At 31.9% G+C, this 65,921-nt stretch overlaps 3 protein-coding genes across 3 annotated transcripts; 2 read left to right on the forward strand and 1 right to left on the reverse strand.

The window, feature by feature from the left end:
* The first annotated feature begins 1,052 nt into the window (after positions 1-1,052).
* Positions 1,053-1,796, forward strand: LOC139490113 (uncharacterized). Its single transcript, XM_071276964.1, has one exon. It carries the CDS (start codon positions 1,053-1,055, stop codon positions 1,794-1,796), a length of 744 nt encoding a protein of 247 aa, XP_071133065.1.
* A 1,983-nt stretch (positions 1,797-3,779) lies between these two features.
* Positions 3,780-53,959, forward strand: LOC139488835 (intraflagellar transport protein 140 homolog). Its single transcript, XM_071274778.1, has 32 exons — positions 3,780-3,873; positions 11,648-11,815; positions 12,282-12,503; positions 12,950-13,080; positions 13,626-13,783; positions 14,240-14,415; positions 14,860-14,948; positions 15,519-15,625; positions 16,148-16,290; positions 16,784-16,876; positions 18,028-18,138; positions 20,114-20,192; positions 22,769-22,860; positions 23,337-23,464; positions 24,172-24,289; positions 24,699-24,850; positions 26,442-26,619; positions 27,159-27,290; positions 31,205-31,416; positions 35,514-35,691; positions 36,913-36,996; positions 39,876-39,982; positions 40,651-40,746; positions 41,737-42,013; positions 42,381-42,509; positions 42,982-43,164; positions 44,940-45,146; positions 45,689-45,901; positions 46,367-46,533; positions 48,101-48,242; positions 49,540-53,416; positions 53,500-53,959. Exons 2-31 carry the CDS (start codon positions 11,672-11,674, stop codon positions 49,759-49,761), a joined length of 4,470 nt encoding a protein of 1,489 aa, XP_071130879.1. The 5' UTR covers positions 3,780-3,873; positions 11,648-11,671; the 3' UTR covers positions 49,762-53,416; positions 53,500-53,959.
* LOC139490114 (uncharacterized) lies at positions 6,125-8,877 on the reverse strand. The gene is made up of 5 exons (XM_071276965.1): positions 8,587-8,877; positions 7,773-7,849; positions 7,045-7,245; positions 6,511-6,675; positions 6,125-6,346 (listed from the first exon to the last, which is right to left on the reverse strand). Exons 1-5 carry the CDS (start codon positions 8,690-8,692, stop codon positions 6,125-6,127), a joined length of 771 nt encoding a protein of 256 aa, XP_071133066.1. The 5' UTR covers positions 8,693-8,877.
* Positions 53,960-65,921: the final 11,962 nt, after the last annotated feature.

Below are 65,921 nucleotides of genomic sequence, written 5' to 3' on the forward strand. Positions count from 1 at the left end.
TTGATATGTTAGAAGTAAGTCCATCAACATCAGAAGCTTCAACAAACACACAAGACCAATACAGAATAGGGAAAAAATACTGGAAATACATCAAATCTAAAAAGAGAGAAACAGTGGGAGTATCAACACTCAAAGTTAATGGAGAAATATTAGACAACAGCAAAGGAAAAGCAGAAGCACTTAATGCACAATTTCAATCAGTGTTCACGATTGAAGACTTTCAAAGCTTCCCTAAGATAACTGAAAATGAAACATCAAAAATACCAAGTCTACACATTAGTACAGAAGGGTTAATCAAACTATTAAAGGGAGTGAACCCAAGCAAGGCAAATGGTCCAGACAATATATCGTGCAGAATATTGAAAGAGTGTGCAGAGTCAATATCACCATACTTACAGTTAATCTTCACCAAAACATTAAAAGATCAAAGCGTACCACAAGACTGGCTTATTGCAAATGTCATCGCACTATTCAAGAAAGGGGATAAGAGTCAACCAGTCAACTATCGACCAGTATCCTTGACATCAGTTCCATGTAAAATAATGGAACATATTATATTTAAACACATAATGAACCATCTTGAGAAGTATAATATACTTGTGGACTTCCAGCATGGCTTCAGAAGCAAAAGATCGTGTGAGTCACAACTAGTCATAACAGCAGAGGATATAACCAGAAATCTGGACAATAACCAACAGGTAGATATGCTAATATTAGACTTTAGTAAAGCATTCGACACAGTACCACACCAGCGATTGTTGAAGAAACTAGCATCATATGGTATCGATGGAAACATACTTGCATGGTTAGAAGCTTGGCTGACACAAAGAGAACAACAAGTCACACTGGAAGGAGAAAGATCAAGTACTGCTAAAGTAACATCTGGCGTACCATAGGGAACAGTGTTAGGACCATTGCTGTTTCTCCTATACATAAACGACATCGGGAATGACATAACATCAAAAATTCGCCTGTTTGCAGATGATAGCCTACTCTACCTAGCAATCTCGTCAAAGGATGACTGCAAACATCTACAAGAAGATCTCGACAAAATGGTAAAATGGACAAAAATTTGGCAAATGATATTCAATCCTTCAAAATGCTATGTCCTTACAATAACCAAAAAAAGGAAAACCATCAACTTCAACTACAACATCAATGGTCATATCCTGGAATCAGTTGCATCAAACCCATACCTAGGAGCTGAACTCACCAACACCATGTCATGGGACAAACAAGTTAACAAAGTTGTCACCAAAGGAAATAAAGCACTAGGCTTCATACGAAGAAATGTTGGATCATGTCCAGAGGCAGTTAAAAAACAAGCCTATCTTGTCCTTGTCCGACCGCACCTTGAATACGCTTGCAGCGCATGGGACCCTCACCTACAAAAACATATTTATCAGATTGAGATGGTCCAACGCCGTGCAGCACGCTTTATCAAAAGCAATTATTCAAGGGAGCCTGGAACAGTAACAACTCTTCTAGAAGAATTAAATCTAACACCACTAGAAATAAGAAGAAAAGTAGCACGTATAACACTCTTTCATAAAGCCATCCATGAAAGAGTTGCTATACCTATTCCAACGCACATTATAAAACCAAGAAGAACGTCGAGACTCCACCAACCGAACACTAAAAGATATGTACAAATCAGGCCAAACAAAGATATCTACAAATACAGCTTTTTCCCTAGGACCATCAGAGACTGGAATAAACTACCAGATGAACTATTAGAGATCGTGAGCAGTGAGGAATTCAAGACCAAACTCACCAAGCTCCTCTGTAGATGCTAGCAACACAGACAGTCGATACTGGTAGAAAATGTTTTTAACCTGCACCTGTATATAAATTTTTAGCACAATTTTGGAACCATTGTTTGTAAATATAGAAGTTTATTGTCATGTTGGAGGACGTCAAAAGTTAAAACTATACTTGAGTGATGGGTCGAAGTACCCTTTTCAAGTGACGACATAGCTCCGCTATGTCGTAGATGTAGATGTAGATGTAGATGTATTTCGATGGTAACAGGAACGTACGTTTCTGATATATCACTATACAAAAGTCTATCCTGTTACCTTCAGTTTTTGTCTATCCTGTTACCGATAACAGTATTGCACCTGCGAATGCTTAATTGGGAATATTAAGACGTTATAACCTTAAGATGAGTTCAAACAACGAAATATTTCATTCGTTTTGCACCTATATATTAAGATAAAAAAATTAACGCCGTGTTTGTCTACAATTGTCTATCCTGTTACTGTAACCATAGCAACCATAGTAACAGGATAGACAAATTTCTTTGTTTTTGATTGCTGTTGTGAAATAATTACTCCCTTTGGTGAAGTGATTATGTTTTTGTATTGTGAATTTGATTTCCAGCACGTTATTGCACTTTTTACAAGTATACTGTTGGTGTAATTAATCAAAATTGGTGGTAACAGCATTGACATGAAAAAAAGTACGCTCTATTTTTTTCACTTAATGTCTTGAAATTTCTTTTCTCTACAATGTCGTTCAAGAAACGAGGCGTTTTAAATGTAAAGATTACTTTGCACTTTTGAGATCAACACTGACTGATTCAATATTCATAGGGAGAATAATTTAACGGCTGATTTAAGTAGCGGTAACAGGAAAGACATGAACCTCCTGTAAGCTGATTCAATTTAGTTTGTAGATAATATGTTACATACAATGATAAAGAAGCTACAATTTTTCGTTAGAGTAATATTTAACGATCTTAAAAAGTCCCTTTTGCAGATATCAATGCGATCAGAAAATCGCAAAAAAATCATTTCAAATGTGTTTTTCTGACAATGTACGCACACAAATACCCCCGAAATCGGTCTTAAATGCAGTTTAATCTTATCAAAATAGATGTAAGGTGTGTTTATTATTAATGTTCTGAATCACAAATCCGACAAGCTTTCATTTAAACCATTACAACTGAAATTTCCATTAGAAATGAAAAAAATTAGCATGGGTGTACTGAAAATTCGACATTTTTTTTTAAATGATGCGAGATTTCCTCACGGGAGAAAGGAAGAAAGACCATTCACAATATGCCTTACATTTGTTTTTTTTCCTCTTTTAATTAAATTTAAACTTTCTAATTTAGAGTTTATTAGATACAAATATTCCCTGTGTAGGAACCCCCCCCCCCCCTCTTTCCTCCCTTTTTTCTTAGTTACCATCACTGAGATCCAAATTATTGACAGTCAGCTATATATATAGTTCCCAAATGTATCAAAATCACAGTACTCGATTTTTCGGTACTGACATGATTTATAACGCAATTGTCTTTAAAATAATTGTCTGTTGATGAATTTAGAAAGTATCAAAAACTAAGGTTCACGATACACTTCCCGGCAAATGTGACCGGCGGCTGTATCTAGATAGATTTGGAGTAACCGTTTAGATCCCTTTTGTCAAATATATGCAGCTCGTTACATATTCAAGAACTTAAGCTATAAATATTTTGATTTCACCTTTTTCGATCATTGAACGTTTATGTTGAAGGAATAACCGAATGGACTGAATATATATATATATACCGTCTTAGATAAGGTTTTTCAGAAAGCTAATGCTTGTTATGTGATCCGGTATCAGTATAAAATTCGGGATACAGAAGAATTTTTTTATCATTATTTGTTATTTTAAGAAAATTATTGCTAATAACACAAAAAAACATCAAATTTCAAATAATTTACGAATTTTTATAGTTTTATTTGAATAGAAAAAAGTTTGTTTAGATTTGTTTACGCTTTTTAACAAGTCCCACAATGCATTGCTGAAATATTTTTCAAAATGGAGCACATAGTTGAATTTCCTATGAAATAGCATCACAGTATCCAGGGAAACAACATCTTTCTTGTATGATTGTATACGATCAGCCTCAAAAACTTTAAAGATCTACATATGAGTCTACATTTTCACTGGTTTTTATAATTTTAAATCCGCCGAATCTGATCAAAATATTGTGTAAACATGTCGCAAAAAAAAGGGGGGACGAAATTCTTCGTTACATGTTAGCATTTGCAAAATTTTCTCGATTAAATTTTTGTAGGCTTTTGATAACAAATGTTTTCAACAACAGAATGGGCATGGTACAAAAGACAGAACGATCTTTAGTACTTTACAAGTGGAACAAGATACATTTTGAATGACAAAAGTTTATTTTTTCCATTTTCTACCATTTTTGGAGTGGTAAAAAAAAACAATGAGACAACACTCCATCCAAGTAGCAATTAATAAAAGTAAACCATTATAGGTCAAGGTACTTAGGGTTCTCACTTAGGATTTTTTTTAAGTCCAGGGACTCGTCATTTTTGGCCATGGTCACAAAACAATGATCATCAGTCAGAGCACTCAGGCAGAGCTCAGACATAAACAAGTCGATTTTTGTTTTTGACTTAAAGAAGTTGAAACATGTATTTATTATAAAAATGTGTTTTCAATTTTAGACTTATCTTAGTCAGAAAATGACAGACTTGTTTAGGTCTATTTATTGTGATTAAAAAACTTAACTATAATTTTACTTGGTGGCCAAAGTACACCACCTGTGACAGCAAAAACCCGTCTGAGAGTTCTCAAGGACTTGAGCTATCTATATTTAATTATCTAATTGAACATCCTTACTAAACACAGATGTTTTACCGCATTAAGTGTGGTTCCAGGTGGTTGCATTGTATGGTTAATTAACATTATCTCCGATTTTTTAGACTCTCATTCATATTTTTCTTTAGAAGACAAAGCATTGTCTTTTAATGTTGTCATTATTTGATTTCGATGCATGACCTTTTTATAAATATGCGTGGGTCTTGAAGTTAACCAATTTTGATAACTTATCGACTTGTCAATGCTTGTAGGAGTCGATATTTGCAACTTTTTGATTCTGGTCAATTATTTCTTGCTTAACAATATTGACTTATTAAGGTCGTATTTTGTCTTGCATTAAAGGGAGAAAAATCCTAAAACTAAAAAATTTAGACCTCTATGAGTCAAAAGCAGATTCAGACTTATTTATGTCTGAGCTCTGACTGATGGTGAGTTCAACCGTCAGAAGAAAATATTTTACTAAAATTTAATTTATCATTTTAGTCTCCATGACCTGATAGTGCAATGAAACTTTTGCTATAAAATGATGATATATGTGTTCAGTTTATACAAAATATATCAATTTTGCTGCTTCTTTGGACTTGTGTTTGAAAATGGTGATACCGTATGGCCTTCATCACGAATTCTAGACAGTTCGGCACCCAGACAAATCGGTACCCGGACAAATCGGCACCTACCAAAGACAAATCGGCACCCGTGAAAGACAAATCGGCACCCAGACAAATCGGCACTTAGACAAATCGGCACCTCACATAGACAAATCGGCACCTTATAAATTATTTATCTTTGATCTATATATAGTGAACCAAAAATTATGTTTGAGTGTTATTTATTTGTCTCCTGCACTATTTATAACATTATTGTCAATATTGGACATTGTTTCTTTGAATATGTATCTTATTAAGTGGTTTATTCCTTTTAGTTATTTGTTCGGCACCCAGACAAATCTTTGAATATGTATCTTATTAAGTGGTATATTCCTTTTAGTTATTTGTTTGTGCACAGGACTGTACTGCAGCTTAGTCGTTTTGATAGGTGTATTATTTGTGTGAATTCTTTTTTCTGACTTTATAGATTTCACCACACATGTACTTGGAATGTGCATGTACTAGTTTTAATGTAATCCATAATTCTGTTACCATTGTATCCAAAATCAATAAAACACATGTAGAATATTAATAATATTTATTTATTATATCTATTATATATTATATTCAACAGTTTATGCATACATGTAATAAATGTAATAAATAATAAATAATAATAAATAATAATAAATAAGCTGTATTTAGAGTCTGCAAAGTATATTTTTAACCGACAAACAAAACATTTTTAACAATACAACACATAATACACAGCACAAAATGAAGCACTAAAAGCATGGTTCATGGTTGTAATAAACATGATAAACTAGGTCAAAAGCATACTATAGGTATGAACACAAAGGTTAAATACTGAAATCATAACATAACATATAGACAAGCACTATAAGTCTTAACACTCAAAGTCACTTTGGTGGTGGTCCGTAAACACTGGCACACTCCTTAAGGAGTCTAGACGCGGAGATGCTGTTGTTGCAATACTCGTCCCACAAAGCAAAAAGACGGCCCTGGGTCTGTCTACTCTGTTTGCGCTGGTACCTTTGGAGCTTGCCTTCAGACACTAACTTAAGCACCCGGATATATAAACGTGTATATTCTAATTTCATGCGTGAGAGAGACGATAACAACTAAGGCAATAAAACATAATCAATTACAAAAGAACAATACAAAAAAGGCATCTAGCTGTTGTTTCGGTCTTTTGAAAAAAAGTTATACAGCTGTCCGCTTACAAATCTTATTGAGCGTTCTTGATGGAATCAATTTCATTAATATGTATAGATAACAAACATACCTCTTTCTTTATCATGACAGCTATCACAGACCCTGGTTCTGCTGGGTGGACATGCTCTTTCATACCGGGTTTGAAGTTGTCACCATCTTGAATAACAGTAGCAGGGCAGTTGATGGTCTTGTTACGCTTGGTGCAGCGCCAGAGGATGTGGTCATTCTTCTGTTTCTGCAATCAAAAATAAAAATATATAGGTCTTTTTTATAATTGTAAAAGTTAATAATAGCAGATACTCTCTTACAGCCGACTATATATAAATGTGTATATATCCAATAAAAATTATACTTGCTGTGTTTTATATTAATTTTCTATTGTATAAAATTTTGATATTGTATAAATGTGTGATTTGGTGCTAATCTCTTATAGCCGACTATGCAGTATAGGATATGTTAATTGTTGAAGGCCGTAAAATGACCCAAAGTTGTTATGCTATTTGGCCTATAGTGTCTCATTGGTAACCATACCTCACTTCCACATTTAATTTTATGTTAAAATTATCTGATGTTTCATAATTTAATAATATAAATAAATATATACCTTAACTGTGTAGTTGAAGCCGTCTGAGTCGCACAGTTTACGTTTGCCCCGGTTGCTGCCTTCTTCAATGGTTTGGTAGTGGACTGTTGGGTCATCTTCTGGGATGTCACCTATAGACTCATCTGCTATGGAATCTTCTTGTACTTGCTCAGGGATGTCAAATGAACGGTCTATAACTATCGAAGGGTCTTCATCAATAATCTGCAATAAAACACATCATTGAATACTTGTACATGAATTAATTATAAATATGAATTGAAAATCAGAATATCGTAACATAAATTTATATAATCATATATTTAACACATTATTTATGTATGTGCCTGTACCAAGTCATTTTTTACCTAAATAAGGCCGCTAGTTTTCTCGTTTGAATTGTTTTACATTGTCTTATCGGGGCCTTTTATAGCTGACTATGCGGTATGGGCTTTGTTCATTGTTGAAGGCCGTACGGTTACCTATAGTTGTTAATGTTTGTGTCATTTTGGTCTTTTGTGGATAGATGTCTCATTGGCAATAATACCACATCTTCATTTTTATATATGGAATCAAATAAATTTGAATATTAAATTAATACTAATACTTATGAACGTTGTAATAAGTAATTATATGCAAAAGCAAAGTTACAGATCTAACATTGTTTGGTTGATGTTTATGTTGATGTTTATGTTGATAAAAATATAATGTTAAAAAAAATATATTTGTAATTTTTATGAGAAAAGTTTTACCTCAGTACATGTGACACACTTCCACTCTAGCTGAGCATGGTCTTTCACAGCCTGTCTGTACTGATCTCTTGGAACACCTAAAACACAAAATCTTCGTCAATCAAACTACATATTTTATATATATATATTGTAAATTGTACTTTATTTCATATCGTTATATGTAATATATTCAAAGTTAAAAATTACCTATCAGTTAAACATTCCCAATCAGGTTAATTCAATTATCTGGCTACTAATCCAATTAGTTATTATATGTTAATTAGCTAGTTCTGGCTCGTGGCAATAGATAACTGTCAATACACAGGAACTATATAATATATTATACTTTATCAGTTTAATGCAAAAAGTGACACACTGAGGGATACATGTAAATTGCAAACACAATATACAAAAGTGACAAAACACATACAATACTCGAAAAAGGTGTTACAAACAAGTCCGGTTAATATTAATAATACATCATAAGAATATATTATACATACAATGTATCTAGATAAATGACCATAATGATTGTGGACCTTATTTTTTTCTATTTCATCGATTGTTTTATATTTCTATTGGGATCTAGAACAGTTTTTTTTAAAGTTAAAGCTAGAGTCAAGCAGGTTAGAATATGGATAATGGGTTTTAATTGCATTTATAAGGGTATTTCTAATATTACTATTTTTTGGCAGGATTCCCTTTACTCCCTTAAGTACAAATGCATTTAGCTCTATCAGAGATTGGCTACAGTAGTATGGAAATGAAAAGTATGCAAGGAGAATTTCAGTTATGATAATCTATAATAATTAAAAAATATTTAAAAGCCACTTACCACTGTTGCATGTTCTATGTTGCCACTTTTGACACCCATCACATTGCAAAGCTTCTTGTCTAGGGCGCACAACATTTTGGCACTGTATACAACTGTCGTCTGACATTGTGTTAGAAAGAGCATCCCAGAAGTGTTGACCTTTATATACCTTTCTAGGTATTTACTCATTGTGGCTTGCACACGCTGTTATGTTTAAGGCTTTTAATATTAAAACAATAAAATATTGTTTTCAAGTATTGTGTTGTCTTACCAGATGTAAGGATCAAACGAGAACACAAGCTGCAAACACAAGCTATACACTTTTGATCTCTATTGAGGAATTGTTAGATTTAAACATAACATACTGATTGATGCATAACTACAATTAATTATGATATAATTATGATTCAATTTAATAATGTTTATTCAAACAACAACTATCAACAACATATCTAACAATCAATTATGATTTAATTAAATTATGTTTATTCGTACATAATCTTTAAGAGCTTAATTAAATGATGATTATTCTTTTTGTAATTCATATTTTATATACAAATTATAATATCTATGCAACAATTCTTTAATTTTTGATAATAAATTTATTTTTAAAAACGAGGTGCCGGATTGTCTTGGTGCCGATTTGTGCGGATACCGAAATGTCCAAAATGGATGCCGAAATGTCTTCGGACTTGGGTGCCGATTTGTCTGGGTGCCGATTTGTCTTGTTACCCTTCATCACAAAGACTTGGCTTTGAAACCCGAACAGCAAGCTATAAAGGTCCCCGAAAATTACTATAGTCGCCGTCACATAAAATTGGCACCATGTTTTTTGTCAAATTTTTCTTGAATATTGACCGTGTTTACTAAAGATCATGTTTTTCAATTAGAGGAAGAAACATCCTCTCCAAATATCCACTACTGTTCACCTTTTATTGTGTTTGCACTGTATAATCCTGAACTTCATATAATCCAAGATTATTTTGTATGGTGGAATCCGACATTGTTATTACCGGAAGTGTTGCCGTGGTGTTCCATATGCTCTCCATTTTCTTGTGTCTCTCTGGTCTTTTGCATCTTTACGTAAAAAGCGTGGGAAATTGTATCATCAATGACAATGATATTACCCGAGAGTAAAGAATGTTATGGAATAATATCCTCACAGAAACCAAGATGGTGGTTTTACTAAGTAAATAAACTTGAAAAATGTGAAGCTCAGGATTATACAGTGCAAACACAATAAAAGGAAGGACAGTAGTGGATATTTGGACAGGATTTTACTTCCGCTAAATGAAAAACATCATCTTGAGTAGACGCGGCTGATATTTAAATTTTTTTTTACAAAAAAACATGGTGCCAATTTTACATGACAGCGACTATAGTGTAAAACCATTCAAACGGAGAAAACCTCTGTCTAATCTCTATACAAATGTGAAACACGTATGAACTTCATAATCAGATGACAACTACTGTACATCAGATTCTTAACTTAGGACAGGTTCAAACATTTGCAACGGGATTAAATGTTTTAATGGTACCAAACCACCTCCCTTTTCTGAAACAATAGTAAAACATCACAACATCATGAACATAGAAAGAAAAAAAAACTATAAAATATCAATAGGAAGGCTTAACTAAATCAATTGCAGGTATAAGTGTCCTGGGTGCATGTTTTTTAGTCTGGATGCGCCATTTCATGAACCTCTACAATACCATGCGTAGGCCACATCCTGTTAACACTAGCTGGTCCCTGTTGTCAACAGAATTGTCCCTTCTCTATCAAAAAGAAGCTTTAAATGTGCTTACAACATTTTTACCAGACAATTATCTTTGATTTCATTCATCAATGTTCAAAGCTATGTGTGATGATAAGTCCTGAGAGAGTCATATAGATTCCACAACTGTAACAAGTGTATTGCGATATTTCTCCACTCAAGACAGTAAAGTATTAATAGTTAAAGCGCGAGCTTTTTAAATAATTAAACATGTTAAAATTTGACTGTTGACTGACAAATGACTGAGTGTTGAGAGTGGAGAAATATCGTAATACACGAGTTACAGTGGTGGAATCTGTTTCTCTAATGATTTTTATTCTTCCTTTTCAAAGATTTGAGGAAAATTGTGTACTTTTCAAGTTTTGATGTGATGTCTTCCGGCATGGTCACCTTATTCATGACGTCACAATAAGAAAGTTCAGAAGAAAACATGAAAATTTAACGTCACAATTAAATTTTAACCAATCATTTGTTGAGAACAGATTTTTCACTAGTGAGGAGAAATATTTTTCTCACACCAGTCAGGAAATGTGAAAAGAGCACAAAAATTAGAGAAAAAATAATTTTGGTAGATCTTTATTGACTTGCAATGCTTTAGTTGGATGAACACTGAGAATATCAAAAACTTACATCATTGTACATTAGCACATTTACCTATTACCACATAATTGTATGTCTTTATTCAATATGGGTCTGACATCATGGTCATATAGCTCTCCAACTATTTTGGTTCTTATACATCTTTGGCTTTCAAACATTCGGCTTTTGTGACTAAAGATTTTTTTTTATAAAGGTCAATCCAAAAAACTGCTTCATATACATACATAAAATGAAAAAAAAGATTGTTTTTTCCAAATGATTGACATTTTTCATGTTTTGTCTTTTGCTGTCATATATCATGTACATGTACATGATGTGCAAATGTATATAAGCCCTGTGACACTTTGGTAAGATAGGGGTAATTATATCATGTATATAGAGGAGGCCATTGCATCAGTCATCCAAAAACCTTTTTCCTTCAAAGTTTTATGATTTTTTTACCTTCAAAGTAAGTTGTATTATATTAAGGTAATTTTATTTCTGAGACAAGTGCATGTGAATGGGGACTTCTCATGTCACATCATGTACATTGTACTTCTTTTACAATATATACTTGAGTAATTTTGCTTATACATGTACCATGAACCTTAATCACAGTGCCACTATAACATGTATAATGATGATCTATATATTTACTTCAATAAGCAGGAAACATATTACATATACACAAATATTACAATGTATTATGCAAAATGTTTATTTTGCAGAGTTAGAAAGATTAGAAAACAAGAATGGCTGTTTATTTTGACCATCGGTTAAAGACTGATGCTCAGGGGATCAATACTGATGTATCATGGTTTAGTGGTTCTCCTCATCTGGCTGTCAATACTTACAGTGATGCCTCAGGGGGTGCTGTCCATCTGTATATGGAAGAGGTAAATCATAAAATTAAAATTGAATAATTACCAATGGGTCATCAACATTGCAAGAAAATCTGCAACTAGAGGCAGGCTACAACTGGCCCCTAAACAAGACTTCTTTGTGTTCGTCACCAATATTGATGTGATGTGACAAGTTTTCATTACATGTCTTCAGATTTCCTAGTTAGACTTGCTAGGAAAAAACATTGCAAAATATTTAATTTGCACATATAGACAAACTCATAAACAACAACAGAAGAAAACATTATAACATACATAAATACCTGTGTGCAAAATATTATCATACTTAGATAAGTGTATTATTGTCATCTAGCATATACATGTACATGATGTATCATGTGTATAATTTCAGTATTAAAGCTGTTACATTAATTTTGCAAAATCGTTTTCATAGAAAAAAAAATCTCTCAAAAACATATGTCATTTATAGCATGTTTGTTTTCCTTTTTTCTCAAATCAGGGAGAACAGTTACTTAATGTTGCCCTTCAGAGAAGTTGTCAAGCCACATCCAGTGCATGGCATCCTAACAAAAAGATTATAGCAGTTGGCTGGGATAATGGAGAACTACTTATTTGGAATAGTGTAGATGGAGAATTGTTTGAGGGATTACCTCTACACAAAACCCCAATTACTGTGTTGGAATGGAGCAGTAATGGTACCCGGTTGACTTCTGGAGATAAGGTATGGATGTAAAAGAGTGTAGTATGATCGTAACAGAATTTTTACATTACAAAACGGCCGCTTTTTATCTTACCTAGCCGAAATTTCTAGGCTATTGGTTTTAAAATGTTGACTCATTTCCTTTTATGTTATGAAGTGCATGGAAGCAAACTGATGTAATAGCCTTCTTTTTTTCTTTCTTAATTTTATTGAAATGGCCCCTAGAGCATTTGTAGAGAATACAATTGCATTTAAATGCTTTGAAACTGCCAAACTAGTATGGTTATGTATGTAGGTAAGTAGGCAAAATTATATTTTTATTTTTTGTACATGTACTTCATATGGAGGAGACACTTTCAAATTTATCAGAGCTTGTTCAAAATCATAGTAAAGCTAAAGGTAGAAAATATGTGGCTTTGACATTTATAGGTAATGAATATTGAGCTTGATATATTATCTGTTTATAGTCAGGAGTAGTTATGGTATGGAAAGCTGACAGTAAAGGTAGATTACAACAGAATCCTCTCCACCAACATCATGTTCAGGAACCATTAAACAAGATCTTATGTAAACCAATACCACCACAAGATCCAGCCACGTAAGTAACATTTACATCACACCATAACTTTTTTTGATAATTTATACTTGGTTTGTGATTAGATTATTTACATTATAAGAAGTAATTGGTTCTTTTGTTCATGGCCATGCTATACATGTATATTCATAGTTAACAATTCTGTCTAAACATATGGCATATCTACGGCTTACCTGTTCTTATGCTTTAGTTTGTCAAGTGTTTGTAGGTATTTTGTGAGATTCTCATACTGTTTCCCTTCCTGCTTACATTACCATAATTGCAATAATTCTTCATCAGGCATTGTTAACACTAAATCTTTCTCATAATTTTGGGGAAAAAATAGAAAGTAAGACTGGGAGAATTTACATTACAAAATAATTAAAATAACCAACAAAAAAAATTCTGTAAGACTTTTCATAAAAATGAAAGAAATTTAAAAATGTTGAATAAAGAGAAGATATAAATGAAAATTGTATACATTATGCTATTTTAATGTTTGTTTTAATATTATTTGTTATAACCTAAAATGAGGAATTTATTCCAAATGTATTTATTTGATTTTACAGAGATATAAGTCAGCTAGCCAAGGCTGCAGTCAGTGGTGATGAGAGTGCTTTAGATATGTTCAACTGGAAGAAGAGTGGAAAAAGTAATAGTATTAAAATGGGAGGCTCTCCTTTTGGTTCTTCAGAAAGCATGACATTCTACTTAGGTGGTGCTTCAGGTAATATAACATCATTTGTTTAAATATTACAATTATCATGATTATAGTGAAACCTTCCCCCTTTTGGTGAAAGAAAAAAGAATAAGCATCAGTTGTATAACCCAATTAGGTGATAATTTTTACTTGTAACGTGTAAAAAATTATTAAATAGATTTCTGAACAGTAAAAGAATGTCTTCATGCCTTATGACCATGATGACATAAAACAAGAAATCTGAATTTTATCAGCAGATTTAAAAATGATATTATCCCATTGCATTGCATTGTTAATTTAAATGGTTGGTGGGGTTTCCTGTTACTCTGTCTTTAGTGTTATTTGGACTTCTTATCTTTTCATCTAACATCTTTTTTTTGCCAGTAATTTTGATTGTCCCCTTTGTATTTCCAAATTATTTTGTAGTTTTTATATCTTGTCAGAAATGAAGACAGTGATATTTAAAACTTATGTATTTTTTAGGTGGTGTTTATTTTGTTGGAGAATCTGGACAGTGTACACAGATATTCACAGCTGATGGGCCTATATTAAAACTTTTGTTTTATGAAGAGAAGAATGTGTTAATCACTGTTACAGAGAATCTGATTCTAACACAACATGCCATTCTACCAGAAGGGGATGCAAAAGAAATACTTAAAGTATGATGTAGTTGTTATAAAATGAAGAAATTACATTTGAATTAACTTTTATAAAAATATTCAACAAGGATTTTCATATTTTACATGTTTTTTGTACTCCCCATATCAGTAGAGAAAATTAACGAAAATTCTTAAATATTAGAGCATTTTCCCCTACAATATGTAAACTTGTAAAATGTGTTAAAATGAAGTCATTCATCATGTTCATATCGTTTACAATATCCAATATATTTCACATCTGACTGTCATCATGGTCATTTAATTTGATAGCTGAATCATTACAAATATACAACAATAATTATTAAACCATAAGTAAGCTATTTTAGTTAAGTTTTGCAATTATGAATCAATTATATAAACTCCTTGATATTCCTGTTCCAAAATTATGGCTTTGCTAGTATCTTTTTGTAATGTAAAATTGACTGGATTAGATTTGTCTTTTAGGTAAAGATGTCTGGCAAGGGAGATAATCCAACAGTTATATGGGCTGGGAAAGGCATACTGGCAACAGCTACTGGTGAAGGAGCAGTCAGGTAGGTTTATTAAATAAACCAATATCTGTCCTTAAAAAAAGGAAATAGATAATCCTCTTTACAGTTATAATAAAAATTTAGATTTCTATATTATGTATGCTTATTCACTTTATACTATAACGTTTACAACTGTTCAAAATGAAATATTTAAGGTAAAAAAACCCATCTATTTTGTATTTGAATTGGAGGAAGAACAAATCAGAGAACCTGTATTCTTTTTGACATCATAAAAAAACACTTAAGGAAAGGCAATGTCAACTTCATAAAGAAGGCAATATACGGTCTCTGATTGTATATATCACTAATGAATATGGTCAATGCAATTTGATTGCACAAATAGCACATTTGCAGTATAAATCATATCAAAGGATTTTCCATTAATCAAAGGTTAAAATATTGATATTTTCTGAAAGCTACTAATGAAATGAAGAACTTAGTACCAAAGTATTAGAGCCTGATACTTCATGATAAATACTTATTGTTTATTGTTATTAAGTTTTTGAATAGTATTGAATAAGCAAATCATTTTAAATTCCATTAGTTAAATGAGTATTACAATATCTTTTTCAGAATGTGGGATTTAGATAATGAAGATAATTATATCTTATCATTAGATGGACACAACAGCTATGATCCAAACGAAAATGTTATGTGTATTTCATATAGTCAGGAGAAGGGTGCGTTGTATATATTTTTTGTGTAAAAAACATTTTTTTGATTTTACTGTAATTTAAATTCATATAAGTAATCGTTCTTGTTGTATGTACACTTTTGGAAAAGATGTTGAATACATTAAGAAATTAAGCATCAGTCAAGAGAAGAAAAAAAATGATAAGAAACTATAAAATAAAAACTAAGAAATTGAAAATAAGCTAAAATAACCCCAAAAAATGCTTTTAAGATAAATGCATTTTACACACAGAGAGGGTATCCCTACCCTAAGTTCCTACAAATATTTGATGTAGAAACAGCAGAACACATGGGCTATGAAGTTTAAAGAACATCTGGCATTATTCATAATGAGATATTAATAGTAACTTATTTACAAACACAATTTCTACAAAATCAAAGGCATTACTCATATATATATATATGTATTGCTCATATGTGCATAGTTTCAATTGATAAAGTTTTTACATTAATCTAGTCCTATAGTCAGAAAATAGTCTCAATTGAATCAAATGCACTTGTAATTATAGGAATGCTGGCTGGAGGTACTAATATGGGTGATATAGCCTTATGGAAATGGTCACCACCTATTGGTGGAAAGAAAGTTGAGGGGGAACAAAAGTGGAAGTTACAGGCTCCAGCAACTGTGGAAGGTTCTATTAGACAAGTAGAGGTAAACAAAATCAAAGATTAAATATTTGTTCAGTGACATAGTTGGAATGTAATGACATCTTATTAAAGTTTGCTAGATTTAAAAAAACTGTATTTTTGAAAAATATTTTGCTAAGATATTTACAATTATAATAAAATTAGTAAATATCTATAATGCTGGGCTTCAATATAAAGTAACCAGTCAGAAACATTTGATAAGAGTACCACAGTACCCTTATTATGTGCTATGTATAATTTCTAAAGAACTAAGATATTTCAGGTCTTGGTAAAAATTGTATACTTTATATCCTGTAAATAGTTATCAAAGGTACCAGGAGTATACTTTAATATGCCAGTAATTTTTGTGAACACTTAATTCATGATTGTATAAAAGAGGTGTTTTTGTTATTTACCTCTTCGGGTAGGCTCAAATCTTAAAGTCTTGATTTCCAAATAACACACGCATATATTTTCAAATTGACTGGGTTGTTCTAACTTCCTTTATGATGTTTCAGTGGGGATCCAGCAAGAACCTTCTAGCAGTGAACACAATAGCCAATGTATTTATGTTGAGTGAACATACAATGAGTTCTGGCTATAAAGATCAGGTAAGAGTTATCTTTCTTCATCAAAAGTAACATTTGTTTCAGGAAATTTTGTTACTCCTTTTATTTTCCTTACTTTTTCCTTATTCTTTCTTATTAGTGTTTTTTTTTGTCTCGCTTAACGGAGTCAAAAAGTGAGACATAGGTATACTGTTTTTCGGCGGGGGCGGCGGCGTCAACAATGTATTATTTTGTGATTAGGTCTAGTTTATGGTGAACCACTAGTGGTAAGTCAAAGATATTTGGTATGCAGTTGTATAAGAATTGGCACATTTCATTACCATGGAGATTATTTGACCCTCAGTTATGGTCTATTGACTTTGAAACTTTTGCTTAGTTTTAATATATTAGTTTCTGATTAGATCAGTTTATGGGGAACCACTAGTGGTAAAGTAATGATAATTAGTATGCAGTTGTATAAGCATCAGCATATCTCATTTCCATGGAGATTATTAGGCCCCACCTCCTCATTCATGGTCTATTGACTTGATATTTTTGCTTAGTTTTAATGTATTAGTTTGTGATTAGGTCAGTTTATGGGGAACCAGTAGTGGTAGGTCAATGATACTTGGTATGCAGTTGTATTAACATTGGCACATCTCATTACCATGGAATTTTTTTACCCCCTTCTCAGTTATGGTTTATTGACTTTGAAATTTTGCTTAGTTTACATGTATTAGTTTGTGTTTAGGTTTGTTTAAAGAGAACTACTTATGATATGGTATTTGGTATGCAGTTGTATTAGCATTGGCACATCTCATTTCCATGGAGATTGTTTAGCCATGAACCTTCAGTCACAGTACATTGACTTTGAATATTTGCTAAACTTACATGTTAAAGTGTTGCTATTTTTTATTTCAACATTTGCATTATCGAAATTACAAAAAAGGGAGACATATCTCTGTGATAACAGTTTATGTTATTTTAAATGCATGAAAAAACTTATGTATATGCATGAGTCTAAATACATCATATATTTATACAATGGTTTTGAACATTTAGTGAAAGTAAACTTCATAGTTATGATAAATATAGAGAAAAACAATAGATGTTGATTGATTTATAATATATTTGTATCTTTCGTTTTCTTATATCATGTATATGTTATCAAATTTTGTAAAGCTTTCTGTATTCTGAACTATGTTTTATTTCAGACGGCTGTTGTACAATATGGTCCTAGTTCTCTGTCTGTAGAGATGTTTGCTACAGGACAGCACCATGATCTAAAAACAGAAATACAGGTCAAAGGCATCTACACAACAAAGGTAATCAAATTAGTTCCTAATGAAGTGAAAATGAGTTTTTATGAGAGGTAGCAACTTTAGGCCATGAATTTGAACAAATAGAATGCTGGAAAGGAGTAGGTTCAGTAAGACCACTTTTTGGCCCCAAAATATAGCAGTTTTACAAAATTGTGAAATTGTAATCTGTTAGCTATTTATTGGAATGTAGAATGCACGCTTCTGCTGCATAAATATAGTCTCTTTTTGACAATACAATGTACATATATTGGGTACTAGCATCATTAGGGACGACATCAAAAGTTCAATGTAGGATAAAAAACTTTATTCACATAGTTTTTTCACTGACCCCCACACCCCCCTCTTAACTTAATTTTGGAAAAATTGATTTACCAATAGGGATATATGTAAAAATCGATTTTAGATATACAAAACTTGCAGAATTTTAACCCCCCCCACCCCCAAACTATTTGATTTAAGTTTTTTATCCTACATCGATCTTTTGATGTCGTCCCTAATAGGTCATGCTAAATTACTGAAATCTTCACAATTTTAGCGTTTTGGTTAAATTTTAGACAGTTTCAGTCTTAAATGAAAGTGGCTGCATTCGTGTTCATTCATAATATTGAAATGTAAGTTGTATTTGATGATTATACATAACATATATAAAGTTTGAGGATGAACACGGATGCGTCCACTTTCATTTTTGACAAAAAACATTTGAAAAGTGACGTTTTTTTGCATATATATTTGATAGATATTTCATATTTTAGCTTGAATGGAGCGTTTTTAATGACTAAATCAGTTAAAATCTTTCACAAAAACTAATCAAATCACTTGAAATAGACACTTTAGTGTTTAAAAGGTGTCCAAAATCTCTCGTTAGATGAACCTGAAATTTGAGACCATAATCTGCCCTTACCGGACCTACTCCTTTACAAGTTTTTACTTGCATTTATTATTGTAGTCGTTTAAATGTCTTTAAAAATGCAAGATAAATGCATACATGTAATGTTTACAAATTTAGGATTCAAGTTTTTAATTTTTATTATTATTTGCCCACCAGGCCATTCTATTTAAATCTGAAATAGCGTTAGCTTTTAACTATCTTACTGTACTAGGGATTTGACATATGCAAGGAATATTTATCCATGGTTATCCTACTAAAGAAAGAAAAAAAGAGGACAACCTTTTTTGAATGAGGCAGTTTTATACCACCACAGCTGTCAATTATTTTCTTGTTGGAATCAAAATTATAAATCCTCATTGGAAACGTTAACACTTTCAGAAAATAACTCAACTGCATACACTTTACTGTATTACAAAATAGATATAATATATATATATAATTATATCCCCGCTTTGAAAAAGGGGGGTATACTGTTTTACCTCTGTCTGTCCGTCCATCCATCAGTCTGTCAGTTTGTCTGTCCCATGAAAATTTTCATCGCATTTTTCTCAGGAACTACAATGCCAGGATTTCTGAAATTTGGTTTCAGGGTTTATATAAGTTAGCTATACTGTGTGATGCATTTTCAGATTCATCACTTGACAACTTGCTGTTTACCGAACACTAACAATTTTTTTACACTATTGACATTATCCACTTGCGGCTGGGGTATTATCAGTGAGCAGTAGATCACAGTTACACTTGTTACATTAGATGTATATTTCATTATAATATGTTATTCTGATTGGCTAACTGCAATCTCACGTTATTCCTTAACCAACTTTTTTACACAATAAAATTTATCATATCATCCACAATAAAGTGCATGGGTAATTTAATAAAAACTTGATAAGAATTGTGTTTACATGATCCTAGCTAAAAAATGTAATTATAAGTATTGAATACTTCTTTTAGTAACTTCATAGGGTTGTAAAAGTGTTTCATACAAAATTTACTTTGGTCAAGGTTTTTCTCCCCAATGAAGTTACAAAAAGAAGCATTCAATTCTTAAATATATGGTTTGTTCTATAAAATTTGTTTTCTCTTTAGGATGCCTTGGCTTTGTGGAATGGCAGAAGAGTCATTACCTATGACTATGCTCAAGATAAAGCATCGATAAAGGCTGCAGGTATTCATTTTTTATACGACCGCAAAATTTTAAAAAATTTTCGTCGTATATTGCTATCACGTTGGCGTCGTCGTCGTCCGAATACTTTTAGTTTTCGCACTCTAACTTTAGTAAAAGTGAATGGAAATCTATGAAATTTTAACACAAGGTTTATGACCACAAAAGGAAGGTTGGGATTGATTTTGGGAGTTTTGGTCCCAATATTTTAGGAATTAGGGGCCAAAAAGGGCCCAAATAAGCATTTTCTTGGTTTTCGCACTATAACTTTAGTTTAAGTGAAAAGAAATCTATGAAATTTTGACACAAGGTTTATGACCACAAAAGGAAGGTTGTGATTGATTTTGGGAGTTTTGGTTCCAACAGTTTAGGAATTAAGGGCCAAAAAAGGGCCCAAATAAGCATTATTCTTGGTTTTCGCACAATAACTTTAGTATAAGTAAATAGAAATCAATGAAACTTTAACACAAGGTTTATGACCACAAAAGGAAGGTTGGGATTGATTTTTGGAGTTGAGGTCACAACAGTTTATGAATTAGGGGCCAAAAAGGGGCCCAAATAAGCATTATTTTTGGTTTTTGCACCATAACATTAGTATTAGTAAATAGAAATCTATGAAATTTAAACACAAGGTTTATGACCATAAAAGGAAGGTTGGGTTTGATTTTGGGAGTTTTGGTCCTAACAGTTTAGGAATAAGGGGCCCAAAGGGTCCAAAATTGAACTTTGTGTGATTTCATCAAAAGTTGAATAATTGGGGTTCTTTGATATGCCGAATCTAACTATGTATGTAGATTCTTAATTTTTGGTCCCGTTTTCAAATTGGTCTACATTAAGGTCCAAAGGGTCCAAAATTAAACTTAGTTTGATTTTAACAAAAATTGAATCCTAGGGGTTCTTTGATATGCTGAATTTAAAAATGTACTTAGTTTTTTAATTATTGGCCTAGTTTTCAAGTTAGTCCAAATGGGGGTCCAAAATTAAACTTTGTTTGTTTTCATCAAAAATTGAATAATTAGGGTTCTTTGATATGCCAAATCTAACTGTGTATGTAGATTCTTAATTTTTGGTCCAGTTTTCAAATTGGTCTACATTAAGGTCCAAAGGGTCCAAAATTAATCTAAGTTTGATTTTAACAAAAAATAAATTCTTGGGCTTTTTTTATATGCTTTATCTAAATATGTACTTTGATTTTTGATTATGGGCCCAGTTTTCAAGTTGGTCCAAATCAGGATTCCATATCAAGTATTGTGCAATAGCAAGAAATTTTCAATTGCACAGTATTGCACAATAGCAAGAAATATCTAATTGCACAATATTATGCAATAGCAATTAATTTTCAATTGGAGTTATCTTTCTTTGTATAGAATAGTAGTTGATAATATATGTTGGAAATTTGCCAGACATGACTATGAAGTAATTTTCTATTTTTATTTGCCAATAACTTTATGTAAATAACTTCATTGGAAATTTGCCAATATAAAATGTTGCTGATGAAGCTTTTTTTCCTTATCTTATCTAAAATGTTTTTAGATAATGTATGTTGGACATTTGCCAGACATGACTATGATGTCATTTTCTATTTTTATTTGCCAATAACTTTATGTAAATAACTTCATTGGAAATTTTCCAATATAAAATGTTGCTGATGAAGTTTTTTTTATTGTTTTATACAATAAACAATGTATAATTACTTTTACTACCAACCAATCTTTACCATTCAGTGATAACAAGCACTTTATTTTACATTTTAATATTTTATGATGTATTTAAAAGAGTAGTTATTGTTGCAAACTCCATTAGAAATTTGAATTGATATCAGTTTTGGAAAAAGGGAAGCGGGGATGTGAAAAAAAAGGGGGGGGGGGGGGGGGGGGGGGGGGTTTAAATTTTTCTCATTTCAGATTTCATAAATAAAAAGAAAATTTCTTCAAACATTTTTTTGAGAGGATTAATATTCAACAGCATAGTGAATTGCTCAAAGGCAAAAAAAACCTTTTAAGTTCATTAGACCACATTCATTCTGTGTCAGAAACCTATGCTGTGTCAACTATTTAATTTTAGATTTAAAAAGTTTGAAGAAGAAATCTTTAATTGTTTTGTAAAATCTTGACATTTGTTTTGTATAAAAAAAAACCATGTAATGTCAAAAATTTGATCACAATCCAAATTCAGAGCTGTATCACGCTTGAATGTTTTGTCCATACTTGCCCCAACTGTTCAGGATTCGACCTCTGCGGTCGTATAAAGCTGCGCCCTGCGGAGCACCTGGTTGTTGTATGATATATCAGTTGTTAATTTTTATTAAATTAATAATGGTGCGTAAAAACCTGTATACAAATTATCGATTGGAATCAATTGGAAAAGATGTGTCTTGCTTCAATTACAGTAAGGTTTTGTAAAATGCATTATATGAAAAGAAGAAAAAAATATCTGAACAAAACTGTGATTGCTTTCTACTATCAATAATTTTGAATATTATGACTGGGTTAATAAGGATTAAAAGTTAAACAGTCCTTATTCCAGTCCAGTTATATGTTACAAGTTTTACATTTAGTCTTTGAAAATTAATCTTACAGGAACATTTACAACTGAAGCTATGGAGGTTTGCTTATATGAACAAAATGTGTATTGCATAGAACCAGGGAAAGTACAAGTCAGAACACATCAGGTAAAATATCTGTAACAAAGGGGCATTAAGATTTACCCTTGTCCGTCAGTACATCCATCCCTCTGTACGTTCGTCTTTACATCCCTTAATTGGTTTCCATTCTATAACTTTTAGTTTACCCCAACCAAATATTAAGAAACTTATACACATTGCTTATAATTTTCAATATTTTGCATTATTTCCTAAAAAAATATTGTAAAAAATTATCTTTTAATTTTTTATTGAAAATATTTCTTGAAAATTTAAAGTTGCAATAACAAAAGTAGGTTAATTGTCCTATATTACAATGTATTATTTGCCAGACAGTATGTTGACCAACTTAAAACAGAGCGCTATTTTTAAAGGCTTTGAATAACATTCTATAATATTAAGACTTGTCGAGATAATTTGTTTTATATTCACACTTATTCTGCAAATCAGAAATAAAAAACTAACTTAAGTTAGTTTCATAATAAATTATTTTTTTCGTTTTGTAGGGAACCGTAAAACAAGTATTGAATTTCAATGAAGTAGAAGGACAGCCTGCCAGTATAGATGTATGTGCCAACTATCTGGTTATAGCTACAAGTAATGGAATTGTTAGAGTTTATGATCTCTCTAGAAGGTAAAGTTACATTGCCATGGTTACTATTTACACCAAAGTTCACTTCTGTTTACTATCTTTTATGTTTTGGACAGTATTCAAATTTTTTTGTCTTTATGAAATGTTGCCTGAACGATTCATGTAGAATGTATAAGTTTAATGTTAGATCATTTATAAACTAGATAATAAACTTTCTAACCTAAACTAAAGTTTAAAATTCTTTTAAATGTATTGGCACAAATTAAATGTTCTTTTATCATTTTCCCAGTGATTATGCTGTAAAGTCAAAGATATCTTGTTAATTTTTTGAAAATATTTGCCCAATCATTATAGTCTTGTAGCAATATATAGGAATGTTGTGTGTTTGAACTCTGGCTGGATGAAACTCCAGTCGGGTACATATGTTAAATGGTCAGGATGGTCCTGTTATAAATTGCTTAAGACCACCTTGTTACTTTTAATCTAATAAAACATCTTTTTTTAAAGATGACTTCAGGGCCCAGGGTTGCCTGCCAAAAACCCCAATAATGCAGGTCTGATTTCAACATGTTGGAGCCAACATGATAAAACAGAAACCTTTAGAAGTTGTATTTATGGCTTCTGCATGAAACACCAAGCTACCAATATTTTCCTCTATGATGACTTTATTTCCTGTTTCCTTGATTACAATCAATAACTGAATTAAAGTTTATATATAATTGTCCTCACACCTATTTGTCTGATTACAGGGAAGCCAAAGCTCACAGTCAGCCTAAGAACCTTAGTGAAGTGATACCAGGATTTGGTGGTATTGTCTCATGTAAATGTAACTGTAATGGTACAAAAGTCAGTCTTATGGTCAGAATGGTAAGAGTCTCTTCATATATGTACAAAATATGAAAGGAAAAGGACTGGTGATGAGGATTTTTTGGCTATTTAAATTTCTGAAATACCGTAGACTAAAATGACAAAATCGAAATAATAAATGCATGCAATAATTTCTGAATATACAGTACTTTTCAAATCTTGTTGATAATATTTTTTTTTAAGATATGAGCCAAGGCCTTATATAGCAGCAGTTATTGCATACAATAATTTGATAGGTTTTTATGTTTCAGTTTATGTAAATGTGTTTTTGAATTTCAATATTGTATGCCCTTACTAGTGTATCTGTACCTGTTGAAAGTTAACCTGAAATGCATGTTATGTGCAAATAATCAAGTTTCTTTAACAATTAATTTATAATAATAAATATCACTTAAAAAATGTTTTTTAGCATGATGGCCATGTGGATCCCAAGTTATATTTCTGGGATGTAGAGACAGATACAGTGACTTTCTTTAACTTTGAGTCTGGTAGAGGGGAACAGGATGATTATCCTCCGGAACAGATAGAGGGTTTAGAGGTTGATACTAATGATGCTGAAAGGTAGATCCATGCTTGACTATAAATTTATAGACCTACACAGATATTATATAAGAATTGCCTTCTACAATGCCAACAATGAATTTTGCCTTTTTTGTTACTTTTGTTAACATTAACTACAGCTAACTGATTCCTGTAACCCTCCTTTATTACCTACACAATTAAACTTATCAATAAAAGAATATGATTCTATAAATCAGTATATTTTGGTGTAGGGATATTTTGGCACTTTGTGTCAATATCATGATTTAAACATAATATAAATCAATACTTTGTTTTATATGCTATTATTAGAAATAAAATAGAGAATGGAAATGGGGAATGTGTCAAAGAGATGACAACCTGACCAAAGAGCTCAGTTCAAAAACAGCTGAGAGTCACCAATAGGTCTTCAACACTCCCAGAAAATCCCACTGGAAGGGGGACTTCAGCTGGCCTGAAACAAAAATGTGTACTAGTTCAGTGGAAATGGACGTCATACTAACCTCCTAATTATATATAAATGAACTAAAACTAGTGACTAGTTAAGGCAAACACCTTGATGATGAATAGAATTAAAAACAAATCTAAACAAATCTAAACAAAGCCGTATTACACATTTGGAAAAATATATACTGTGGATTCATTTATTTTCGTGGGTACCAATTTTCATGGATTTGGGAATTCCTGTCTTTTCGTGGATATTTGGTTTTGTGGTTTTGCCAAAGTCTACATTCAAACCAACTGAAAATTTGCAGTTTGTTGAACATTTAAATTCGTGGTTCACCTCTACCCACGAAATCCACGAAGATTGGTATCCAACGAATAATAATGAATCCACAGTAACACAACACAACAAGATATTTCTTTGGTATATTTAAAGGCAGTATGACTTTACACAACAACATAAGATGCTTAAGTTTAGTCCTTTAAAAAAAAAATTCTGCACAATGAATGTTGTTACCCCCTTCAGATGTGATTTAGATTTCAAAGACTGCTAGATATGCAAGTGATTAAACATATTTAGGATGGTGTAAGGTTTTTAAAATGGAATACTAAAAAAATATATACTTAATTGACAAAATAGTGTTGGAACATATAATTTTTTTTATTGTGAATGTGATTAGAATCTTATCAAGCCAAACTAACATTGATATAAATTACACAAGTAGAGAAATTGGCCTTGGCACAAAGACTGTGTGATGATTTGAATTTATCTTTACTCGTAAACAGTGCAGAAACTCAAATTTTTATAGATGCAGTTGTTGTGAAATGTGAATAGAACCTTATCAAGCCAAACTTATCAATTTAAATTTCTGAAGTAGAGATAGATGTGTGATGATTTGAATTTATCCTTACTTATAAACAGTGCAGAAACTCAAATTTTTATAGATGCAGTTGTTGTGAAATATGAATAGAACCTTATCAAGCCAAACTTATCAATTTAAATTTCTGGAGTAGAGATAGATGTGTGATGATTTGAATTTATCATTACTTATAAACAGTGCAGAAACTCAAATTCGAATAGATGCAGTTGAATATAATGTTTTGTATTTAATTTTTAAAATCATACTGGTTTTAATTGTAACAATATATTTTCTCTACTTTATTTCAGAGGGAAAACTCAAGCTGCTAAAGATATAGCAGGTAGAACTCCTACATCTCATCACTGGGATCATACAGAACCAAAATTAATTATATGTCAGGCTACTGTACTGGCTAGTGCTTTTGAAAAGAAGGAGAAAGAAGAAAAGAAGACTCACTCACTGTCCAAATCAATGGATGAAGGACCTGTAAGTCATAATGTTGGTAATGCATGATGGGAAAATGACCTGAATACCTGTCATTTTAAACAGTGTAAAGGGAACCAGACAAGTAGACATAATGGTACTCTCTGAAAGTTATCCATGTATATAAAAATGATGAACCTACAACGAAATAACAGAAGTTACCCACACCCAACATACTTTCTTTATGAGTTTGGCATAAATCAAACAACTGTGGATTCACTATTATTCGCTGAAAGCAATACTTGTAGATTTCGTGGGTAAAGAAAAATCAGGAATTTAAATGTAAAGCGAATACAAATTTTGCTGTAAGATTAAAAGCAGAATTTTGAAAACCACAAAATCAAAAGTCTACGAATATGTAAGTTTTCTTCAATCCAAGAAGATAAGTACCCACGAAAATAAAAGAATGTACAGTACACATACAACTGTTAATGGCTAATTACCCATTGGCAAAAATTAAATTCTCTCATGACCTCTTATATTCGTTTTGATGGATTAGACCTAAGACAGCTGAATACAGAGGTTTATTTTTTCTATTTTAGGTAGAAGTTATGATTGTTTCGTTATTCTCTACCCCAGAGAATGGAACATTGATACAGGATAGTTTCCCAATGCCAGAACAGTTCCAGGCATTACTTGGTGTAGAAGTGCCATATTACTACTTTGTTAAAAAGGTAAAGAACATTATGAATGGATTATGTATGTTATATAATGTAAAGGGCATATACTATCAGCATATGCATGAACATATAAAAGATCAATAAAAAGTTGTAAATGGGAAAAAATTACTCATCAAAATTTCATTTGAAGATGTTTATCTTGGATTTTACTTATAAATTTCAGGGGGGGGAGAGGGGGGGGGGGGGGTGGCAACCAATACTTTTGACTAAAATAGATTTGGCTCTTTAATTTTCATAAAATTTTGATAAAATATTTACACTGCCCTGTTGACAAAAATTTACAAAACTTTAAGAAATTTGAACTACACTATTTACAGAAATAATTTTATTGGATATATAGCAGTTTGACAGACATTAATTGTTATTATTGTGAATCTTGATATCTCATGACTAGCAGTATGTGACTAAAACATTCAGCTGAATTTTAAAGAGTCAACTCCCTAAGTTGTTCTGTACCCCCTCAATCATTCTGAAATTGCATAAGCTGTAACCATATAAGATAAAACACACACTTATATTTGATTTTAATAATATTTGTAATGTGTTTGCAATCTGCATTTAGTGTATGAACATACAAGGTCAATGATGTTATTTGAAATGCCTAAACAATTAATTTTAACATCTGTTTAAAAAATAAAAGAAATTGAGGTTTAAAATTGACCTCCAATACTGTAAAAAAATATCAAGACTTTGAATTTGATTTTTTATGCCCCACCTAGAGGCATTATGTTTTTCAGTCTGTGCGTCTGTCAGTTTGTTCAACAGTTCATTTGTCCTTCTGTCCCCTTTCCGGGTAAAGTTTTTGTTTAAGGTAGTTTTTGTTGGTTTAAGTCCAATCAACTTGAAACTTAGTACTCATGTTCCCTATGCTATGATCTTTCTGATTTCAATGCACAATTAGAGTGTTGACCCTAAATTCATGGTCCACTGAACATAGAAATGAGACAAGTGGGGCATCCATGTACTATGGACACATTCTTGTTTTTCTATATGTACATAATATTTCTATATATATATATATATATTACTATTATTTTGTCATGATATATGTTAGTCATACAAAGTAACAGTAAGTATTTTATTTCTCTAAATGTAAAATTTTATCATCTTTTATTAAAGTTAGAATAGTGGTTTAAAATATTATTTGGATTCTTTTCATTATTGCAGAAAAAATAGTATTGTTGTATTGAAAGTGTAGACTGCTTTTATTGTTGTATATGCTTTTTAGATAAGAGTTTGTAGGTCTGAGAATAAACACTTATCTTTAAACTGAAATATCCAAAATATTATTCGTTTTAAAATTATTTAACAGCTGATTCAGCTTGTTCTTGTTAATTATTATATTTTTTTTCGAAATTACTATCTAAACAAATTGTGTTCAAACTGGATAAGTACATATTTTCTGTGCTGTTCAGAGCTAACTAATTTAATTTATACCATATATAAAAGGTTTCTTTAAACCAGACACTTTATATATGCATGAGATGATTCATAATAACTGGACAGTAAAAGATTTTTTTATTTTATTACATGATGAAATGATTATTATTAAATAGAATGAATTGTACATGGATAGTATATTATATATACCAATTTGGACAGAGATTTTTCTCATTGGCGCTCACATCTTCGTATATCGATATACAAATTTGATTTCAGTTGTAGAGACATGAAATGTCATTCCCTTGTTATGAATAAGGCTGTTATTTTGATTTTAGGAATCAACTTTTACAAAAATTAATGTATGTAGTAGTTTGTTGATGAATATTTAACTGTCAACATATATAAAAATACCTTATTTTGTTTTGCCCACAAATGGTTCTTATGTGAATCTGTTCTGTTATTCCTATGTAATATTCAGTCTAAAACAAACTAAATTTCCCAATTCCTTTAATAATTTGAGGAAATATATGTGTGTATTAACATTTTACTGTGATTCAATGAATAATCTGTAAGACTTTAGTTATTGAGAGTATGGTTTTAGTATAAAACAAAGAGATATGGTACGATTGCAATGATAAAACTATCCACACAGGACCTTCTTGATTTAATCCAAACTTACTGTACATTGTTTGTTTTTATCATAATCTCTACTTACCTGTCTGAAAAACATTTGCAATTACCCCTTGGTAACCACTTGCAATCGCTAAATTTTGAATTATCTCCCTTTAACGATCTCCGCAATAGAAGATCACTTTACCTTCAGTGGAAATGACTACAGCCTGATCCCATTGTTTATCATCACTATCAATTAGGTTGTTATAATGCAGTATTTTGTACAAATAGTACCCATATCTAGTAAAGCATCACATTTTTTAACAGAGTGCCAATGATGCAGAAGTAGTAAGCATTTATCATGATGTAGTAGTATATTGAGTTTTGTCACCATTGTTCATTCACACGGTTACAACCATTCTGTTTTATCCAAGTAACTCAACCTTTAATCAATTGAACAGTTTGACCAATATAAGTTTCTATAATAATATGTTTTGTAAACATGAGCATTTGATAAAAATATGATATACGTTTATAAAAAGTGTAATTTCAAGTACATATACATGATTTTAATGTCTTTTGAAAATTAAAAAAAATATTTGCCTCTTAAACATGTTAAATTAAATAGATAACCATTACAATGTGCTTGAGAATTGCTAGCACTATGATACATTAAACAACTAAAGTCACCTTCAGGTAAAATTGACACTGTGTTTTTGGTTGATTTTGTTTTTGAACTACCAACCGCATCCATAGGAGATGATGTTTTTCAATTAGGGGAATGAAAAATCTTTTAGAAAAAAAAACCCAATACTGTACATGTACTACCTTTTGTTGTGGTTGCACTGTATAATCCTGACCTTCACATTAGCCAAGATCCTTTAATGTTCAGAAATTCAGTTTTATATCGAAAAGTGTCTTAAAAGTTCGTTTAGCATTTTATAGATATAGTTTATTATTAGATAAAAAATTAAAAGGTCTATTAAATTATGAAAACAGAGAGTTACCTTGAATGGTTGTAGCATGATAAGAAATTGAACTGAGGGAATAAGTCACCAATTTTGCACTGTGGAAGTTTTTTTTTGTTTGATTTGAGGGCAAGAAATTATGATTTTTTTTCATGTTTTATACAAAAATGAACGAATGGTGCACAAAAGGTTGAGTGTTTGATAGAACTGCTATGTATTTTATTATAGCTAGGGAAGAATTTTACACGTTTTGAAATGTTGACTCAGAATACATAAACATGCAGGTTTATGTGGAATGGTATTTTAAAATATATAATCCTTTCAGTTTTTTCAGGTAAAAACTTAAGTACGCAACAATAAGATTTATGAAGATTTTTTTTTATTAAGTGCATAAGTATATGAATATCAATTTAGTAGGTTAAATTTGCCTCTTGCTAAAAAATCAAAAATTCATGAACATTATTACATGTGATTGACATATCATCTTTCCCTATGTTAAGAAAAGTAACGAATGCATACTGGGTGCTTTGGAACAAACATTCTGCCAAATATTTAATTGCATTTTCATATATCAGATATATAGTGTGTTTGTGTGATTCTGGCATAGATTATGTAAGCTAAATAGTTAGCTATGAGCAGGAGCTAATTATAAAGTATTCAAACTTAAATTGTTATATAGGCAAATAATAAATGCCCAAATTAAATGACTAATGTAGTAAATATTTTGCTTTATAGTATCCCTTGATAATATTTCATAGACTTTCAGGACGAAAAGTTGAATTATTAAATTCATATATATATTTTTTAATGATTTACACATCATTAGCATGAATACAAAACTGTCAATGTGATCACATATATGAGATGAAGTTATGATGGAAATAACACTGATGAATGTGATACTGGAATTAAAATCATTAAAAAATGCTTTTGTATATTTTTCAGTCTGAAACATTGAAGAAGGATGAGGAACTTCCAGAGAATGTAGTCAAGGCTGAGGGAGCCTCTCCAAGATTAGTAGCTAGAAAAACCATGAGAGATTTTGTTGGCCTAGAAAAGAGTGATAAGAATACAAAAGATGCTATGTTAAACTTTAGTTTCTATTTAACAATAGGAAATATGGATGAGGCATTTAAAGCAATTAAACTAATAAAAAGGTAGGCATATTCAATTGTAGACAAAAATGTATATAGTTTAAAATAATTAAAAAATTGTGGTTGCATTAGTTAGATTCCTCAAACATTAAAAGCAATGTTCATTAGTGTACGAAAAATGTTTTCACATTATGTTTGGTCCAACCAGATACAAAAGTCACGTAAGTGAGACTTAGGCCTGCTGCTTCTGGCATCAACATATGTAAAAGTTTGTGATTACGTTTAATACACAAGTCGGAGCTATCTTTGTGTAGAAAGTTTAATATTTTCGCTGTTCTTCTTTTTAAGATTCATCCATGAAAATAAAATTGCAATAAGTTAGAAAATAACTATTTTGACATTTTTATGCCCCACCTACGATAGTAGAGGGGCATTATGTTTTCTGGTCTGTGCGTCCGTTCGTCCTTCCGTCCGTCCGTCTGTCCGTCCGTTCGTTCGTCCGTCCGTCTGTCCCGCTTCAGGTTAAAGTTTTTGGTCAAGGTAGTTTTTGATGAAGTTGAAGTCCAATCAACTTGAAACTTAGTACACATGTTCCCTATGATATGATCTTTCTAATTTTAAAGCCAAATTAAACTTTTGACCCCAATTTCAGGGTTCACTGAACATAGAAAATGAAAGTGCATGTTTCAGGTTAAAGTTTTTGGTCAAGGTAGTTTTTGATGAAGTTGAAGTCCAATCAACTTGAAACTTAGTACACATGTTCCCTATGATATTATCTTTCTAATTTTAATGCCTAATTATATTTTTTATCCAATTTCACGGTCCATTGAACATGGAAAATGATAGTGGGAGTGGGGCATCCGTGTACTTTGGACACATTCTTGTTACTATTTACAATCATCCAAAACACAATGGATAGAACAAAATTGCTAAAACAAATTCTGCCGGTTTAAAAGTTCTCGTGCAAAATGTGCAATGGTATTGATTAAAGTATTATATCCACCAGAATTATGACTTTTCAACATTGATTACAGGAGTACTAGTCTCTTTCCATTACACATGACCTAGTCTTAGTAATTTAATTCTTACAAAGCGCTTTCAGTTTTTGGAAAATGACGCAGTCATTGTTCCATAACTGCCGACCTGAACTTCATAACATTTCTCTGCCTACCGCGCTTGGTTTCGTATTTACTATTTTCCATACAAACTGGAATCTGCTTGTGTTATCATTATGCATGATCATTGTGTAGTTATCAGCCAGGAACCAGTTTACACTCGGTTTCATAATTTACTATACAAACAAACTGGTTCCTGCTTGTATTCCACTACACACGAACAAAGTGTTGTAGTTTGACGGGAACCAGTTTAGAATTTGTAAACTACAAAACGTAATCGGTTATTGTTCATTCCGTTTTGGTGTTTCATACCGACTTATATGGTTTCAATAAGCTTAAGACCCTTCAAACATTAATGTGATAGGTATATTAAAGACTGTTTTACAAAAGGATGGAACTGTTTTACTTTCAAAGTCGTACTATAGTGATATTTGTCATGTACGGATTTCCACTCTCACCGGTTAATTTCTTCTTTTACACGTGCTTTTGAAACTTCCTGTTTAAACATCGCAAGTTTCAAAATTGTTATTTGAGTGAATTAAACTTATTTTAACAATCATGAAGCGTTCCAGAATCATTTTCAAGCAGTTTCTTCTCTTTGATGATGGAAAATAGGTTTTCTCAAGAAAATACCGCAAACGATCGCAGAGGAATTGAAACGTACAAGTTAAGTCGGCACCTGGTTAAATTGGCATCTAGTCAAATCGGCACCTATTTGACGTCAATTCGGCATCCAATAATATTTGTTATAATATTTTCTATTCAATTAATTAATAACTGTTACCAAGTACATAGTGAATATGTTGTTGTGTATTTAGGTAAATAAGGAAACCAAAGTGAATATGTTGTTGTGTATAAAGGTAAACAACGAATCCCTTACCCAACTGTTGTTTTAACAATTAGACAATTATTAAAATAAAATGGAAAACTATGAGTCCCTTTCAATAAATCAAACTTTCATGCCAAATAATTAGCAAATTTAAGGTGTTTTTTTTTCAGTAAAATTTAAACAGCATTAAACCAACAATCCTGTAAAATGCTCAACTGGTTAAAATAATGCATAAAAATATCCAATATCTCATGTATTAGTCCAAATAATTATGACGTCTGGGTAGGATATTTTTTTTTTCTGGGCGTCCCAGAAAAAAATTAACATAGCCTTGCGGTCATAGGAAGGTGTCCCAGAATGAAATAAAAAAAAGCCTTGCCAGACGTAATAATTATTTGGACTACTCATATATACATTATATATCATTAAAAATACACCAAAAAAGTCATTTAGTTGAGAAAAATAAATATATACAAAATGTACATGAACACCCAAAAATGTGAAAGTTAGTATTTAACTCTTTTTGCTTAAATACTGAAAAAAATTCTGGCAACCCCTTTCTTCTTTTTACTCTTTTTGCTTAAAATACTGTTAAAAATATATATTTAACATGGGTGACGAATTGACTATAGCAGGTGTCGATTTAACCAGGTGCTGATTTGTCCAGGTGCCAATTTAACCAGGTACCGGTTTGACTAGAATTCTTTGACAAATGTTTGAAATTACCTGAGTTTCATTAGACCTTTGATAACAGTAACAAAAAGATTATTTACTTAATATTTTGTGGGAGAAAGGGGTTCAGACTGTGGTATCAGGTCTGTTCGCGCCCAATACACTTTCGCACCCTACATATTCGCAGCTCGCACGTTCGCACCCAAGGTCCGTTCGCACTCTACTCATTCGCGCCCAATTTTAATTCAAATTCAAGTTGAATAATTGGAAAATCATGATTGTTGTTTTAAATTGCTTTGGTGTAAATACTGAATGTATTTATAGCTTGGTATGAGTAAAACATTGAAGATTTTAAAGGAAAAACACAAAAGATAATTGTTTTTAACAGCTTGGTCCCTTTGATCTGAAACAACGAAGCAATAAAATATAGGAACTAAAATATAGCAATCCACTATTATAACCAAAACATGATAAAATTTATTCAACACACAGAAAAAAACATAGTCAGAATCTCACTTCATTTTGAAACAAGTCAATGAAACAAAGTTATAGCAATACACTAACCAAAACATGATTAAGAGTTATTCAACACAAAATAAAACGTTGACAAAATACCACTTTATTTAGAAAGGATTGTTATTATTTTTAATATACCCTATCCAAAACATGATTAAGATTTATTCAACACTTTATTTTTGAGACAATGACAACAATTATACTTATAAGAAAACACTTGCTTACAGAGTTATTAAACACAAAACCAATTAAGATTGGGTGCGAACATGTAGGGTGTGAAAGTGAAAGGGGGCGAACATGAGTGGGCGCAAACGTGAATGGGCGCGAACGGACACGGATTCAGACTATGTACCAGTGAGAAATATACAAGCCTTTCTACGGTATTTATTTGTACAATTCAGGTAGTCTTGACCTATTCATTTGTCTTAAAAAAAAAACACAGCCAGTTGTCACCTTCACTTCACACACACACATATACAAATATCAATTATATGCTTACGAGACATGTTGCATTGTTAAACTAATAAAGGTATGTGAAAATCAAGACTTGCATAAAAACTATCCCAATATTAGAGACAGTGGCGTCATTTTTCCTCAGAGCTTTCAGCTCTTTGATTTCCATCATTCCCCTACTGTAGCTGAGTGGGCATTAAGTTTTAACCATGTCTATCTTGTCTATCCATCCTGAACGTTTCTGATCTTACTAGTTTGCCTCAACCAAATGTTATTAAACTTTTACACAATGCTTATTACAACAAAACACAGATTATTTTCAAAATTGGGTGGCATCACTTTAACTCATAATGAGTTATGCCACTTTATAAACATAAAAATTATTTGTTCTCTTACTTTAATTGGACTCAATGAAGTATTATGAAACTTATACACAACAAAACAGTCTTAAATATGCGGAACCCCTGCATCTGTATGTGGATGTTGACTCATGCATATTTACAAGCAGGGGCATCTGTGGTCCATGGACGCATTCTCAATTTATTTTAAATTATTTTACTTTCATTTTGTTACAGTGAATCTGTGTGGGAGAATATGGCCAAGATGTGTGTAAAGAGTAGAAGACTTGATGTTGCTAGTGTATGTCTGGGTAATATGGGTAATGCCAGAGGTGCTAAAGCTCTTAGAGAAGCCATGAAAGAACCAGAACTAGATGCTAAGGTAGCAGTTCTAGCCATGCAGCTAGGATTAAAGGTAGGTTTATACACATCAGTTTTTCGAGGAAAAAAATATCAATAGTGTATATCAATTAATAAGTAGCAAAAAATAAAAATTAAAAAATATTTATCCTAGCCATAAATGGAGATATGTTTAAAAAAAAGTCTTGAAAAGTCCTTATTAAAACAAATCTGTTAATAAGAAAATGTGTTAAATGCAGTGGGATATTTTTGCCATTAAAATATTAGGATAATAATTTAAGGATGTATTCTTCTGACTTTTCAGTCTCGTTCAGTCTCATTGAAATCTCATTCTTGAATTATTTCCAAATCATGTGATACAAGTGAATAATATCAATGAATTTTAAAAATATTATAATCAAACATAACTCTGTGACAAAAATTGTGTATTTACAACGAATGGTTTTTGAGTAATCCAGTTTTCAAATTTTATGACCAATCAAGTCAGTATTTTTAGCCAAAATGGATGAGGGATACAAAAAATGATTTTACAAGAATCATGTACATCCCATATCATTTTGGTCTTTTCAAATTTCTTAGATATGTATCTTTTCAATTATTTATAACAAAAAAGTTAAAATAATATGCATTATGTTCTAAAAACTGAGAAAATCACAAAAATAGAAAATTGACAGCATGGACCATGGTAAATTTTACACAAAAAAGCGTCAAAATATGATAAAACTTTTTTATATTAACACCTACCTATAGTTTTTTTAAGTAAAATTTATTCAGATTGGTCCACTTCATCTTTATAGAAAGTATGAAAAAAAGTTTAATTGTGGAACTGTGATTTTTTACGATAATAGCCCAAAAATAGGTAAAAATCGATGAAAAATGGGAAAATCATCAAAATTGGGCAATTTCAAAGGGCCGTAGCAAAAAAAGAAGTGCACCACCATATAATTTTTTCTTCACCAATTATTTTGTTACAGTCTTATAAACCCAAAAATCAGGTTAAGAAAAAAAGTTTAATTCTAGAAATTGTTGGCTCCTCAGAGGTTTACATCCTTAAGTTTAGTATTTGCAAATGTTTTATCTCAATTTTTATTTGTTTAAAACTCTTATGTAAAACTTATTTTAATGAGTTTAACTTGCGTTAAATCATACCTCATTTCCATATTTGTATATTAAGGAGTAATAACAATAGAATGTAGAAAATTAATTATGTTATATTATATTATATTATAATTTTTATATATTGATTGTTATAACATAAGTATTCTACACTTTACAGGAGGATGCTGAAAGGTTGCTGAAGAACTGTAAAAGATACGATTTGTTAAATGAATTTTATCAGTCTACAGGGCAGTGGAAAAAGGTAAGATTATTGATAAGACTAATTAAAAGAATTACTTTGCAATACGGTAGACTATACTAGTGACACCAGGGTTCGACACTAACGCTAGCCCGCTAGCCCGAGACTAGTAACTTTTGTGTCGGGCTAGTAAATGTCCTTGGCGCGGTAGCCCGAGGGGCTAGTAAATTTATTTGTCATTGAACATCAATCTGTTGTACTTTCGGCAAAGTACAGTCCAAACGCCGGTCATATCTGACAACTTTGTGGAATATTGTCTACACTGGTTCCACGACCTCTTTATTTACATACAGATACAGATACTGGAGGGTAAAATTTCTACCGTAAACCAGTCGCCAAATACAGTCAACTCGGCCTAAGATTACTCGTCCCTTAAAGTAAGAATGCACCACGTTTCAAGATAACCCGTTTTGAAATAAACAATAATTATACTGCATATACATTTTGGTTTTATTATATTTTATCATTAATCACAACAGAGATCCTGATAAATCGTGTGCATAGTTTAGCCTTATTTATTAACCAACTTACTACAATATGTATAGAAATGCCCATGCTTTATAAAAGGAGAATTTCAACATCTGGTCATTATGAACGGAAAAATTGCTACAGCCAGTCATTACGTAATCTCAGTCATGCATTACGAAATATCAGTCATGCATTACGAAATCACACCCGTGCATTACGAAATCACAGTCATGCATTATGAACAGATGAAACGGGACATCGATTAAATCAAAATGTCGTTTATTTCTTTAAATAAGTGTGACATTTTTTTATTTTTTTTAAAACTTGATATCATAAAAACAAGTTTAAATGATGTTCATTCACATTGTTTTGTAACGACTTGAAACGGAAATATTTCACGGCCTTTTTCGAGTACGACTTTCGATTATTATCACTTAAAACAATTTAATAAAAATGTTATGAAACGGGCTTTTCTGTATTGGTCCTGTTGTAGTTTGTGGATAGCTGTATAATATTTTGGATCCGAGACTCGAAGACTGTTCTTGAATGAAGATGCCTTTATAGTTGGTTAATAAAAGTATCAATATATGGACTTTTTCATATTGGCCCTGTAACATGCCCTTGATATTAATAATGGCCTCGGACAGTTGTAATGGCCCTCGGCGTTGCCTCAGGGCCATTACAACCATCCTTGGCCATTATTAACACCTCGGGCATGTTACAGGGCCAATATGAAAAAGTCCATACATTAATACTATACTATTACATAGTCGTCGCGTAATTAGTTTAAATTGGAAATGTCCTTTCGTTCTAAAAATAGAGCGTTGAAAGGTTCCCTGTTGAAATTTCCCTTTACTCCAAAGGTACACGTGGTGATGAAAACTTTTCGAACTTCTCTGTCTTTATCGAATTAGCGTTTGTCATGTCGTCATAATTCATTTCGTATTGCTCGGGACTTATCATTACAGTTGCAATGTACTGAAACGAAAGTAAATTTCCGATATTAAATGTGATTAGCTTCTTTTTGAGAGCTGAGGGGGTGATGATGATAACAAGACTAAGCCATTAGTATCATAAAGCGTCCATTGCACGTACCGGGATGTATGCATGTCATAATGCATTAGCGAGAACAGGGTTAAAACTCGTCATGAGACAAATTAGTCCGAGATTACTCTGTCAGACGTCCAACGGCTGTTTTGCCAGACAAGCTTGGGCCGTGGGACGTCAGAGCTCGTCCCACGGCCCCAGCTTGTCAAGCAAAACAGCCGTTGGACGTCAGAGTATTCTCGGACTAGAAACAAATCAGTTGGAACATGAAGACTCGATCAGCATCAGAAACCAAAAGTAAAATAGGGGACAAGTTAACTTATTTATGTAAATAAAATTAATCAAAAACATTGTTTTTTTTAAATTTGATTATTTTAGTTGATGAGTTTTTTATAAGCAAAAAAAGTGTCCCATTGAATTGTCTTCTGATATTTCACAATTCATCTGTGAAATTTCGTTCTGGGACAGAATATCACATTTTTAAACTATAGAATAGACTTTTTAGTGTCCCCCTTAGTGAAAAATTGTCCCAAGTGCTTGGACATAATTTCATGGATGTTTTATAAAAATATGTCACAAGGGACAATTTTTCATAGTGTAGCTATTTTTTTCTGTCCCTAAAAAAGGGAAATAATTTAGCAATCATTGAAATGTTTTACTCAATTCATTAACAGTAAAAATGCAAGTTTTGACAAACAAATTCCTGTCGTTATGTTTCTTTGGTGTTCATTTTTAAATTTTTTTATTTTTTTTTATGAAGATAACAAGTATGAAATAGTTATTTTTCAGACTGAAAACATCTTCTTAAAAGGCCTCAGAATGCAGGATTTTGCATCTAAATTTCAAAAAATTTCTGGGGGGGCATGCACCCAGACCCCCCTAGCAAGTTCGCAGGCCTACGGCCTGCTCACTCGTGGGCCGTTGGCCCACTCACCGGGCTACCTGACACAGAACAGGGCTAGTTGAATAAAATTTTTACTAGCCCTGCGGGCTAGTGCCTACAAAAGTTAGTGTCAACCCCTGGACACATAATCAGGCACAGTCCCTTAATAAAGTGCTTCAAATTTTTGGCATAAATAAACTTAAGAGGTGTGATATCATTGCCAATGAGACAACTATCTGCCATGTAACCAAAGGAAGAGGACTATATGTACAGCCTCTTGCAAAACCAATTCCATGAAGTTACTAAAAAATCGATGCATCACCAAAGAAATAAAAATGATATAGACTAAAATATCATTTGGCTCTGACAGTCGCATTAATATTTTTTCTGCCAAATAGACGTTGGTGGTTAATAGTTTTGTTAAACTTTCAGTATTCTGAAATGATAAATAACCAAATAGAAATGATTTAATTTATTTTTGCAGGCTTTGGAAACAGCAGAGACCTATGATAGAATACACCTCCGTACAACATATTACAACTATGCCAAGCATCTAGAAACAAATGGAGAATTATCTGAAGCTATTCCAAAGTACACCTTATATAATACAATGGTTCAAAATATCTGTATAATGTTTGTCCATTAAAAAAAAAACAAAAAAAAACCCATGTGACTATTAAAGATCTTCTAATCATCAATATTCATCAGAGTTATGGGACTTTGACCATTTTGTTTTACAATCATAACACAATGACACCTTAAGAATGCAACTCATCTGAAACAGTTTGGGAAAGTGAGATTGTATGATATGATAGAAAGCTTCAACATTTTATAGAAAGAGCAACAGGAGATACCAAATGGACCATAAAACTCATGTCGAAGAAAAACTGACAAAGCCAAAAGCACCAAAAGACAAACAGCAGTTTACAAAACACAACATAGTAAACTAAAGTTCGAGCTACACGAATCACACAAAAACTTGTTATCTCAGGTGCTACTAAAGGGTAGGCTAATCATGCTCCACATATTGCACCTGTCATGTTGCTCATGTAAGAACAAATTTGGAAATAAGTGTTTTGTCATCATGTGTAGTTACCAATGATGTATAGTTTGATATTTTGATTTGACAATTTCTACAAGGGTAATGTCATTATATTTACTCTTCAATTACAATGAAACCTTTTGAATGCAAGTCCTTTTTAAGTTTAAAACCAAAAAAAAAGAAGCATTTAAAATCAAGCTTTACATGTATTTTGTAGTTTTGAGAAATCCGATACACATAGATTTGAAGTACCAAGAATGTTATTTGAGGAACCAGATGCCTTGGAACAATATATTAGTCGACATAAAGACAGGTATGCAGTGTACATAGTTATCAAAAGTACTAGGATTATAATTTTATACGCCAGACGCGCGTTTCATCTACATAAGACTCATCAGTGACACTCAGATCAAAATAGTTAAAAAGCTAAACAAATACAAAGTTGAAGAGCATTGAGGACCCAAAATTTCCAAAAGTTGTGCCAAATACGGCTAAGGTAATCTACTCCTGGGGTAAAAAAATCCTTAGTTTTTTCGAAAAATTCAAAAGTTTTGTAAACAGAAAATTTATAAAAATGACCATATAATTGATATTCATGTCAACACCGAAGTGCCGACTACTGGGCTGGTGATACCCTCGGGGACGAAACGTCCACCAGCAGTGGCATATACCCAGTGGTGTAAATAGTTATCAAAAGTACCAGGATTATAATTTTATACGCCAGACGCGCGTTTCGTCTACATAAGACTCATCAGTGACGCTCAGATCAAAATAGTTAAAAAGCCAAACAAATACAGTTATGGCTTTTATTAATGTGTATATAAAACTTAGTTTGCTGTAGCTTATGAACCTTCAACGCCTTTGATAACGACTCCTGTAAATTTATCACTGTCAAAATAAAAATCTGCATTTAATTTATTAGTTGTTAAATACATTTTTGAGTGTTTTGGTGAAATTGGTTGAGGTAATACAGGATTTTTATGCCCCGCCCAATGAAAAGGGCATTATGTGGTACACTTGTCCGTCTATCCACCTGTCCATTCTCTTACTTAAGTTTGCCTCATCTAAATCTTATGATTCTTATTACAACAAAACAAAACTTGCTCTGTGAACAGAAAAATCAATAAATAATTCAAAATTCAGAATAGTTTGGGCATGAATTAAACTTTACAAATTTTGCCTTTTACTTTTTTAGCAAGTATTTAATAAATTGACTTAAGTGGACAATACCTGTGTTAATTTTTGTTGAGGATACCTCTGTTTATTTTATGCAATTTTTAAAACCTACCTTCATTCATTGTAGGGCCCTACACAAATGGTGGGCACAGTACATGGAGAGTACAGGGGAAATGGAAACTGCCCTGCAGTATTATGAGAATGCCCAGGACTACCTTTCTCTAGTCAGAGTTTACTGTTACTGTGGGAATATGGAAAAAGCGGCAGAAATCTGTAATGAAACAGGGGACAAGGCTGCCTGTTACCATCTAGGTAGACAGTTTGAAAACCAGGACCAGATTAAAGAAGCTATACATTTCTTCCAGAGAGCTCAGGCATTTGGTAATGCTATCAGGTTATGCAAGGTAAGAATGTACTTGTTAGCTGCATTCAAATCAAAGTTTCTTCAAATTTTAAATGTTACATAGATACTGACTTTTTGTCTGAATATGCAAGCGTTTAACCTAACTTAGCAATTTGTTTTAAAAAAACCCCACCTTTTTGATTTAAAGAATTCAGTTTGTATGCATGTTTTAATACATATATGTAGTTCATATGAGCATGATGCATGGATAGCCATTTTTAGTAAAGAATAACTTATTTAGTTGTTTGTCCTTATATTTGAATGATTTGAAGATGAGCTAAAAACTTATGTCTTTGCAAAGTAGCAAAAAATTGTAATATTTCTGTGTTTTATATTCTATATATGTTTTCTGCTTCCTTTTCCTCCAGGAACATGGATATGAAGATCAGTTGATGAACCTAGCATTGTTAGGACGTCCTGAAGACATGATGGAGGCAGCTCGGTATTATGAACAGAAACATGGATCACAAGACAAAGCAGTTATGTTGTATCACAAGGTTTGTCAAAATTGAAATACTAGCTTAATCAAAATGAATATAATCTTCACTTTTGACTAATTGAACCATTGTAAAAGGGAATTTGAGATTATTTCATGTTTTTCTGTGAAAGATGGCTTAAGAACTTGATCCAGTCAATCAAAAACAAATTTATCATAAAGTTTACAATACATGAAATATTTATATATGGTGAACCAACACCTGAAGTAGTAATCATGTGGTTAGGTAAAACAGCTGTCTTTCACTAGATAAGTTAAAAATGTTTTGCCAACAAGTGTGGCATCTTCAGGACCCTACATGAAATAGTCAGAAATAAGCATTTCTTGTTCTGAATTATATCTGTATTATATCTGGAAAACGCATCATATGCTCATAAATAGGGTAGAATGAGTTAAAACCTGATACATTGGAAAATGCTGAATTCCACATGTTTGTAGAATCGTTTAATTACTGTATATATGTATATTTATAGGCTGGAAACTTTTCCAAAGCTTTGGACCTATCATTCAGAGCTAAACAATTTGGTGCACTACAGCTGATCTCGGGAGAGCTTGATGAGAGGGCAGATCCAGAACTCCTCCAGAGATGTGGTGATTTCTTCTTAGAGAATGGACAGTATGACAAAGCTGTAGACCTGTTAGCTATTGGCAAGAAAGTAAGCTTAAAAGGATTCTGTTGTATTTGCATTGTTTACTAATTATGGGCATTATGTTTTCTGGTCTGTGCGTCCGTTTGTCCATCCATCTGTCCCCGCTTCAAGTTAAAGTTTTTGGTTAAAGTTTTTGATGGAGGTACTTTTTGATGAATTTGAAGTCCAATCAACTTGAAACTTAGTACACATGTTCCCTATGATATGATCTTCTAATTTTAATGCCAAATTAGAGTTTTTAACCCAATTTCACGGTCCACTCAACATAGAAAATGATAGTGCAGATGCAGCATCTGTGTACTATGGACACATTCTTGTTTTAATTATACCCCCGCTTTGAAAAAAAGGGGGGTATACTGTTTTACCTCTGTCTGTCCTTCCATCAGTCCATCAGTCCGTCAGTCCGTCCGTCCCATGAATATTTTTCGTCACATTTTTCTCAGGAACTACACTACCAGGATTTCTGAAATTTGGTTTCAGGCTTGATTTAAGTCAGCTATACTGTGTGATGCGTTTTCAGATTCATCACTCGACAACTTCCTGTTTACCGAACACTTGTATCATTTTTACACCTGATAGCCAAGTTGAAAATTTTCGTCACATTTTTCTCAGGAAGTACACTACCAGGATTTCTGAACTTTGGTTTCAGGCTTGATATAAGTCAGTTATACCGTGTGATGCATTTTCAGATTCATCACTCGACAACTTCCTGTTTACCGAACACTTGTATCATTTTTACACCTGATAGCCAAGTTGAAAATTTTTTCGTCACATTTTTCTCAGGAACTACACTACCAGGATTTCTGAAATTTGGTTTCAGGCTTGATATAAGTCAGCTATACCGTGTGATGCGTTTTCAGATTCATCACTCAACAACTTCCTGTTTACCAAACACTTGTATGATTTTACACCTGATAGCCAAGTTGAAAATTTTCGTCACATTTTTCTCAGGAACTACAATACAAGGATTTCTGAAATTTGGTTTAAGGGTCAATATAAGTTAACTATACCGTGTGATGCGTTTTCAGATTCATCACTCAACAACTTCCTGTTTACCGAACACTTGCATATTTTTACACTATTAATATTATCCACTTGCGGCGGGTGTATCATCAGTGAGCAGTAGCTCGCAGTTTCACTTGTTATGTATTGTGGGTCATTGTTTGGCTGAATGGTCTATTATTAAAGTATCATTAGACTGTCAACACTGAGGTAGTACGTTCCAATCCCACACGTGGCAGGTGTGCTTGATTCTAATCTTAATTAGTTTTCCTACCAAAAGTTGGTGGCTCTCTCTGGGCACTCTGTCTTTCCCTCAATAAAAATGAAACACCAAGAAATAGCCATTACTGCTAAAAGTAGAGTAAAACACAATAAATCGTTCAGTCATTATATTTTATAGAATACTGTATACTGTGGATTCATTATTATTCGTTAGATACCATTTTTCGTGGTTTTCATGGGTACATAAGAACTATGAATTTAAATGTTCAACGAATTACACATTTTCTATGTGCTTTGATGCAGAGATTGGCAAAAACAAAAAATCAAATACCATGGAAAATGCTAGTTTTCCACAATCCACAAAAATTTATACCCTAGAAAATAAATGAGTCTACAGAACTACGAAATTATTGCGGTATTTTTAATATAGCTGAAATTGAAATGCCATTATTGGAAGATTGGAACACAGTTCTTTTATAACCTCTTACAAATGAAAAATAATATAAAATCATCATGTAGAACCTGTAAGTTATTACTGGGTTTTTCTTTTATTACAGTATTGGGAAGCTCTAAAGATCTGCATGGACCAGCATGTTGAGATAAATGAAGACTTGGCAGAGAAGTTAACCCCAGATAAAGATGAAGCTGGTATTGATACTATGGAAAGAATCAAGATTCTAGAAGCTATAGCTGAAGTCTGTATGCATCAAGGAGGATACCATCTAGCTACAAAGAAATTCACTCAGGCAGGAAACAAAATCAAGGTAACAAGTCAACAGAATTAAGGTCAATCTTGCGAGGGCTTTATTGCCAGTCAAGGTCGTTAAAAACTCCCATCATCAACAGAATTTAGACTGTTTGATCAACCTTCCACCTTTAATTCTTATCTGTATATTTACTGTTTAATTTATTGTTGTTTCGCTATATGTCTTTTTTCAAAATACAAAACTTTGTTGTAAATTATGAAATTTTTTTTTTGTAAAACTTAAAAAATAAAGATATTTGTGAACACAATAAGTGTCTATGCATCAAAAGGTAACAGAAATATTTCCTTAAAACGTGTAACAATTTTTACAATTAGATGTATTATAGAAATTCACTATTTTTTTCCTACCATTTACTGTATAAAGTTAATTTTTATACAAAGTAATCACTGGCACCAAGGTAGTGTTAAAAATAAAAAAAATACCAATACTCTCCTACTGTGCGTATAGAATTTTAAATTTATTCTACTATTCTTCGCCAAATCGGCACAAGTTAGATAATTTATTCTAAATCTCTGACAGTAAAACTATGCATTTTACAGGCAATGAAAGCGTTACTGAAGTCAGGTGACACAGAGAAGATTGTATTCTTTGCTGGAGTGTCCCGACAGAAGGAGATTTATGTGATGGCTGCTAACTACTTACAGTCCCTGGACTGGAGAAAAGATCCAGAGATCATGAAGAATATCATTGGATTCTACACCAAAGGCAGAGCTCTTGACTCATTAGCAGGATTTTATGATGCTTGTGCTATGGTATAAATTTTATTTTGTTAAAAATAATAAATTTCTGACCCCTTTGTTTTATCAGAAAAAAACTGTACAAATATGTCTATTACCAAAAGGGTTCATATAATCTACAGGTTTTTACTTAAAATTTCTAATTTCACTTGCAAGCAAGTTTTGGGAATTAACCAGCCAAACAATGTATAGAAGTCAGAAATGAATGGCTGCTGTTATTTTCTTTTAGCTGAACTTCCTTCCAATATTTAACTATTTTACTTTAGATTAGTACTGATATGCAATATAGGATATCTGCAAACCGAACTTATTTGTAATTAACATAGTTTTTCAATGCTATTCTGCTTGATAATGAAATAAACTTCTTTTTAATATTTTCAACTTTATATTATATTTATAAATAAAAGCAAATATTTTTCATTCAATTTTTTTTATTATTTACACTGCAAACAAAAATTTAATCGAAGTTTTAATTTTTAGGTTGAGATAGATGAGTATCAGAACTATGACAAAGCCCTTGGTGCATTAGGAGAGGCATATAAATGTTTAAGTAAAGCTAAGATGACTGATGAAATTATGCAGGAAGAGAAACTCTCACATCTTAAAAACAAAATGGCTCTAATAAAAAAATTTGTAACTGCAAGAAGGTAGGTACTATAATAATGGTCAGCCGGCTGTTATTTTAAATAGTCAAATAATAATTGAAATATTGTCGTCGTAGTTTTGCAGCTTGAAAATAAGATAACAGTTAATTAATTTTTAGAACAGAAATATAAGATTTTTTTCTCAATTTTTCTTAATTTAGTGGTTGCCACCTTTCAGTTGCATTGAGATTTACCAAAAAAGAAAATGTCTTGTTATTTTTTGCTTCATTTAATTTAGGTCAAATAAAAATATATGTGTGATGTCAGTTACCAGGCTGACACCCAACCCTAGAACTTTTTTTTTCATTTCTGAATAATAAATTTTCAAATGATCAAATTTGGAAGATTGTTAATTTACATATTAATTAAATTCATAGATTTCTGCCATCTGAATATCCATCAGAAAAATCTGTTATATGGCTAAAATGCAACAATTCATAACAGAATGCAACAAAATTAACTAAACGTAACATTACTGTTTATTTTACAACTTAACACTTGAAAATGGTGAACTTCCTGAAGGGCGTGTATAATATCGAAATCAATTTCCGTAACATGATTTTTTCACCCAGATTTTGACAATCCAAAATAAAATTAAAAGATTAAAAATAATTGAATTACTGACTGACCTATCAACCCTATTTTTTTTTAAAATAGTATGTAACTGGAACCACATTTATTTTTATTTGGCCTTAGTAGTAAATTATATCACACAAACCAATTTTGTGCCTTTGAAGTTGATTTCCTAGATGAACCACTTTGAGTGCAAAAGTTTGGGAAGCCAATGATCAATGGCTCATATTCTACAAAACCGAATTGACACAACAAATTGCTTTGAACAAAAAATGTCTACTCCACACAGATTGAAAAATTCTTATGCTGTTGGATGAAAATAATATGATTTAATCAACTGATAGTATCTCAGAATGAGTCAATGTACAAAATCAAACCTTGGCAATTTGACTTTGAAATACACATGGGGAATGTATCTATAAATGAACAGTTTAAAATCTAACTGAAAATACATCCATGTTGTTAAAAGAGTGCAATGTGTTTCTGCAATCAATATAAAGCATAATATATCATGTGTCAATTGCAAGAATTCTGGTGGATTTAAAATAAAAATGTATACTACAAATATGATCATAATATGGTTGGGATATTTAATCTTATTATTGCAACAAATATATATGCTATGCAGTGTTTTAGTCATATTGAAACATGAATACCTTTGTAAACATTTTTGAAGTAGAACTAGAAACTAATTCACTGTTTAAGAATCTAATACATTCTTGGTAATATTTTCCAAATCATACAACAACAGATATTGATTGATAAGAGTTTTCTAAACAAATGAAATTCATCCAATGACATGATGTTATTTTTTATTTTTGGATACGCACAATAAACAAACTCTGAGCCAACCAGAAATTCCAAAATTGAATTGTTAAAAAAGTAAATACAATAGATTGATTAGATCTTTAAGAAAAATAATGAGTGCTTAATTATCTACGAGCTTTCCTTGTTTGTCCTCCAATACAAAGAATAATTCAGTTTCAAAATATTGCAGAACCTATCAAGACAACCCAGAAGAAGCTGTGAAGCAGTGTCAAGTTTTACTTGAGGAACAAAGTTTAGATACTGCCGTTAGAGTAGGAGATGTTTACGGACTAATGATTGAACATTATGCTAGACGTGAACGATGGAAGGCTGTAAGTTTTATATGCTATGGAAATGTTGATCAGTATATACATATGAATTTTAGGTTGCTTTGCAGATGCATACAGCTTGGACACACAATTTTTTGACTAGTAAACCCATCATTTTTCAAAGTTGAATATATAAAGGGACTCCTGTCACCATAAAAGTTGTGTTATTTTTATACACCCGTCAAAATTTGAATTTTGACGAGACGTAATATGGTATACAAATGTCCGGTGTCCGTCCGTCCGTCTGTCTGTCTGTCCGGCGTAAACATGTCGCACTGTAACTTGAGAACGACTTATCCAAATTTCATGAAACTTAAGATAGTTGTTTCTTATGATGGTCAAATGATCTGTATACTTTTTGGTGAAAATAAGATTAAAACTTTTTGAGTTACGGCACTTTGTAACTAAAACAGGGGTGTGTTTTTTTCACATGTCGCACCGTATCTAAAAAACGATTCTTAATTATGGCTTAAAACTTTAAAGACTTCTTAGTTATATTAATCTTAATATCTGTATACTTTTTGGTGATGATTCAAAATTTTATTTTTGAGTTATTGAGTATTTTGTAAAAAAGGGGGAGGTTTTCTTTACATGTCGCACCATATCTCAAAAACGATTTATGATTATTGCTTAAAACTTTACACATGTCTTTGTTATATTAATCTAAAGATCTGTATACTTTTTGGTTTTGATTCAAAATTTTTTTTTAGTGATATTTAGTTTTTTGTTAAAAAAAAAACAGGGTTGGGGGTTTCACATGTCCCGCTGTGTCTCCAAAACAATATATGGTTATTGCTTAAAACTTTCTCAGAAACTATTTATGATTATTGCATAAAACTTCCACACAAGACGTCGGGCGTATCATGCGCTCATGGCACAGCTGTTTATTTGTCACCTGGTCCCATCCTTTGGATATCTAGTATAAATTTGGTTTAATTTGTTCCTGTCACTAATGAAAATAGTTTTATTGACAAAAAACGTGCAATATAATAGAAAAATTGAACAATAGAAATTTGAAAGTACAATTAAATTAAATATATCTGAATAGGTTGGAGGCACTCAATTTAAAGCAAATTGGTTAGAATACAAAAAGCATGGAAACATGGTTACCAAAAAAATGATAACTGATTGAACTTGTGAGAATTATGTTTAAAGTTTTAAAGTACTGTCCAAAATAGTTCCGTTGCAGAATTTAATTTTTATTGTAATTTATGAAGTGAATAAATATCTTCAACTTCAAGTCTTGTAATGATTTAAAAGAAAGGGTTGAAAAATTATAACAATCGTTTTCGTGTTTTAGGCCCAAGCTGCTATGGAAGAGATGAGAATGAGAATTCCAAGTGTTAATATGGCTTACTATGTCAATATTAGGACAATAGAAGCTGTTTATCGTGCACTAGATATGCCCTTACCAAAGACAATAACTAGTACTGCAATCAACGGGTACGGAGGGGGAGAAGAAGACGGAGAAATTGTGGAGGAAGAAGTAGTAGACCAAATAAACTATGGTGATGATGTATGATTTAGGTGTATGTTTTTAATTATTTATTATCATGTTCTGGCTGGAAATTGTTTTAACAAATTAAAGAATAAACCAATGGTCAGCACTATCTGATGTTGTATGCCTTGTCATAAGGTCAATTTAACAATCTGAAGATACAATGTATAACATTCTTGTTGATCTTTTAAACATGACACTTAGAATGGTTGTATCTCGATTAAATATCCAAAGTGTATGTATACTGTGATAGTTAATAGTGAAGGATTTCAACAGCATATGTAAAAAATTTTATATATTTTTTTTTTGTATATGAAATTATTGATAATAAATTTCACTGACAACCAAGTACTGTGGGTAAAATCTTCAACTATTTAAACTGAACAGTTTGGAGAGTAGAATACTACATAACACTGTGAATTCTTTGCTATTCACAGTTTGTGCCAAAAACTTTTTCATCTACTAGTCCGGAACCTAAATATTTAAACGTGTCCCTATTTGAGTATATAAAATTTTGAAAAATTTCACTAGTCTGAATCAAAATTTACTGGACTGGGACATCGGACTAGTGGCTAACGGTGCAGACTGTATTCATCTGTGGATTTTGTTGATAAGTAAGAACAATTTAACTGTATAAAATCCATCAAATCAAGTATCAGCTTTGATATTTTTCTATTATTTCATAAAATTTGGTACTTATGAAGATAAATAGATCCAGGGTTTATATGTATAGCATACAATAATGTTAATTGAAATAGCATGGTACTTAAGATATGAATATTCAAAACATATGATTTTATAAAAGTAAGGCCAGAATTATTAATTTAAAAATAAGTTATATTACATTTAGGAAGACCTCTGACATTGATTTGTATGTATAAACTTGATGTAGCTATTTACATTCCAATATGCGCTATTTATATTTTGCATTATACTTAAATATTTCATTTTGAAATATCATTATATATTTTATTTAGTGATTCTTGGTACATATCAGAGTAAACTGTCATTAAAAATTTGAGATTTTTCGATTCATTCATTGGCAAAAATTACATCAGCCATAATTATGGAGTGTTGCCTTCAAAACACTGTAGTGCATATGATTCAACATTGAATAAATTAAAACAGCAAATCACCTTAAAATCTTTTCTAACTGCCTTCTGAGACCATTTTTCAAGAAATAAATTTATTTTTTATTTGTTCTTTAACCTAAGAGAATGTTGTCTTTCTAACCTGTCATCACAGCTGTTAAAATGAATTGCACTGCTTGTATAATATAGTGTATGAATGATCTTTGTTTGACTTGTGGTTGATTTTTATACTGAATGATAGAGGTTTGATATTGGTACTAGGTCTTTGCTTAAAAATTCAAACACAAACTGACTGATGTGTTTGTACATTCATATAATAGATTATGTTTTTGTGTGAATTTGCCGAGTCAGAATCTAATGCACTCTGGGTAATATTTTCAAAAGTGTACATCAAAACGTTGTGATTGGTTGAAAACGTTCTAAGCAATGGAAATTCAACCAATGTGCTAACGTTATTTTCATTTTGGTGTACGAACAATGAGATTACCCATAGTCCTTTAGATTCTGAAAAGGCAAATTATAGTAAAACATTTGTAAAGATTACATATGCTTATAGCTTATATGTATATTTTTATAGTGCTATGAGTGTTTCATTTTTGTGTGCATTTCTTTATTTAAGTCACCTGATGTGAGTTGAAAGTTTAGAAATCCAGAAAAAGTCATTCAGGCTGTGTTCAACTCTGCTCATATCATAGTTAAGATTTTATTAACATTAGATCTGCTTTGTTTATGTTTAGACTTTTTTTTGTAATTATAAGTTAAGGGTACATTGTAGATGTTATGGTATAGCAAGACAAAAATGACAAGAAACCATTCATGTGTTTTTCACTTTGCACTGATTAACAAACAATTTCAGTGTTTCAGGAATTCTGGATTTTCAGAATATGTTATGTTTTGCATCTAGAGGTAATTCTTGAATCACTATTAAAATAGAAATTATAAATTTGGTATTTCTCATAACTCTACAGACTGCATCTCACCCTGTAAGATGTCATACACCAAGATTTGTACTAATATTAATGTTTTACAGATTCATAAAAAAAAATCAATTATAAACAAGATAGGTCACTGTATTTATTTTGGAGAAAAACATTTTTTGGGGATTCAAAAATTTTATATTTGGAAAAATCATTTTTTTTTCATTAATTCAGCAAAAGATTATCTATAGAAATTTATTACTTCTTAATGTATTTTTCATATGGTTTATCAATCTATTTCAGGAAAATTTAATACCCTTTCATTTTGTTTTGGTATTTGAAAATAGTTTGTTATTAGGTTTCCAGTTTTATTATCTGCCCTTGAAATTAAAAAAATTGTGTAGTTATTTCCCTTTGATAAATCACAGATTTTAAAAAAAACTGGTTTGAAAGTAAATAATTGCTGTTGTTTCTTTAAATGAAAAAAATGTCAAGGATAATATGAAATGTTGGAAGCAGGATCACTTCCATTAAAATGATAATAAATTCACTGATATATTAGCAGATCTTAATCTTATGTGCATATTGATCTAAGAGAGCATCTACATTTGAGTGATTGGTAGGATTTTTAAATGCTAGTAATATATGTGATACTTATGCTTTATTTTATTGTGAAGAACCAAATTTATTATTTTTATATCAGAAATTATAAATTTCAATAAATGTTTGCTCATGCTATTTTCACTTTAAAAACAGATACAGTATACAATTCATTAATTAACTTAGTGATACATGTAAAAATGTACATAAACATCATATAAATTATAGAATAGACTTGTTAAAATGGTGTTTGGGTTAACTGACTCAGCTGGACACTTCCATTTTGGATATTTTGTTCAAGTTTAGATTGATGTTAATTTGACAATACTGAAATTTTTAGTAAAAATTTATCAGCCTTTGTGCAGGCTTTTGTTATTCATACGCATCTATAAAGTTTAAGTTATGCTTCAATCTCTTTCTTATATCAATATCTGGTCTGGGTAAAGGTTAGTTAACCCAACATGCATAAATGTTTTAAATATTTAAAGTTTTTTAATCATTTATTTTGGTGTGAATAGACAGATTTACATTTATTATTACACAATTGTTGATTTTGTTTAATTAAAATTCATTGTTTATGAAACTATTTATTAGCCTGTAAGACCAACCATAATGTATCCACCAACAGTGCTATTATCAAATTCTTAAACTTCCGTCCTGAAGTGTCTGTGATATTACACTTTGTTCAAGGCTAACAAATATTGCTATAGATATACAGTTAAAGATGTCAGCCATCTTCTTTAGTTGTGAACAATGCTATGTGAAAGATTATGATATTTTTTAATTCATTGGGACCAAAAAGGGCACATCATTAATTCTCCTTTATCATCAAAACACATGTCAATTGAATTCCATTGCACACAATGATGTGCACTAGTATGATCTTTTTCTTTAATAAATGTTATTGAACAAACATATCCTTCACTCTTTCAACTAAACCGCAAATGTCTGTTTTGGTTTTAAAGCATATGGCCTGTGGAGACAAATGCAGATAACCAAAGTATTTCTTGTAATTTTTCAAATTGTATCTGATGACCACTTTAATAAATCTCATACTATTAATTTTGAAATGTTTTTTAAATCAAAAATCTATGGTGGTTAGTTCTTATATTCATGACTAAAAAGTTAATGAGATTCTTAACTAGGAAATGCAGACATTAGAGCTCCATCAAAATTTGCTGCATAATTTAATTGGACATACATATAGTTTTAGGAATGACCAAACTTAATTTTGTTTTAATATAATATTATTTGTAGCCGATTTTGTAAATATTTCTTTCAATATTTAACTATGGTTGTACAAATTGGATTTTATCAAAATGAATCTCTAAAAACTTATTATCTTACTGAATGGCATATTAATTTGTCTAACAATATCGTGTTTACATATGACAAATTAGTTTGTCTAACAATGTCGTGTGTTTATATTTTATGTTTTTTGAATGTATTGTTTTCTAATTGTTTTGACTAAGTGGTATTTATGTTTACATTTTCTATGCACTCATATAATTGTTGATGGTTGTGATAAAGAAAAATGAAAGTAAAAGAAAATTGATGTTTCCGTCCACAATAATTTCTTATCTTCTCCATGAAAAATAAAATACTATGAAAACATTGTTGTTTCTTTTGTTCTTGGCCACATTGATTAAGATGAGCAGGATACTTGGTAATGGTGGGCAGGGGTCCTCATTGTAAGTATGACCACATTGATTAAGTTGAGCAGGATACTTGGTAATGGTGGGCAGCCGTCCTCATTATAAGTATTCTAGCTGATTGAATTCTTATGGTATTTAAAGAAAGATTTATATATAAGCCTTGGTAAAATAATAGGAAAAGAATTTACAATTAGCTCCTATAATGATTTTGAAAATTGGCATATATGTCAATGTTAGTGCTATACCAAAGTTGTAACATCAAATTTCCTTAAAAAAGTATGTATAATGTTAAATCTTCCCAAGATTGCTTTGATGTCTGGAAGCCATTTTTAGGACACACACTCTGAAGAAATGGCATATAGCATTTGATTCCTTATTCATTCTACTCCAGGAATACTGTAAAAGCAGAAATGTTTTGTGGAGGATTTAATTTCGTTTATTTTGTGGAAAGAATATATCCACGAATTTAAAACCCCCACGAAAATTTAACCTCCATATAGTACCACTTACATTTATGAGACCATGAAATTAAATTCCCATAAATTTTTTTTATAGAGAGTGAAAACGATGAAATTTTAACCCCACAAGAGTTAATGTTTCTACAGTATGTCACTTTTATTCACTTACTAACCCCCTGTAGCAAAAAGGTATTTCCATACACCTTTCATTTTCAGCATCATACTTTCCTTTTGAACAAGAAGTTGCAATCTAGTCTGATTTATTTCCTAAAAGCACTTGTTATCAAGGGGAGCTAACATGGATTAGGTTTTTATTGGATAGATTGTAGGAAGTGGCAAATTTTGTTAATACAATGTAAATGCAGGGCACTGGGATCATCTGCATAAATTAACTCCTAAAATTGTATGCCCACAGAGTGAAAGAACTAAATTGAAAGGACCAATAAAAAAAAGGTTAGTTTTTCATTTGTGCAATAGTGGGTTAGTTATTATTATTAGCTGTATCTGGCAAAACTTTTAGGAATTTTGGTCCTCAATGCTCTTCAACTTTGTACTTGATTTTTTACTTTTTTTGATTCGAGCGTCACTAATGAGTCTTTTGTAGATGAAACGCACGTCTGGTGTATATACTAAATTTAGTCCTGGTATCTATGATGAGTTTATTAAGTATGTGAATTACTTATTGATTGAGACAAATTAATAGGGATTCCATTCATGTTTTATTTATGTATTAATTATCTACCTCAAATGGATATATAATGATAAAGGAACTTTTCTTCCTATGTCTTGGCCTGAAATTTCATGTTTTCTATATGAACTAAGCTAACTAGGTTCTGAGATAAAAGCAAATCTAAACAAGTTTTAAAAACGGCTGTCAGACAAAATAATCTTGGGCAAAAGTTGATATCTCTTTTAAATATGAAAAGGGAGTCGTGTTCATTAATTTTTAAAACCATATAAAATTTGGAAAACAGCTTTTTATATGCTCCAACTGGATCATTTCATGTAATGTCAATTTAATTTATGAAAAATAAGATAGGTGTAGAATCTACCAGTTCTGCCAACTTTTCATTAAGCAAATGTATGAGATTTTGCCAAAATTGTAAAGATCAAAGAATAATAACAATAGATCAATAGGCTAATGATATGAGAGACAAATTTACATTTTTAATGCACCTACCTAACATACGGCTAAATTATATATCACTGAAAAGCTAAGAATGTGTACTTTCTAAATATCCAAGTCGTCAAAAGAAAGTATGGTGCATTTTTGTCGAGCCTGCAACTTTTGTTGCAGAAAGCTCGACACAGGGATAGTGTTCCGACAACGACGGCGGTGTTAGCTCACTTCTTAAAAGCTTTATATTTTAGAAGGTGGAAGACCTGGATGCTTCATACTTTGTATATAGATGCCTCATGTTACGAACTCTGTCAGTCACATGTCCAATGTCCTTGACCTCATTTTCATGGTTCAGTGACTACTTGAAAAAAAAGTTCAGATTTTTTGTAATGTTAAATTCTCTCTTATAATAAGTATTAGGATAACTATATTTGGTATCTGTGTACCTTGCAAGGTCCTCATGCACATCAGACAGTTTTCACTTGACCTCAACCTCATTTCTTGGATCAGTGAACAAGGTTAAGTTTTGGTGGTCAAGTCCATATCTCAGATACTATAAGCAATAGGTCTTGTATATTTGGTGTATGGAAGGATTGTAAGGTGTACATGTCCAACTGGTAGGTGTCATCTGACCTCGACCTCATTTTCATTATTCAGTGGTTATAGTTAAATTTTTGTGTTTTGGTCTGTTTTTCTTATACTATATGCAATAGGTCTACTATATTTGGTGTATGGAATGATTGTAATGTGGACATGTCTAGCTGACAGGTGTCATCTGAACTTGACCTCATTTTTATGGTTCAGTGGTCAAAGTTAAATTTGTGAGTTTTGGTCTATTTTTTCTAATACTATATGCAATTGGTCAACTATATTTGGTGTATGGAAATATTTTATGATAAATCAGTCAGTCGCACAGGTTTTATTTGACCTTGACCTCGTTTTCACGGTTCATTGCTAAGTGTTAAGTATTTGTGTTTTGGTCTGTTTTTCTTGATTTATAAGCAATAGGTCAACTACATTTGTTGTTTGGAATAATTGTTAGCTGTACATGTCTACCTGGCATGGTTCATCTGACCTTGACCTCGTTTTCATAGTTCATCGATCAATGTGACAGTTGTAATAAAGCTTTATATTTAGGACTATCAACATAATATCAATGATTAGTAAAGACATTTCAGCGTGTGCACTCTTGTTTTTTTAATCAGGGTCAAAGGTCATGGGTGCAATTTCAATTCACGGATACTTCAAGTAGAAAAATGTCAAAACAAATGCAAAAACGAAATAATACTATAGGAATACTGTATTACTGTTGGGAAAATATATTTCTATCATAGTATTAATCAATTTTGGTCGATTTTAACTGTAACGTATGTTACGTAACGTTATCTCTCTGAGTCTTTGAAAATCAACCATTAAGTTACACAAATGCATCTGTAGTCGCCCTTGCATTATTTCAATCTTAAAAGACCTCCATATCAACTGGTTGCACGTATTTGCAAACATATATCTGCAAATTTGATATACAAAATCCGAAACCAAATATTTGAAGCAAGGCGAAAATATAACACATGACGTATTTTTAATTTCATAGAAAAGTCCCATGATGAACTGAACATTAAAATGGAAAGAAACGTATGGTCTCCTGTTAGTTTGAAAGCCTGCCAACTGCATCAAGATCAGACAACCATAGGACAGATTTTTTTTTTTATCAATGTAGTGCAATATGTTGAGTCTGGATCATACCACAATTTCATTTACATCACTAAATCAGATATGATAAGAGTACTAACTAACGTTACTAAAACGAGTAAAGTGCTACTAGTATATTTTTATCAACAAATTGACAGTTTTGATATAAAACATCACAAGGAAAATATGATCACTCATTGTACGTCAAACTGTGTTTGATTTTACTTTGGTCGGTCGCCGTGTATCTTGAGATATATAACTAATCAAACAACATCCGACAAAGTACTGTGTACTTTTAATTACGCTAGTGATGACGTTCGGCTACTTTGGCACTAATAAACTTAATACTTTTTTATAACTTTATAACTAATATTGAACCTTTTTTTGGCTTTCTTACGTTAATATTGCGTTATCGTATAATTAAATGATCGAAATGTCGGACCAACGGGATGTAGGACTATTTAGCATGTTTAGGTGTCGGAATATTGCGATATCGGAATATCATAACCTTATTTTAACTTGTAATCTCATCATTCTTATCGGTCAACATACTAGTATTCATACAAAGACCACTTCCTTAACATGGGCATATATCAGAACAGCAGAGGTTTTGCTCAAAACGGACACAAAATCTACTACAGATTGATTTTAAGATTGAGAATAGACACGAGGAATGTGTCAAATAGACAACAACCCGATCAAAAAGCAGACAACGGCCGAAGAACACCAATGTTCATCAATGCAGCGAGAAACTCCCATACCCGGAGGCGTTCTTCAGCTGACAAAAATGTACATTAGTTTGAAGTGACAATGGACGTCATACTAAACTCCAAAATATACACAAGAAATTGAAATAAAAAAATGATACTGTTACAAGGCTAACAAAGGCCAGAGGCACAAAAGTGCGGCGGTTTGTAACATGTTTTTTTGAGATCTCAACCCTCCCCTATACCTATACCTTTGCGTGAACAGATCGAAATCTTGTAGAAAGTCGAATGTTCAAGTTTTTAGTGTTGCATGTGTAAAACCAGTACACCTGGTTCAAAAATCCAGGCTGTCTAGCTTGACTGCTGGACTTAAGCAAGACAAGGTTGTCCTGATATTTACCAGAAAAAGGTAAAATTCCTTGTTTCTTTTTGTTTTGTACAGACATCATACCAGTAAATATATATGGCATCGGACTGATGTTGCCTTTTAGCCAAACAAAGTCATACAGAGAACTTTTATTGTTTCTGTAGTTATGTCGATATTGTCTCGGGTAACTTTAGGTAAAAAGAGTAAAAGAATGTCAATTTATAGATACTATTCATTCTCAGTGGCGGATCCAGAGGGGGCGTAGAGGGCGTACGCCCCCCCCCCCCCTTTTGTTTGGACTTTTTTTTTTTGTAAAAGATTAATCAGACAAGACTTCGTGAACTTTGATATTTCCCGTGTATTTAGTTTTTATGTGGCAGTTCTTTACTTATAAAGATATTTTTCGCTCGTATTTACTGTAATATATTATATGTTATGTCAAAGTCCTGTGATTCGCTACGGTGGAGTAAACCAGTGCGTCGAAAAAACGTCACTATGTCAATTTGAAAATCAAATTACAGTAACAAATTGCTTATGCTGAGGTGACAAGAATGACACCTTCAATGTGACAAGGATTGAGAAAGAACGTACTGACTTCTATTTCATAATTCCACCAAACAGAAAGTAATACTCTATTACAATGTCAGGAACAAAAAAGTTCCACAGCAATATTATTTACCTACAAAAACATGTTTAACCAAACACGGTCAAGCCTATTAATAACATAGCTGAATAATGATCCTCTGTAAGTAAGCTTAAGATCTAAGGTACGGACCATTTGATTTGAGGGGGCAGTCTGAGATGTATAAGAGGAAAAGTTCTGACACTGCTTTCTGCCTTAAATAAAATTCATGTCGTATCAGGATTGAAAACAATAATCTTGTCCACTTTTTTTGCCATTTGAAACCAAAATTTCCAACAGATTTTTTTTAGAATTAAATGACCATGATGATTAATAAACGGGAGTAATTTTTTGGTTCCCGGGGTTTTGCATGCAAATCCAGTATCTGACCTGAATGTCTGTTTCGCCGAACTGATTTATTGAATACTTTGTTGTTGCCTTAATGTCTCCATTTTTCGACCGTCATTCATAAATTCGTTGTCATTTCAGACTCATTCGTAGCCTTTGGTTGATTTAGAACCCCTCACTTCCCTTGTTGGCGGAAACATTTCGACCAAACATTTGGATAAAAATTGTCTGTTTGTTTCTTAGCTCGTGTCGGTCGTATTGTAAATTTCATCGAATAGCCTGGCGTATATCTTGATACTAACTTAACATACAACAAACGAGAATTTTCCATGTCCATTTTTAACTGGCAAGTGCCAATCAAATATATTAGTACATAGCTTTGGATCCATCCCATCATTTTATAATAGACAATTAATGTGGAGAATACGGCATAAAAAATGTCCAACTCTTACACTTTACTGCAACTATAAAATATACATGCCCAAAGTCAAGAACCGTTTAAAAAGTGCATTTTACACTAATTTTATGCTTTTAGTCTAAAAAAGGTCCCAAATATTTTTAGTTACTTCGCCCCCCTTTCCAAATTCCTGGATCCGCCCCTGATTCTGCACATCTAAGAACTTTATCAATAGGTATATCGTACTCTTTATTAACTGCCTCGTTATTGCGCGTATATGCGCCATCATTCGAAAGGCAATACAGAAATATTTTAAAGCAGGTGACATAGTTTTAATTGAATGATCTATTGAAATGTCTTCAGATAATAGATATTCATCTGATTGGATTACAACTTTACCTATTTGCTTCCGTAAAATACAAGCAGAAGTATTTGCAACCAGTTTCGCAGTCACTGTAAAATACAAGCAGAAGTATTTGCAACCAGTTTCGAAGTCACTGCTCAGATCTTTAAATTTGACAGACTGTATATCAATTTATTTTTAGTTTTTGTTGAAGCTGATATGTTGTGTAGCTTTCTCGGCGCAATACTCGGGCAGAAATAAAGTCCGGTTAACTTATCAAGTAAAGCTGTTAACAGGAATACTTTCTTGTGTACAATCAAGTCATCTCTAACCGTCGAAATGTTAGAAAAGCTGTTTCATGTTCAGAAATAATTAGCTCTTTACTCTCTGATTTCAAATTTTGCAAACATTTAGTGATGGTATAACTGAAACTTTAATAATAAAATTTTCATGGGTTATTTTGTAAATGAGAGCATTGTAGGAGATATCTGTAGTAACACTCAATAACTTACAGCTTGAGTTTGCTCCTCAGAAGATACTTATGAAGTTGTGTAACTTGCTTTATACATTTGTAAAATATACAAACAGACAAATCAGAACGAGTTGTAGATCTACCGCCCTCCTTGATATATGAGAAGAGACTGACTCAGTAGAATTGTTAATTTGTCCAGACAAAACAGAAGACGACAAGTTGTGTTTACGTTTGAAATGTTTATAGCAACTCTTATGATATTTAGTACTTTCAAATGGGTTGTTTTAATTTTTTTTCATACTCCTGTAAACTTCATCTTTTCGTTTTTTCCACTGAGGTAATACAACTGTATCTTCATTTAAGTGTTGAACTACATATATATATATATAGTTTCCATGTGGTAAATACCTGACAGACTATGTCTCGATCTGTGCCAATAAATGAATGGTTTTTGCTTTTTAGCATAGGAAGGGTTTCATTTTAACTAGACTGAAAATTCGACAAGACTCGGAAGATTTTCTATGTAAAACTTTCCGATACGATTCCTTGTTTCATTATGTGTTAAATCAAGGCAGATGTTTACGTGGCCACTTTTATTTCCTGGTGGTTGCAGTGGTTCTGTCATCGAGAAAGGGTGAATTATATTCGAAAGAACCCAAAAATCATGTTTTTGTTTGATTTGATCTTAATTTCGGACGATTTTATATCTATTTAAGCTACACTGAAGTTAAAGATAGAAATAGAACCATTGAATTACGATTGATCGTACTTTAATAACCTTATTTAATTACACGAAAATCGACTAACATATTCAGTCAAAAACCGGTAACGAAGTAGATAAGGAATTCTGGAAACTATAGTAATTTTACCCAACATTATAAAACTACAGAAATTCGTGATTTTAAGAAATGTTGAGATAACGTCTGGGCCTTGAATGAAAAAAACTATAACTGACGAGTAATTTGGTGTGTTCTAAAATGGGGAGAGTTCAAAAACAGTTAATAAAAATTAAATTGTAGACCCGAAAAGGTCTGACTTCAGACAATTTAATTTCATATCTAAAACACGAGGCTTATATTATTGAGTTCTTTGAATTTATAAACATTTAACTGTTGAGAGTGAAGAACTGTTGTATTGCACAAGATTTGGCGGTGGAATTTGTATCTGATAATTTATAGTCTATAAGTAGACATCGTGCCTTTTGAACACATGTGTTCTTAAAATGTGATTTCATAAGGTATGGTTGCCTTTATGTCGAACCTTTGACATTTGTTGAAAAAACAAGACATAGTGATCCTACATTCAGTCATCGTCATAGTTGTCTTCGGCGTCCACAAATATTCACTCTGTGGTTAAAGTTTTTGAAATTTTTATCCATTCATTTGATGTGTATGTTTGAGCTTTTGTCATTTGATTTAGGGACTTTCCCCTTTCAATTTTACTTGGAGTTGATTTTACTTTATTTTTTCTTCATAGATACAGGTGTAATACCACCAAATCATAGAATGTCACATCAAGTTGCATACCAACTTGAAAGGGTAGAAAAATATGTTGTTCTTGTCTAACAGCATGCATCTGAAATTATGATTAATTTTTCAAATGTTAATTTTTCATGACTTTTGGTGTATAGAATGATTGTAAGGTTTACACGTCTTTGTTGACAGTGATCTCATTTTCATTCATAGTTGATTATGTTAACTTTATGAAATACTTAATTGTAGTAAGAACTTGATTCAAGTACATTCAACATAAAAAGAATTCATATACAATATAGTGAGAGATATTTCAGTGTGCTGTAGAAATAAAGATCGAGGAAAGAGAAAATCACACAGCCCAAATTCTCAGTTGATTCCTAAAGGTAGCACAATACAAAGATTTTTCATCCTCAATTAGACATCTTTAAACTGATGTAATTCCACTCATCTTTCTTTAAATTTTATAAATGAGGTTTTAAAAGAAAGAAGAAGGATTAATCTTTCAAATTGTGATAATTTCATTATGACATAATTATTACATAATTAATTGTTATGTGATAATTAGTTGCCATATTGTGATGTCCATACTTGAATGAATTTAGCTTCTTTGTTATTCATAGCATCTCAAAATATTTTATAGTTTCTTGCACAACACAGTTTGACCTCCAAAACCGTGTCTTTTCTTATGTTTTAGTTGCATAGTCAAAAGTGTAGACTCAGAATGTTATACTGTCACTTATTTGGTTGCTGTGCAAATAAATTTCCTTATTTAGTTACAAAAATAAACTTTTAAGGTGGATTAGTCAATTATGAATCTTCACCAGATGTGATTTTTTTTCTTACTCCCCACATATTAGCTTGACGGAAGTTTTTAGGAATTGGCCTATCTATCTTTCCATCAGTCTAAATGTCCACATGCCTTTTGAACCTATTGGCTTCCCTATTTTAATTATGGCATTTCTAGCTTGGAACTGTAAATATATTAATCCCACACTGAGTAGGATGTGCAAAAGTTTAATTAAAGCTCTGACTAAAGCTTTTACCACATACATCACAGTATGAGATTTATCACAATTGAGCCTGTATCAGTCTTGTTCTATAACTCCAAACTGAGTACTACATAAAGGTAAACATTTTTACTTTGTTTACATGAATATTTTATTAATCAATTCAATATTACAGTTTTTTACATATTTATAAACCCAAATACTACAATAAAAGCAGTTTAAGGTAAATTAAATTTCTTTGAAAATTTTGTAACGGAAGAGAGTGTATATTTCTAAAAACTGCAGATAACAAGGGAAGCAACTGTTACACTATGCGAATTATTATCAACACTGAGCATGATGAACTGACAAAATTATATTTCGCAGTTATCATATTTAATCTACGATTTATCTTGATTATATATAAAATGATTGTTTGACTACTTCCTACAAATCACACAAAAGGAGATCATTTCAGTTTTAGCGCAAGATTTTTTTTAAATAACCCCTGATCTTTCAGCGAAAAGCGAAATTTGCAACGACTATTTTTGCAAAGAAAATTAATTCATAGTAGAATAATAGATCTTGATAAAAAAAAATCTGCCCATTCAAATCTTAAGAGGGGTGGGGGTTAGGGAAGGGGAGGGGGCACTTGTGTATCTCTGGAAAGGGTCATTATTACAAGCTTCACGACACGGTCGAGAAGTTGATGTGAAATATATTACAGGGTTGATGATTGATTGAATTATAAGCATCCGAAACTGATCAGATTTCTATTCTTTTGTCCACAGGTGGCATTAAAACCACCGTATATATAGTCATGGTATGCACTATCTGTTTGCACAATCTATGTACCTTGCATGACATACCGTTATGATCCGTTATCGTGATTGCTATATTATGTATATTATTTGTCAAAAGATGATAGAGTACTGTGTTATTAATGTATTTAAAATATATGATAATGGATGTCTTGATCAGCTGCTCGCACTATCATGAAATGACAGATGACCCTCCATTTAAATACAACAATTAAAGTGAAAAGGGTTAACTCAAATGTTGCAATTTATATCTCCGTAAAAATAAGTAATTTGCTTTTGATACATCCTACTATTCAAAAAATGGCGATATGAACTTCATACAGTCCAAATTAAACTTCTAAAGGCGGAATCATTAAGTGTTCAATAACTAATATTTTGTTAGATATTCTTCAAATTCTTCACGTATTCAATATTCTGTTGCAACGGTTGGACCTGAACACTTCTACTAAAACAAATCCACGTATTGATGATTAAGAAATGCTCTAGATGAAATATACAAGACAGTTTTCAGGGATTATTTTTATGTAAACGTCTTTAATTCATAGCTTAAGCCAAGTTTGCCTCAAAATCAACATGTTCTGTTTTCGACTGAAACATGCATTGAGCACAATCTAATGACAGTAGACAAGCAGCTGATATACACTTTTAGGGGTTCAACATCATGTCTCTTTTTAAAATAGCGGCAAAACATCCTATAGATAATTGTGATTAACTTCAACTAGGTAAGTTTTCGTTTATAAATAGACTATCTAGAATATAGATGAACTAAATAATCTGGTGCTATACATGTTCTGTATAAATGTCGGCGCTAAAATGTTTCCTAATAATTTTTAAAATTTCGCTAAAATGTCCTGCCTCCCATTCATATTGTTTAGATAAATGGAGTGGTGCGCAGTAACGCGCGTCTGGCGTACTAAATTATAATCCGGGTACCTTTGATGACTATTTACACCACTGGGTCGATGCCACTGCTGGTGGACGTTTCGTCCCCGAGGGTATGGCATTGATTTTCAGCTATGGCATAACATTTATGCTGATGTTTAAAACTTGTTTAGATGATCTTTGATCCAATTGCCCCATGTAGGTGTATTGGTACCCAATGGTAAATTGAGAATGGAAATGGAGAATATTTCAAAGAGACAACCCGACCAAAGAGACAACAGCCGAAGGCCACCAACGGGTCTTCAATGCAGCGAGAAACTCCTGCAACCGAAGGCGTGCTTCAGCGGACCCCTAAACAAAAATGTATACTAGTTCAGTGAAAATAAACGTCATACTCAACTCCGAAATATACACAAGAAACTAAAATTAAAAATCATACAAGACTAACATATGCCAGAGGCTCCTGACTTGGGACAGGCACAAATTGCGGCGGGTTTAAACATGTTTTGAGATCTCAACTCTCCTCTAGCCAATGCAGAAAAAGCAGACACACAACAATACATTTTGTAAAGCAGTCAACAAGAGTCTGCGTTTTAAGGAGAAATACAAAGTTTCACATGCAACTATATGAGAATTGCTAGGATTGATTGATTGTTGTTTGATAAACAAAGCAAATATATTCAAAAAATAATATTAACAAGAGCCGGTGCTTACTTGGAAAGTCCTATTTAATCTTATAAAATTAACGCAGATCAGTCAAACACAAAATGCGTGACAAACGATAACATTTATTGACAACTTCATATAGACTATGACAATTTATCAACAGTTTTAATATGCTATTCGTTCATGTTACTTATATGATTTTTAAAATACAAAAAAGACAGAAATCGCAATCACCCATGAATTTCTGACTGTTAAATACGGATACAAATGACATCCAAACCTAGTTGAAATCATTAGTTGAAAACGATCCTTAAGAGACCTATGTATACATGTCCATCTGACGGAGCTCAACCCTGATCTTGACCTCATTTTCATGGTTCATTGGTCAAAGTTTTGTAAAAAGTGAGAAGCAAAAGGTACAAAGGTCAACCAAATTTTGTGTATACAACGATTGCAAGCTATATGTCACTTGATCTGTCTTCTAGTCCATGCATACTACCAGATACGTATAATAATTGTATTACATGTCTCTGCTATACACAACATTCTACCTTTGATTAAAAAAAAT

Source organism: Mytilus edulis, chromosome 9 (assembly GCF_963676685.1).
Source record: "Mytilus edulis chromosome 9, xbMytEdul2.2, whole genome shotgun sequence".
NCBI lineage: Eukaryota > Metazoa > Mollusca > Bivalvia > Mytilida > Mytilidae > Mytilus > Mytilus edulis.

Coding starts and splice junctions, on each gene's coding strand:
- LOC139490113 (XM_071276964.1), top strand. CDS start 1,053: ATGGTAAAATGGACAAAAATTTGGCAAATGATATTCAATCCTTCAAAA.
- LOC139490114 (XM_071276965.1), bottom strand. CDS start 8,692: ATGTCAGACGACAGTTGTATACAGTGCCAAAATGTTGTGCGCCCTAGA. Junction 7,850..8,586: donor ACATAGAACATGCAACAGTG/GTAAGTGGCTTT, acceptor TTTGTGTTTTAG/GTGTTCCAAGAGATCAGTAC. Junction 7,246..7,772: donor AGTGTGTCACATGTACTGAG/GTAAAACTTTTC, acceptor GTTTTATTGCAG/ATTATTGATGAAGACCCTTC.
- LOC139488835 (XM_071274778.1), top strand. CDS start 11,672: ATGGCTGTTTATTTTGACCATCGGTTAAAGACTGATGCTCAGGGGATC. Junction 11,816..12,281: donor TCCATCTGTATATGGAAGAG/GTAAATCATAAA, acceptor TTCTCAAATCAG/GGAGAACAGTTACTTAATGT. Junction 35,692..36,912: donor CCATGCAGCTAGGATTAAAG/GTAGGTTTATAC, acceptor TACACTTTACAG/GAGGATGCTGAAAGGTTGCT.